The sequence below is a fragment of the Impatiens glandulifera genome, chromosome 5 (genome assembly GCF_907164915.1).
Source record: "Impatiens glandulifera chromosome 5, dImpGla2.1, whole genome shotgun sequence".
NCBI lineage: Eukaryota > Viridiplantae > Streptophyta > Magnoliopsida > Ericales > Balsaminaceae > Impatiens > Impatiens glandulifera.
Window position 1 is genome coordinate 401233 of NC_061866.1, and position 72089 is coordinate 473321.

The 72089-nt window shown below is 31.4% G+C and overlaps 7 protein-coding genes and 1 long non-coding RNA gene across 11 annotated transcripts; 1 reads left to right on the forward strand and 7 right to left on the reverse strand.

Annotated features, from left to right (window-relative positions):
- Positions 1 to 11751: 11751 nt before the first annotated feature.
- Positions 11752 to 16688, forward strand: LOC124937759. The gene is made up of 2 exons (XM_047478078.1): positions 11752 to 12031; positions 16609 to 16688. Exons 1-2 carry the CDS (start codon positions 11752 to 11754, stop codon positions 16686 to 16688), a joined length of 360 nt encoding a protein of 119 aa, XP_047334034.1.
- Positions 16689 to 20406: 3718 nt separating this feature from the next.
- LOC124940761 lies at positions 20407 to 22128 on the reverse strand. Its single transcript, XR_007099510.1, has 4 exons — positions 22028 to 22128; positions 21145 to 21292; positions 20637 to 20778; positions 20407 to 20505 (listed from the first exon to the last, which is right to left on the reverse strand). It is a non-coding gene; the product is annotated as an uncharacterized LOC124940761 (long non-coding RNA).
- A 1280-nt stretch (positions 22129 to 23408) lies between these two features.
- On the reverse strand, positions 23409 to 25250 carry LOC124937760 (nucleosome assembly protein 1;2-like). The gene is made up of 10 exons (XM_047478080.1): positions 25235 to 25250; positions 25093 to 25148; positions 24882 to 24974; positions 24655 to 24747; positions 24494 to 24575; positions 24287 to 24348; positions 24016 to 24197; positions 23816 to 23915; positions 23701 to 23744; positions 23409 to 23622 (listed from the first exon to the last, which is right to left on the reverse strand). Exons 1-10 carry the CDS (start codon positions 25248 to 25250, stop codon positions 23409 to 23411), a joined length of 942 nt encoding a protein of 313 aa, XP_047334036.1.
- Positions 25251 to 28637: 3387 nt separating this feature from the next.
- On the reverse strand, positions 28638 to 31493 carry LOC124937761 (putative transcription factor bHLH041). The gene is made up of 7 exons (XM_047478081.1): positions 31297 to 31493; positions 31107 to 31226; positions 30931 to 31036; positions 30759 to 30827; positions 30068 to 30688; positions 29277 to 29666; positions 28638 to 28932 (listed from the first exon to the last, which is right to left on the reverse strand). The coding sequence occupies exons 1-7, from the start codon at positions 31431 to 31433 to the stop codon at positions 28864 to 28866; spliced, it is 1512 nt and encodes a 503-aa protein (XP_047334037.1). The 5' UTR covers positions 31434 to 31493; the 3' UTR covers positions 28638 to 28863.
- A 1214-nt stretch (positions 31494 to 32707) lies between these two features.
- LOC124938521 (vesicle transport protein USE1) lies at positions 32708 to 34972 on the reverse strand. Of its 4 annotated transcripts, none has more exons than XM_047478970.1 (8): positions 34833 to 34972; positions 34180 to 34265; positions 33975 to 34042; positions 33813 to 33885; positions 33467 to 33579; positions 33271 to 33378; positions 33097 to 33196; positions 32708 to 33015 (listed from the first exon to the last, which is right to left on the reverse strand). In XM_047478970.1, exons 2-8 carry the CDS (start codon positions 34261 to 34263, stop codon positions 32839 to 32841), a joined length of 723 nt encoding a protein of 240 aa, XP_047334926.1. In that variant the 5' UTR covers positions 34264 to 34265; positions 34833 to 34972; the 3' UTR covers positions 32708 to 32838. The 4 variants fall into 4 exon arrangements, with proteins under 4 accessions (XP_047334926.1, XP_047334924.1, XP_047334925.1 ...); XM_047478968.1 differs by having other exon boundaries at positions 34180 to 34274; positions 34833 to 34968; XM_047478969.1 differs by lacking the exon at positions 34833 to 34972 and adding an exon at positions 34571 to 34635 and having other exon boundaries at positions 34180 to 34274.
- A 12351-nt stretch (positions 34973 to 47323) lies between these two features.
- LOC124937763 (cytokinin dehydrogenase 2-like) lies at positions 47324 to 49300 on the reverse strand. Its single transcript, XM_047478083.1, has 5 exons — positions 48682 to 49300; positions 48465 to 48592; positions 48054 to 48317; positions 47702 to 47973; positions 47324 to 47612 (listed from the first exon to the last, which is right to left on the reverse strand). Exons 1-5 carry the CDS (start codon positions 49298 to 49300, stop codon positions 47324 to 47326), a joined length of 1572 nt encoding a protein of 523 aa, XP_047334039.1.
- An 11010-nt stretch (positions 49301 to 60310) lies between these two features.
- On the reverse strand, positions 60311 to 62854 carry LOC124937768 (cytokinin dehydrogenase 2-like). Its single transcript, XM_047478086.1, has 5 exons — positions 62227 to 62854; positions 62013 to 62140; positions 61037 to 61291; positions 60687 to 60961; positions 60311 to 60599 (listed from the first exon to the last, which is right to left on the reverse strand). Exons 1-5 carry the CDS (start codon positions 62852 to 62854, stop codon positions 60311 to 60313), a joined length of 1575 nt encoding a protein of 524 aa, XP_047334042.1.
- A 4110-nt stretch (positions 62855 to 66964) lies between these two features.
- LOC124937769 (cytokinin dehydrogenase 3-like) lies at positions 66965 to 69418 on the reverse strand. Its single transcript, XM_047478087.1, has 5 exons — positions 68818 to 69418; positions 68600 to 68727; positions 67708 to 67962; positions 67362 to 67636; positions 66965 to 67274 (listed from the first exon to the last, which is right to left on the reverse strand). The coding sequence occupies exons 1-5, from the start codon at positions 69416 to 69418 to the stop codon at positions 66986 to 66988; spliced, it is 1548 nt and encodes a 515-aa protein (XP_047334043.1). The 3' UTR covers positions 66965 to 66985.
- Positions 69419 to 72089: the final 2671 nt, after the last annotated feature.

Consider the following 72089-nt stretch of genomic DNA (forward strand, 5'->3'; position numbering starts at 1 on the left):
TTGTCTTAACCCAATTCAGCTTTTTCAGTCGATTCTGTCTAGAACCCATACCTCTAGCACCAAAGCTTACTAACTTCCCAGATTCCAGGTACTTGTTCAGTTCTTCAACCATTTCAGCATTAACACCAAAGTTAACAAGTTTTCCAGACTTTAAAATTCTAAAAGAACCTTCAGACTTTTATAGATGATTCTACAATAAAAGTATCAGTTTATTTTATGAAGCACAAGTCTGAAGTATTTGATATTTTCAAGAAGTGGAAGGATTTGGTTGAAAATGAAATAAACCAGAAGGTTAAGTGTTTAAAATCTGACAACGAAGGTGAATACATCAATTTATATTTCAGAGAGTATTGTGTTGTGAATGGAATCAGTATGGTGAAGACTATTCCTCGAACACCTCAAGAAAATGGAGTAGCTGAACGGATGGATTGAACATTGAATGAGCGTACTAGAAGCATGAAATTGCATGTCGGACTGCCTAAAACCTTCTAGGAAGAAGCTATAAACACTACTACTTACTTGATAAATAGAGGACCCTCTATTCCTTTTGAATTTTGAAATCCTGAAGAAGTCTGGAGCAATAAAAATGTAAAATTTTCTTATTTAAAAGTGTTTGGTTGTTTATCATATGTTCATATTAATGAATGTGATAGGAGCAAACTTGATTCAAAGTCTAATAAATGTTTTTTCATTGGTTATGGTGATATCAGGTTTGGTTATCATTTTTGAAATAATCAAATCGGAAGATCATTCGTAGCATGAATATTATCTTCAATGAAAATGTTCTCTACAAGGATTGTGTTGAAAAGACATCAGATGGTGATTCCAAACTGGAAGAGACTGGTATAGTCGATTTGAGAGATTTATCAGCTGAATATATACCAGCTGTCGAAGAAAACTAATGTGTTGTTGAAGATAAAATCATTGAGAACGTGGACTTAGAGGCAAATAAGAAAACACCGATTATACAGTTGAGAAGATCGTCAAGAAATCGAAAAGCAGTCAAGAGGTGGTCCCCATCTCTGAACTATATCTTCTTGACAGATAGAGGCAAACCTGAATACTACGAGAAAACAATACAATCTGATGAAACAGTTTGATAGGATCGGTGCTACCAATAGAGACTATGGTATAACTATTGTTTGCAGCTTATTATAAATTCTTCGATAATAATCATATGAGGGATTAGTATCTGTTTCTATTCTTCACAAATCCTCCAAACTCTTGAAACGAATTCAAGTGAGGAAGTGTTCGTAGGATTTGAAGCTTCAGAAAGCTGAATGCAAATGGCAGAAATTTAAGAACACAAGGAGTTTTATGGATGTTTAGATATAAAACTCCTATGTCACCCCTTCTTCCACAACCGGAAGGATATCCACTACATACTTTGAAACAAATACAGTTCACTAATCTAGCTAACTCTATGTTTAACAAAACAACATTTGTTCAACTTATAGCACTGAAGTTTCTCACAGAAAATATAGTATGTGATTACAATGTGTTTACAGCTAGATAGTAAGAGAAATGTTTGATTTCGGAAAAATTTCTTGAATCGAATGTGTGAATCAGTAAGGTGATTCGACCGTTGTCCTTTGTATATATAGTTGAGATACACCAACGGTCGAATATTCTTTGAGGACATGTGGCATGTGTTCGTTGAAGGCTGCCTATAATACGAGAGTACAACAGGCTCTGAATAATTTGATTGTGGTCGTACTGAACGAGTAGTGCGCCAAGTATCCTCTGGTCTTGTCTTGTACTGGTAATATGGTTGAGGGATATTCGCATACGTGACATTCATTCATTGATGGAATTAGCTGGCTTGTCAGACTGCTGAAAGAAGTGGAGTAGAAGAAAGTCGAGCAGGCAGCTAATAGATGGTGGGTAGACAGATGATTCCTTTAGACAGTTGCTAAAGCAAGGCATCAGACGCATCCCTTCAGATTGTGTCTGAAGGAGTTAGACCTCGTCTAACGACAATTCCCTTCAAACTCCGTCTGAAAGAGTTGGACCTTGTCTAACTATGCTTCTCTTCAGACTTCGTCTGAAGGAGTTAAACCTCGTCTAAATAAGCTTCTCTTCAGACTTCGTCTGAAAGAGTTAGACCTCGTCTAACTACGTATCCCTTCAGACTCCGTCTGAAGAAGTTAGACCTCGTCTAACTACGTTTCCCTTCGGACTACGTCTGAAGGAGTTAGACCTCGTCTAACTACGTTTCCCTTCAGACTTCGTCTGGAGGAGTTAGACCTCATCTAACTACGTTTCCCTTTAGACTCTGTTTGGAGGAGTTAGACCTCGTCTAACTACGTTTCCCTTCAGACTCCGTCTGGAGGAGTTAGACCTTGTCTAACTATGTATCCCTTCAGACTCCGTCTGGAAGAGTTAGACCTCATCTAACTACGTATCCCTTCAGACTCCGTCTGGAAGAATTAGACTTCATCTAACTACGTATCCTTTCAGACTCCGTCCGAAGGAGTTAGACCTCGTCTAACTACGTATCCCTTCAGACTCCGTCTGAAGGAGTTAGATCTCGTCTAAGTACATATCCCTTCTGACCGCGTCTGAAGGAGTTAGACCTCGTCTAACTACGTATCCTTTCAGACCGCGTCTGAAGGAGTTAGACCTCATCTAACTACGTATCCCTTCAGACTCTGTTTGAAGGAGTTAGACTTCGTCTAACTACGTTTCTCTTTAGACTCCATCTAAAGAAGTTAGACCTCGTCTAACTACGTAAGATGTTTCATACAACTTGCTTTAGACCGCGTCTAATGTAGCGTTGTCTTATATTTGTTCCTACACAAAATAAATAGACCACTCAACTTTATTCACAACTAAGCTTAATATAGATCATTAAAATAATGTCATCATTAAATAAACTTATTCCCTAGTTTATTTTAGTCAAAATAATTTGACCCAACAATTTCCCCTTTTTGATGATGTTAAACTTAGTTAGAAGATTAGGAAAAGAGACATAATCAATAAACAACAAAATTATATATATTAGCAAAAGATGTGGGGAAGATAACAAACTTAATAGAGATTGTCCAAAAACTACAAAAGTTGAGTCTTTTCTTATTCTTTTCTACCCTTGATTCCCCCTGGGCCTCAAGCCACTTCATTCACCTTTTTTGATATCATCTCAAAGGACAAAGTCCAAATTAGCCCCCTGAAGTGCCCGATTTCTTCTCATCAGTTTCAGCCTACCTACCCTAAGAACATAATTGAGGACTCTTTGGTAGTCCAAGACTCTAGAAGATTAATGAGGACACCGTGTCCAACATTAGTGAGAAGGGAAAGAAGGAACATGTTTTGAGCGGGGCGGCATATCTATAAGGACTCCTCTGATAAGAGATCATCTCCACCAAGTTTTTGAAAATAATTTTCGACCAGTTGATTGCAGTTCCCCTGATAATAGAAATCATTATCTTGAAGACCTTCTTCGAGTATGAGTTGGAGAAGCCTTTAGCCAAAAGGGATTTGGAGATGATATCGTTGAGGAGAGAAAACTCAACTTTCACAACAGATTTTGCTCCGTGAGAATCAACAGGAACAATTTTCCCTTCAACAGATGTATCTGAGAAGACAAGCCTCTTCTTAGATACTACCTCATCAGAAGAGGTAGGGAACTCAGACAGTCTCTCTAAAGGGAGATTGAAGAATCGAGCAAAAGATTCTTCACAAAAACATACATTTCTTCAAATATTTTTGCCACGACAAGCCTATTGACGTAGAACCTTCTGAAATTAAAGAATTTATGAACTTCAGGTTCGTGCATTACAACAGGAGCTCCAAGAAATTTCTCCAAGCCCGAAGCTTTGAGAGATTCAAACATTGTGGCCATCTCAGGGATGATCAGAGTGGAGACAGAATCGAAGTTTATTTGAAGAGTGGATGGAGAAAGAGAGCTCATTTCTTGACTTACTAGTGAATATTAGGAGAGATAAGAAGTTTAGAAGCCTAACAATCACAGGAGTTTTAGCAAGGGTTCAGAATCACCAAGAAGATATTGAGTCTTTTCGGATAAGATGAATGCTTCTTTATAGATCAAGACTAACACATGAATGGACCGTCATCATTAAAAATGAACCGTCATTTAATTTGAAAAACATGTTCCCAATAAAGTCATAATTAACATACGTTAATTAGAAATCATCATCAATTCTATCATAAATTTTGAATGAGAAGACAAATCATCCTTCATAAATTTTAGTCATATTTTTAACATTGAGAGACACGTGTCTTCAAGTTATTAGATATATTACTCTTCAATTTCTGAGCGAGAAGAATTCATGGACCGTTTAAGAGATGGTGGACAGATTTCCTATGGTTGAAGATGAATCATCCAAGGGTACACGTAGTTAGATGTCGGACTAGCTATCCGCATACCTTGCATCTAAGTTGGGTAGACGTCTGTTCAGACGACGTCTAATCACGCGCGTCTATAGGCGTCTAACAAGCGTCTATTTAGACGACGTCTAACCATGTGCGTCTATAATTGCTTTAGACGTCTGTCAAACAGTTAGACATCTAACCAGACTTAATTTGCAAGTTTCTTAAGTAGGTTTTCATCTAAGTATTGAATACCTTTAGATGACTGATCAAATCAGACCAATTAAAACCTTCGTTTACATATTCTGTTCAATCATTGAGACAAAAAAAAATCCCCCTCAATTCATGCACATATAATTAAAACAATTTAATTTAGATCAACAAATTCTAAAATATTTCTAAAGTAAGAAAACTTAGTCTCAAGGAGTGGCTTCATGAAAAATCTGCCACTTGTTGTTTGGTTGGGACATATTCAAGGCGAATATGCTTCTGACTGACATGCTCTCGAATGAAATGATGTCTGATTTCGATATGCTTCGTCCAAGAATACAACACTGGGTTATATGTAAATGTAATTGCAATAGCGCTGGTGTTGTCACAAAAAAATGGATATTCTTATGCCTCAATGTCGTAGTCCCTTAGCTGTTGTTGAACCCACAAGAGTTGAGAATAGAAGCTTCCAACAGCAAGGTACTCAGCTTCAACTGTAGACGTGGCAATAGACGTATGTTTCTTGCTGAACCAAGAGATCAGACGATTACCAAGGAATTGGAAAGTTCCACTAGTGCTTTTCCAATCAATTTTGCACCCTACATAGTCTGCATCTAAATAACTAGTTAAATTGAAACTGAAATCTTTTAGATACCACAGTCACACATTTTGAGTTCCCTTTAAATATTTCAAAATTCGCTTAGCAGCAACATAATGAGATTATTTAGAATTAGCCTTAAATCTCCCGTAGATACCAACAACAAACATGATATCTGGCCGACTAGCAGTAAGATAAAACAGAGAACCAATGATCCCTCTATAGGCGGTGATGTCCACACTCTGATCATCTTCATCCTTGTCAAGATTACTCGAGGAACTCATTGGAGTAGCTGCAGTCGAGCAGCTTTTCTTTCAAAATTTCTTTAACAATTCCTTGGTGTATTTGGCTTGGTTGATGAATGTTCCTTCTTTAAGTTAACGAACTTGAAAACCAAGGAAGAAATTCAATTCTCTCATCATGCTCATCTCAAATTTGTCATGCATCAACTTGGAAAATTTCTCACATAATTTGAGGTTAGTTTACCCAAATATGATATCATCCACATAGACTTGAACAAACAAAATATGGGAGTCTTTAACAAATTTAAACAATGTTTTATCTACACTGTCAATAACAAAGTCATGATCAAATAAAAACTTAGTTAGAGTGTCATACCAAGCTCTAGGAGCTTGTTTGAGACCATATAAGGCTTTGTCAAGTTTAAAAATATGATTTGGCAATGAATGATCTAAAAATCCAGGTGGTTGCTCAACATATGCATCCTCATTTAAAGTTCCATTTAAAAATGCTCTATTCACATCCATTTGAAACACTTTAAAATACTTAAAAGATGCATAAGCTAGGAAGATCGTGATTGCTTTAAGTCTAGCCACCGATGCGAATGACTCCTCAAAGTCAATTCCTTCCTCTTGTATATATCCTTGAGCAATCAATCAGGCTTTGTTTCTCACAACTAATCCATTAACACTAAGCTTGTTTCGAAAAACCCATCTAATTCTAATGACCGATTGATCAATCGGCCTTGGAGTTATATGCCACACTTTATTTCTCTCAAATTGATTCAACTCCTCTTGCATTGCATTAATCCAATCTAGATCAAGTATTGCTTCATTAATCTTCTTTGGCTCAATTTGAGAAATAAAGGCAGTGTTTTCTATTTCATCCAATAATTGGTGTCTGGTCCTAAGAGGAGCATTAGGATTATCAATTCAGGTGGATAATTTTTGTTCCATCTGAAGTTTGATCCTACATGATTAGACGTATAATTAGATGGCCCTGCGATGTCCGAACTGTCAACAATCTGTTGACTTATAGTTTGGACGTCTGGTTGACTCTCAACCGGATCATCCATCTGATCAGACAAATGAATCTTGTTGATTAGAGCTTCATCATCGTTATCAGATTCAAGACTTGTTGCTTCCAATCTATTAGCAATGTCAATGGAGTCGTTAGAATTATTTTCAACAGATTCATCACAAACAACATGATAGGATTCCTCAACATTTTGTGTTCGATTATTATATACTTTAAGAGTTTTACTAACTAGGAACTATCCTAACATGACTCCATTATCTACTTTAGCATCAAACGCGGTCAAATAATTTTTCCCATTGTTGTGAATGAAACACTTACACCTGAAGATTCAAAAGTATGAAACTATAGGAATTCTTCCAAAGAATAGTTCGTATGGTGTCTTATCAAAGCGTTTATTGATTATTGACCGATTTTGCGTATAGCATGTTGTGTTTATAGCTTCTGCCTAAAACTTCTAAGGATCTCACTACTTCTTTCAGTGTTCTGACTCTTCTCTCAGCATTACCATTTTGTTGTGGAGTTCTAGCACTAGACAACTTGTGTCTAATACTAGACTCCTCGAGATAGGAAGTTAGGCGTCTATTGGTGAACTCGGTTCCCCGATCACTTCTAATCTTGATAATGCTTAAAGATTTTTTGTTTTGAAGTCTTCTAAGGATCTTAATCAAATTCTCAATCGTCTGATCCTTAGATTGCAAAAACATAATCCAAGTAAATCTTGAAAAATCATCAATATTGACTAGGGTGAATCTCATTCCTCCTAAGCTCTTTACAAGAATTGGACCGAATAGATTCATATGTAAAAGTTCCAAGCACCGGTTGGACTAAGATTTCCCTTTGCTTTGGAATAATGATATGCTCTAATTGCCTAACTGGCAAGAAGAACAAACCTTGTCCTTTGAAAACTTTAGAAATCATGCGAACAAATGTTGTTAATGGTTTTAAAATTAAGATGATTTAATCTTTTATGCCATAACCAGTTTTGATCATTTTTAGCAATCATGCATATGGGATTAGATATATTATTTTTCCAGTTCATTTTAAAAGAATTTAATACTCTACTTCCGGTCAGCAAAATGTTACATTTGATGATCATTAACCAAACATGCATGCGTTTGACAATCAATGGTAAATCCATTATCAAATAACTGGCTTATACTAATCAGGTTATAACACAAGTTTTCAACAAGTAGCACGTTGTTGATGGTTAGATTACCATGGATAATCTTACCCTTACCCATGGTCTTACCCTTGTTGTTGTCTCCAAATGTGACTCAGGTCCTGAGCAATCCGTAATTTCAGTTAGAAGTCGTCTATCTTCAGTCATGTGTCTCTAACATCTACTGTCCAGATACCATACTGATTCCTCCAAACAGCTTATCTATTGTACCTACACAAATAAATATTTACAATCTTTTGGTACCCACATTCACTTGGGTCCTCGATCAATTAGTCCCTTAGGAATCAATATTTGAGTTATTTTGATGGATTTCTCATGTTGTGTTGTGATTAATACGTAAGATTTATGCTTAGCATACGTCTTCCTGCTAGCAGCTGAGTTGTTAACCTTAAAGGATGGTTTTATTCTAAAACTTCCTGGCTCCCTGTCAGGTTTTGATTTACTAGATTTGTTGGTTGCTTCCTTCCTAGGTTTCAACCATCATACAGTTGGTGGAACATAAATAATCTCACCCTTTAAGGTTAAATACTTATAGCTTGGATCAGTTCCATTGTCAGTTAAACTCCTTCTGACAAAGTTTATTGGCTTAAACATGTCTGTTACTGAGTTTAACTTCTTACAAGACTTGTCTGAGTTGGCATTGTCAAATTCTAAACTGGATTTGCATTCGGCAGGCGTCAGCACACTTATTTGTTTTCTTACTACATCTCCAGACCTTGTCTAGGAACTAACCATATATGCCAACCGTTGGTTTTTAGAAAACAGAGTTTGAACCTTATTAGAAAAATTAAGTAAGTTAATTTTAAACCGGCCAAAGAACTTAATTAATCTCAAATTTCATGTGCAGGTATAGATCAAGTCGCATAGACCGGTTGAAGCACATACCGCAGTAATCCGGTTTCAAATGATCAAGTCATGATCAAGAGGAACCGACTTCAATATCCTAACCGAATCGGCCAGCAATCTTCCAATCCAGCCGGCTCATACTACGAAAAGATCAACGGGAAACTTTGGAAAATAAGATGACGTAATATGACGAGATAGAAATTTCTTGGAAATATACAAGAAGATAAAATCCGGATCAGAAGCATGCCATAAAAACAATGATGATCTGCTTATCCAAGATCCGAAGCAAAAATCTGAATCAGGCGGTCAGAGCGTGCATGTTTTCCATGTGTCCAAAATGCAAGTCGCTCACGTCATCAGAACCTGACCGGTGCACGCATGTTTTCCAAGTGTTAAAAAGATTAAACGTGCACGCAACATCTCTGAACCGGCGTGGCTTCAGATGACCAATCCAACGGAGAGAGAAAAAGGTGACCGTTAGGATATCCTCCACTATAAAAGGAAGACGAAGGGTCTTCATTAAACAACGGTTCTGCATCTTACAAGAGAAATAATTGAACATCCAACAGTAAAAGGAAATCTCACACGCGACTCTAAATAGTAGTTGAAATTCTTGAAAGCGTTGTTGCATTGAGTTATTGTATTACATCAAAGTGAGTGGTGTAACCGGCGAGTAGTGATTAAGACTCGTTCGGCATTGTGTGAGTGTTGTAACATTCAAGTTAGTGAAAATCCTTCTCATTATCTAAGAAGAAGGGGTGACGTAGGAGAGTTTGCTTCGAACATCCATAAAAAATCTTGTCTTGTGTTATTTTCTTTATTTCCGGCCTACTCACTCTAAACCGAACTATCATTTACTTCAAACCGAACCGTTCTAACCGACTCCTTATAAACCTCATCCAAATTAAACGTTGTGTGTTGCTTCAAGCTGAAATAGACATTTCCGCCCTTGAACCCGGTTCAAGAGTCTGTAACAGCTTGTGTAGTGTTAAGAAGCGGTTTTAGTCTCTAACCGGACTATCACCAATTAGTGTGTTGTGTTGTTGTAAGTGTTCTCCTTTAGAAACCGGAACTCCGGTCCTCTAAGGGTGATCCTGATCCTAACAAACCTTTTCCTTGAGCTTTTCATTCTCAGATGAGAGCTCGATCATGTTGTTTTCAAAATCTTTTGGTTCAGAAGTTTGAGATGAAAAAGGTTTATCAAATTCATATTTCAATCTCATTTCATTACAAGAGGCTGACAACTTCTTGTACTCACTGACCATGTCATTGAGTGCATCAGTTAATTCATCTCTTGTAAATTCTTCAAAGGAAAAGTCAAATACCTGAAAGTTAACTGTTTCTTTTTCCATGAAGCAAGTGACCTCTTCATCATCACTATCGATGGATGATGAGTCATCTGAATCGCTTTGGTCCTTCTTGGTTTTTTGTCATCCGTCACAAGAGCTTTTGATTCTTTCTTGTCCTTCTTCTTCTCATCACACTTTGGCTTCCTACACTCTAACTTGAAGTATCCTAGTTTATCACAGATAAAACACTTCAAGTTAGCCTTATAGTTATTCTTATTATTATTGTTGTTGTTTGAAGAGCTTGAGTTAGAATTTCTCTTCTTCGTTAATCATCTGAATTTCTTCACGAGAAAATCCATGGCATTGATGTTGGTCTTCTTGGCAAAAATCTTCACATTAGTGGCAGTAGGTGACTCATCAGCAGTCACCAACGCCTTGGTTGCAATGACAGATGTGGAGAGCTCTTCTTCATTCCTAGAGTTCAGCTCACACTCATAGGCTTTTAGATCAGCTATCAAATCGAAGAGTTCCACCTTGTTGAGGTCTCTGGACTCCCTCATTGCCATCGTATTGATATCCCATTCCCTGGGAAAAACACGCATGACTTTGATTGCAACCTCTCTATTGTTGTAAGTCTTACCCAGAATAGAGAGAATGGTGATAATCTTGCTGAATCTCCCATCAAATTCAGACATCGTCTCTCTAGGACACATCTTAAAGTTGTCAAACTATTGTGTGGAAACCATAAGCTTGTTCTCTTTGGTTTGCCCGTTGCCTTCACAGAGTTGAGTTAGCCTCTCCCAGATTTCTCTAGCAGTATCACAGGATATGATGTAGTTAAACATGTTGTCATTCAGAGTTCTATACAGGATATCTTTTGTTAGGTTATCGAGGTTGTTCTTCCTCTTATCTTCACTGGTCCACTCAGATCTGTCTTTCACAATCTTGATAGGACCATCAATGATGACTCTCCACGTGTCATCATTTGAGGCAGCAAGATGAGTATGGACCCTCTTCTTCAACACCACATAGTTTTCTTTTGAGAACATGGGAATCTTGGTGCTCGAAGTCTTAGACATGATTCAGATTCTTTTGGTGCTTGAGAATAGAAAACAAGGCTCTGATACCACTTGATAAGATTGGTGCTACCAATAGAGACTAGGTTCTAACTATTATTAGTAGTTTATGATAAATTTTTCGATAATAATCATGTGAGGGATTAGTATATGTTTCTATTCTTCACAAATCCTCCAAACTCTTGAAACAGATTCAAGTGTGGAAGTGTTCGTCGGATTTGAAGCTTCAGAAAACTGAATGCAAATGGTAGAAAGTAATGAACACAAGGAGTTTTATGGATGTTCGGAGATAAAACTCCTACGCCACCCCTTCTTCCATAACCGGAAGGATATCCACTAAATACTTTGAAACAATTACAGTTCATCGATCTAGCTAACTCTCTTTTGAAAAAAAAATATTTATTCAACTTACAGCACTAAAGTTTCTTACAAAAAAGACAATATGTGATTACAATATATATAAAGTTAGACAGTAAGAGAGATGTTTGATTTCGGAAAACTTTCTTGAATCGAATGTGTGAATTAGTAAGGTGATTCGACCGTTGTCCTTTGGCTTCCATATATAGTTAAGATACACCAACGGTCGAATATTCTTTGAAGACACGTGGCATGTGTCTGTTGGAAGGCTACCTATAGTATGAGAACACAACAGGTTTTGTCCGTTGGTGTATGTGTATGTGTATGTGTACGTGTATGTGTACGTGTATGTGTACGTGTATGTGTACGTGTATGTGTACGTGTACGTGTACGTGTATGTGTACGTGTACGTGTACGTGTACGTGTACGTGTACGTGTATGTGTACGTGTATGTGTATGTGTATGTGTATGTGTGTGTGTATGTGTGTGTGTATGTGTGTGTGTATGTGTATGTGTATGTGTGTGTGTATGTGTGTGCGTATGTGTGTGCGTATGTGTGTGCGTATGTGTGTGTGTATGTGTGTGCGTATGCGTATGCGTATGCGTATGCGTATGCGTATGCGTATGCGTATGCGTATGCGTATGCGTATGCGTATGCGTATGCGTATGCGTATGCGTATGCGTATGCGTATGCGTATGCGTATGCGTATGCGTATGCGTATGCGTATGCGTATGCGTATGCGTATGCGTATGCGTATGCGTATGCGTATGCGTATGCGTATGCGTATGCGTATGCGTATGCGTATGCGTATGCGTATGCGTATGCGTATGCGTATGCGTATGCGTATGCGTATGCGTATGCGTATGCGTATGTATATATGTATGTATATATGTATATGTGTATGTATATATATATATATATGTATATGTGTGTATATATATATATATATATGTATATGTGTATATATGTACATGTGTAAATGTGTACATGTGTACATTTACATGTGTATGTACATGTATATGTGCACGTGTATGCGTAAATATATATTATATATGTGTATGTGTAAATATATTATATATATATATATATATATATATATATTTATATATATATATAAATATATTATATATAATATTATATATTTATATATATAATATATATATATATATAATATATATTTATATATATATATATATATAATATATATATATATATATATAAATATATATATATTATATATTTATATATATATTATATATATATATATATATAAATATATATAATATATATTTATATATATATATATATAATATATTTATATATATATATATATATTATATATTTATATATATATAATATATATTTATATATATAATATATAATTAATGATACTTAATTTTTAAAGTTTTTGAATTTTCGGGTCGAGAATTGTGATTAATTAAGTTTTCAGTATTTCTTTTCGTATGTACTGTTCATTTCTTTGTCCTCGGTAGGATGGAAGTCTCACAACTTTTGGAAATCTTATAGATTTCGGATGCTAGGGTATTTTACTTGTATAATTTTTTCTTTCCCGCGTCTTTTTCGGGATGGAAATTCATGGCAGTGGCGGACCTACAAGGGGGGCCTTGGGGGCACGGGCCTCCCCAAACCTTAAAATAATTTGTTTTTATATATATATATTTAACAAGTAACTCTTAATCTAGTTGTCTTTGTAACTAAATGATGAACATGAGGTTAGGTGATCAAACTCTGGCCTCACCTTATAATTTATCTATAAATTATTTTAATTTTATTAAAATAATTATTACAATATTTTATTCGATATTTAAATAAAGAATTTGATATATTATTTTTATATGCATTAATATTCTATCGTAACATATATTTTAATTAATATATAAATAAACCTATTTCAAAAATTTATAAGAAAATATAAATTAATAAACAAGTTAAAATAGTTACATTGGTTTTATTCGATATTTAAATAAAGAATTTGATATATTATTTTTATATGCATTAATATTCTACAATCGTAATCTTCTGAGTGTCTATTCACTTGATAATATATATTTATCATGTTTTTGTATTTTTATTCTTCTTTATATATATATATATATATTTTATATTCCCTTAAAACTAGGCTGAAATCTATTAAATTAGATTTTCATATTTTTTTATATAGTTAGTTTTTTATGAATTTGATTTTTGTGTTGCATTTGATGAAAAATTTATTAGGAATTACAAGTGAGTTATCACTTTGCCTACAAAGAGGAGATCAAAATATAGTTCAAACCATGTCATTGATCGCGAGTTCAAAAAATCAATTACAAAAATTTAGAGAAAATGGATGACATGATATTTTGAACCAAGTTAACAGTTTTTGTCAATTACACTCGATCTCAATACTTGATATGAATGAGCATATGATAATTGATAGTAATGGTAGGCGAAGAGGAAAAGGGAACTCATCACTAATCTTCATCATTATCGTGTGTAAATCTTTTGTCAGGTATAATAAATATTTTTTCTTATCTATTAATAGTTATTATTTATTATTTAATGCTAGGTTGTTGACTTGATTATGCAAGAAATGAATAATCGTTTTTCAGAAGTTAATACAGAATTACTTGGTTGCATATCATGTCTTCATCTCAAAAATTCATTCTCCAAATTTGATATTCGTAAACTCATTTGTCTTGCCAAACTTTATTCCGAAGATTTCACAGGTAGTGATTATTTAATTTTGGAACAATAACTTCGGGCTTACTTATTTAATATGCGAGATGATCCTCAATTTTCTTTAATTGAAGACTTGGGAAATTTTACTCAGAAATTGGTTGCAACAGAAAAAACATATAGTCTTTCCATTGGTTTATCGATTGATAGAGTTGACTTTAGTTTTACTAGTTGCAACTGCATCCGTTGAAATAGTTTTTCTGCAATGGAGACTGATTTGCGTAATCGAATGGGAGATGGATGGATGAATGATAGTTTAGTTGTATATGTTAAGAAAGATATTTTCTCAACAATTGAAAATGAGCCAATATTACAATATTTTCAACAAATGGAATCTAGTAGAATAAATTTGTCTTCTTTTATACCGACTCATGGACAAGAATAATTTAGTAATTGTCCTTATTAGTATTTTGTAATTGTGTTTGTTAGTATTTTTATGTAATTACCAAGTAAAATTTTATTTAGAAAATGCATTTATTTGATCGCCAAAAAATGCTACGTTACTATATATTTGCCCCCCCCCCCCCGAAAAAATATTTCTGGGTCCGCCACTGATTCATGGTATGTCCCTCTGAAAGATCCTTTAGCTTGGAACGCTAAAGTATTTCTTTCCATTTGAGCTGATCGTTCTCTTAGCTTTGTAGGATAGAAGTCTTGATTTCTTTGCAAATCCTTCGGCTTGTATTACCAATGTACCCCTTTTTAGGTTATTATAGTTTTTAGTCTTTGATTTTAACTACGTTTGAAATTAATTCCCTATTCACAAGGATATGTAGGCAACCTCCTAGCATGTACGTTTCTTCCTTCTTAGGGAATGAAAGTTTGAGATTCTAATTCATATTAGGGGCATTTTTTCAAAAGGGAAAATGAGAAAAAAAAATTTGCATTGCATTCATCATTTACATGATCGAGAGTGCATTGCATCATTACATGTGTCACGTCTAATGGTCGGTGATCATACAACGTTCGTCTGCATTACCATTCAACAATCATGTTGAGGTTGGGATTTTCAAACCATTGCTTTCAGTTTTAAAAAAGAAATTGGAACTAGCTCTGGACCTAATTCTTCTCGAGAGAGGATAGGTAGACAACCTATCATATAAGTTTGATCACACGTCCATGCATGTTTTCAAAAAAATATCACCGTTCAAAAGTGAAGAAGAGTGAGATCTCTCTTGTCGAAACATACCATAGACACATCGAAACAAGTAGGCTTTAGGATCAAATCCTAAACAAGAGACTATTTCAAATGCAAAGTGAGTTTCAATACCTCTTTCAAAATGAGCGTTCTAAAGTAAGTCGTTTTTCAATTGATCGCCAAAAATTATGGAAAATTATTATTTTTCTTGAAAATAATATTTTAAACCGTCCCATATTTTTTGGAATTTTAATAAAAAAAAATTAGAGGCTCTAATTGAAAGAACAAGATTGTTTGACATAAAAGGAATCCAAACAAGCCTTAAGAAATTTTCCAAAAAGCTGGAAATTAAAACTTTATATCCAAAATTTGATGAATACAAAGTTGGAAGGCCGAATTGGACGTTGAACAAAGTCTAGGGATCAAATAAATTTGAATTCTCATAAAATAATTCGAATTTGGAAGATTGTGGTCAAAATTAGACAAAACCGGAAGTTCAGATGCCTAAATAATTCTTATTTAAAAATTAATTCTGAAATTTTAACTTACTAGGAAAATTTAAACTAGTGGAAAGTCCAGGGGTTTCTTTGAACTTCCCCTGGAACCTTGGAAATTCGAACTAAAGAATAGAGAAAAGGCATGACTCCTTCCTCGTCTTTCTCGAACAGTCTATTCGTGTTCCTTCTTGACGCGGCACAAGATAATCTTCGACAGCAGGTGAAAATAGCCACGGTCGCCTTGGAATTCTCCTCAAACTCATCGTCTAGTTTCTTGTCCGAAGTATTCCGTAATCTAAAATTGAAGAACAAAGAAACAGTTTGTTCTTCTGATCTAGAACGTCATCTCCTCCAACGGACTTCGTCATGGCTTTGCCGACATTATGAAAGACTGGGACTCAATACAACTAAAGCTCATCGAAACAATGGTGACCTCGAATAAGTATTACGAAACACGAATGAGAAGAGCAGAGAAATCCAAAAGTTATTCCCCTACAGATCTCGAAATGAAACGGACGACGATTACCGTATGTACTTCACTCGTCGATGACACAACGATTCTTCAGTCAGAACATGAGCCATCCTCATCACATGGAGATTTGAACGCACCTGCGTCGAACCAAAGTAGCTTCTTGGAGTGTCGTTGAAGAACTGGCTGACCGTTCTTCTTCCGGCGACCAAAACTTGAAAATTTCGGCGAGCTTCAGAACTAAGAAATGAGGCTAGTCTTGACTTAGCCTCTTCCTAGAACTAGACTCATCTATCCTAGGACTTTACTGTTTACCAATCAATCAAACGTCAATTCATCCAAGCATACATCATTAAAGAAATTAAAATATAATTAATAAATTAAGATGAATCCAACTCAACGTTGACGTCGGTGTACAAAATCGACGTCCTACATGATTACAACAATGTTAGAATGAGAAATCCTACTCGAACAAACATAAACAATAAAGAAAATGAACTGGAATCGACTTCGTCGAAACTTCAAAACTTCGTTGGAATCACCTTCAGCCTGTTCTTCTTTTGGTTGCTTTGCTCCCAAGACTCTCTTCTCTGTCTTCTCTCAGGTGTGAATTCTAAGAAAATGAGTTGCAATGGTCGTAACTCTCCTGCCCCAAATGAGGCGAAATCTTTAAATACCCCTTAGGAAATGGGTAACTTAGGAATTATGAATTTAGCAAAACCGGCAACTGTTTCTTCGAGTTCAACCGACTTTAATTCCTTCACAACTACAATTGGGCTTATTTTTTGCTTTGTAGGTAACTGGTTAATCTACACTTTAGGCCCTTACTCCGTCCTAATGGTTATGTAGATAGAGTTACGAATTTTTGAAGTTAGAAATTTTCTGGTTTCAGTTTCATATTAATCTGGATCAATTAAAACTTCAAACTGCCATAACTTTTGACTCAAACCACCTTTGAGTCTCAACCAATATGCGTTGTAAAGATGATCTTGTTAGATTCCACTGGGGAGTTGGAAGAAATATTCAAGGCTAGATGCATGCCCATGCAATTCTCGATGTAACACCGTGGGTCTTGTAGTGGGCAACTTGGCTTACGGGCTACCTCATATGGGCTGTATGGAGAACCATGAGCGCTAGTTGGTATCAAATAAAAGCTAAATCAAAATTCTTTCCAATGATATCGTTTTTTCTCAAATGGTTAAACTAAATAAAAGATATGAATTTTCAAAGTCACCCTATGCTCCAAATCGCTCCTAGAACAAAGTATGTAAACTTGCATTGGGTTGTCGAACTAAATAGACTATCTTAGCCATTGAGTGGAGACGCAGGAACAGTTTCATTAGAACGGGCTATGTTTTAGCTTTCTAACCATAGGTTGAAATCCAAAAACTATGCTCTATAGTATTAGTTATGGATTAAATACCGAAGACATGTCTAGTTTGATCATATCTCGGTCGCATCGTCTTCAACTCCCTATATGAGGGGGCTAAGAGCGTCGGCATTATTCTTGACACAAACGAAAGTGATAGAGTACCCTTCCAAATTTCCAAAACATCCTAGAATAGATAAATCCATTGAGTATAGTATTCTGAGTGATTTTTTGAAGTTGGAGACATCTCAAGAGTTTCTTCAGCAAAAAAACAACCTAAAAACCTTGATTTTGGCCGATTTTCAAATAAACCGTGGGCTTGGCGTCAACATGATGTCTCCACACACATTTTTTAATATTTTTGGGCCCGAAGCGTGGTGAGTTGACCTCCGTTGATCCGCTCCCGACTCATTCGTTTTGACTTGGTTTTAATGTTTTTGCCTTTTTGAAGGCCTACTGCACAAAATTGCTAACAACAATGTTATACTTAAAATTTAAAAAATTTCGAACCGCTCATTTGGAACGTTTCAAGTTTACCAAATTCTAACTCTTTTTGAAAATTGATGTTTGGATACACAAATGAGCCCCGAACTGGTTGTTAGGAACTGATTTCAAGACGATCATTCTGAATTAATAAAAACATAAAGTATTTTTGAAAATTAGCGTTTGGATCACTACTCTCAAGGGTCCCTCAGAGCCAATTTCTCAAAGTATTTTTTTCCCCTAATTCAGTAGTCAAGTATGAACATCATACTAAATCGAGTAGACTCATTTTAATTTCAGTGTAAAAATTGAGTGTCAGTTATAAATTTGAGTGTATAAATATAGTGTGTATATATATTATAATAAAGTTATTAATAACCTTACATCACTAAAACAAAAATGACTTTCGACGACGCTTAAAAAGACTTCTGCCAACCTTTAAAAGCGTCGCCAAAAACATTACCGACACTTATTCTTGCGTCGCCAGAAACAGGGTGGGCGCAAGTTTTTACCACGCTTATTTAAGCGTCGGTACAAGCGTTGCCGAAAGATGAAAGTTTTAACAACGCTTATTTAAGCGTTGGCAACATTAAAAAACGTCGCTAAAAGTCTATTTTATTTTAAAACTATTTTTTTATCTCTACTCTCTTAAGTACCTGATGAACATAACCCTAAACTCTTAGGGTGAACCCATATTCCAGCACATTATAACCTTAAAAAAACTTTAGAAACTAATGAACTCTCTCATATTTTATATACCAAAAACTTCTTCTTTTTCTCCGATGTGGGATAAATGTCATATTAACATAAAAAAAATTATGAAGTCTGATAAAACTCTACACCACAAATCTCAATATTAATCCTCCATTTAACTTTATCTGGTCTTTATCACCTATCAGAAATTTATATTACACATGAAATCAAAATATGAAGTTGGATAAAACTCTCCATCACAAATCTCAATATCAATCTTACATTTCCCTTCATCATATATGAGAAATCAGTGAATCATTTACAGCATTCATCGGTATATGAAAATAGAACTATAGAGAATGAAAAATAACTCAAAAAAGGCAGTAGCTAGAAGTAGTGTCATTCCTAGCAAGACAAACACAAAATACAGTAGCACAATAAGTAATGCACAAACCAACTTCCAAAATCACCTGATATGAATCAGCAACTGATGTTAAGGCTGTCAAGGCACCTTCTTGTACCATTTGTTTACCATTCTGAACACACACAACATTACAACAAGAGGGAATTGGTTCATTAACATTATGATATGTATGTTTACATTATGCTAATTCATATTTGTCTGTATTAAATAACAATAAAATTAGTAACAGTATGTAATACCTGTATTCAGAAATACCTGCAAAAGTATAAGTAGTTTGCTGACCAACCAGTCCAAATATGGTGTCAAAATGTCCGGGGTACAATTCTAACTGCAATTGAGCAGTGCTGAGGCAACATGTGTACCTGTATAAAAAATAACAAGATATAGAATCTGGTAAATGTAAAATTAGATTAACACCTCAAAGAATTTCCCCAGCTCATAGAATCAACTACATCAGACCATCATCCAATGGATAGAAACTCATAAAAGAACTAATGCACAAAAGTCGCAAAGCAAATTTTATGCCAAAAAGTCACATAAACAGAAAGGCCAAAAGTTAAATGTCAAGATTAAATACAAACCTTTACACGAGGGTTCTGGAAATCATCCATTGCTGAAGCTAAAGCTGGTAGAACATGTTGGTGGTACTGAACTTGCTAGGAAACCATCCTCAACCTTAATCCCAATAGTATGTCTTGATTGAAGACCCTCACAATTGTACAATTTCCCGCTCATTTCATGCAATTGTTTTAACATCATAAAAGATAGTTTTTAGAAATAATCTATTTTTCTTATGAAATATTGACAAGCCTGAGATTACCTATGTAGATGTCATTATGTTTGGGTTCTGGCAGAGAATAGCTTGATGCAAGTTTTTGACCTGGTAACCAACCAATATATGGAGAAGCTATTAGAAAACTAACCCAAATCAATGAATTAATATATTTATATCAGGTTTTGAGAATTCATTACTTGTGCTATGGCACTGAAGTGGACTACCCATCTCTGCAATGAAATCAAAAATCAAGAGTTGAATCACTAAAAATAACTCCTAAGAGAGGTAAATAATCTCACTTAAGGCACTAATGAAGACTAGAAGATCCTGAAAACCATACAAAAATGCAACTAATTGATTCAAATTGATTCTGTCATTTTGAAAGAAAAAAAAAACTGCTTGAGATATTTCAAAATGTTCCCATTTGAAACTACTAATTGTTTTTTATCTTAAAACAATTTTAATTTTCCAAAATTTTACCAAGATAACTTTCATACCAGTAAATGAAACCAGAAGATACAAGAAGCAAAGTGAACACAACACTTGTAGGTTTCATTGCTGATATGTAATTATATTCTCCAATTTCATGGCTAATCTTATCTTGTATCTCCGTCTTAAGATAAATAAACACTAAATAAACACCATAACCCAAGAAATCAAGTTACAGACTTACCTGGATTACATAATCGAATGTTTTGAGAATCCCAAGGAGAAAATGAGTAAAATAGTCCATCTAGTAAACCAAAAGTGATCCAACCTGTAATATGATAAATTAAATATTTATATCGCTAATGTTCTTTTTACTCGGATAACCTAACTTTTAATAATATACATGAAACTTTTTATATTATTTAAACATAATAATGGAAGAAGGTGGTGGATATTCACCAATGGAATCAACTGTTGGGAGCAAAGACTGCAGAACTTAATGGACCAACATTCTTTTGCTAGAGAATTGTTCCATTGTATGCATCAATTGCCAGTACAAAAGCCTTTGAAGGGAAAGTAATGTACAAACAGTCGTTGTTTCCTGGAGTAACGGTGAATAATTTATCAACTAAGCTTAAATCCTGAACCCATTTGAAATATACAAGAAACTTTTTATATTATGAAAAAAAAGGGAATTGATTTGGGTCATTAATCCCATAAACAAATATACAGACTCACCCATTCCGTTCTTTCTACTGAAATAAACAACTAAGAAGTATCACCATAACATCTTATCAATTTATTTGCACTAAATAAATACATTACTTAAGAAATCCAATAAAAATAAACAATATTTGAAGTAAACTTTTGTTTTCTCTATGAACATCATCAAATAGACAATTGCAAGAAACCTGCAAACTTAGTAATACAGATGAAAACAATTTGTTAGAAAAACTCAGAAACATACCTTGGAAAGTAGCAACTTCCACGACCCGCAGATCAAGGCAAGCCCTAATGGACAACGCTGTGCACATTTGATTCCATACCGAGGCCGAGTTCTAAAGAACGTCGTTAGAAAGGCATTTTGTTGCTTCACATTCAATCGAAATGTTGTCCTAAATTAAGAAGACATCTCTTAATTCTTTATTTCTAATTTGACTTTCTCGTCGTTTCAAATTAATGATCAAATTATAAATGAAAGATTCAATACATACTAATAAAAGATAATTCTGATATGGAGGTCTTATATGAAACATCATGTTCATTTCAGAATTTAGGTTAACATCTTGAACTACAATCTACAATCTACAAAATATAGTTCATAAAATCGTTTTCAAAGCCATACTTTCCAGATTGCATACTTCGACATATTAATTTTAAAATAGTGTTGGATCAAAAGTTTGGAATATGTCTAACTCGTGATTTGGTTCAGCAACATTCTGGTGCAGTTTTAAACATAAACTAATGACCTTAAAAATGCACTAATTTGGCTTACTAGTTTATGTATCTTTCTTTAGTCTATTCAAGCAATATCTATTTCAGAATGCATTATACAACATAAACAGATATTAAGATCATTTTATCAAATTCAAGCCTTCTAAAGTGAAATATGAGATTAGCTTTAGCTCACATAATCATCAAGGTCTGATTCTCAATTTGAACTAGAGAAAAAGAAAAGTCCCTATGATCATTCCACAATATCAGTATTCTAAGAAAATCACTAAAGGAGAGGACTCGCCTCAAGTAAAAAAGCGAATCCAAGCATGAAACAAATAGGCACAATGAAAAAATTCATACAGATCTAAGAGAAAACAAGCGGATGATGAGACTATGATATACGAAAACTTTACCGTCTATATCTTTATCGAAGAGACTGTAGGCTTCCTTGAATTCAGAAATCTGGTCATCGGTGAGCTGATCTGATCTGCCATTTGAACTGACTTTGGAGAAGGAGAGAGCAAGAACAATCGTGGGGAAGAAGAGATTCTGAGATGAACTACGATTTTTTTCTAACCTAACAAAAACAATTTGTCAACGGTGAGTCTGCCAAGTTTGGAATATGTTCCCATTTGGAACTATTGTTAGGTTAGGAAATGAAAAGTCAGAGGTAATCTCATTGATTAGGTTAGAAAATAATGGTATTGGTATTTTTTTTTTTTTATTTATGTATACTGATTTTTAATAAAAACAAAAAATAATAATATTGGGCTTTTCGATTACTAATAAAAATGGGCTAGAAATTTTATATGTATACTAAATCCTAATTTTAAAGAAATATATAAGTTAAAATTTTATATTTAAATATAATATAATATTTAATTTATATTATATTTTACTTTAAATTAAAATAAATTTAAATAATAATTCAATAAAAAAATGATAATAAAAATAAATAATACTGTAAAAAATTTTAAAAATTATGTCATATAAAAAATAATAATAATAAAATTTTAATATTAATAAAATTTTAAGTCAAATTTAATTTTAGAAAAAGGAAAATATTTATAAAGTTTAAAATGAAAACATAAAAAATATTAAAATTTAGAATAGTTAAATTATAAGTTTTTTTATAAAAATAAAATAGAGGTGGTAGTATATATATAAAGGTTGGCAAAAGTTTTTTTTCTTTTCTTTTTTACCCACGCTTAATATGTGTTGGCATATAAGCGTCGCTAAAAGTATATTTTGTTGTAGTGCATTTTAATAAATTATAAAAAAATTATTGTTTTTTAAAGTTTTATAAAAATTCAATTGAAATATTCGTTCAATCGTTATGCTATTAAAAAGTGTATATTTTTATTAATTTTCAAATTTAAATTAAAGCGATTAAGAACAGTGATAATCTAATTGGCTTGACGTTATATTATATATAAATTGAACAAATACATGTATTAAGATTTATTATAAAGAAGTTTCTAAGTTGTTAATGTACTATAATATTTAGAGCGGATAAAATCTTGACTAATTGATTAAAATCTCATGTTTGATTCAAACTAAAAAATCATAAATTAATATGGGTCATGCAAAAATATAAAAAAGTTAAGATTTGATTCCTTCTTATTCATGAAACTGCAGTGATAAAAGCATTGTTTATAACTCGCTTATTATTAGTCAAAATCTCTCTTTCTCCATTCAATATCAATAAAAATTTTAGAATATAAATGCAAGATTACTAATACATGCAATTTGAAGAATATTTCACTACATTGCACATAAAAAAAAAAGACCAGTTCAGATAAAATATTCGTCAATGTCAATGTCAATGTCAATGTCAAAATCAACGTCAACCTCATCATACTCATCATCGTCATACTCATCATCGTCATCTAACGTAAAAGAATCATCGTCAGAATCATTGTCGTCAGTGTCCTCAAAATCCCCTGTTTTGGCTTCTTCGGTGAACCACCCCACAGTATTAGGGATGATTTTGTCTCTAATTATGGATCTACATAGACAAGTGTATAGTAAGAAGTTGTGCACACCAAACTATCAAGTTATATTAATATATAGAAGTTGAACTTACCCAATCTCATAATCGAATTTCGACACAATTAGGGATTCTTCAGTCTATAATGAACAACACATTTAATGAATATACTAAAAATGAGTAATTATTGAAAAGATATTGTGTTACTAACGAGTATTTCATCTTCCACGGGCACTGGAGGACTGAAGAACTTGAAGAAGCTTTCTGTTTGATTTGTCAAACATTTTTCTGCATACCATTCAATCTCAGTCCTGTGACATTAAAAATCCCCAATTAAGAAACAAAAAAATCATTTTTTCAAGATTAAATTATAAATAATAATATCAATAATGTGAGACTTTTCCAAGTTACCCAGTTGCTTTGTTGAAATAAAATTCATCTTCATCCAAAATGTATGTCTTGCTCAAGACATAATTCTTGAAATGAGGATTTTCAGCGAAGAAGAAATCAAGCTTAAAGGCTTTGAGATCATCAACTCTAGACCATCTTATGTCCTTCAAATATTTCAAAACTTCTTCATCTTGCTTCATAATCTGTTGTGAATTTTTAAAAGAGACATCATTAATATTTATTGAATGATCTTTAAATTTAGATATCATATAAAATTTGTTATTTGGCATACCACTTTTGATATAGTTTCATTTGCTTTCATAGCGTTGACCCAAAAATTAGGAACTCCTGTCACTGAAATTTAAATTGGTGCACATAAAAATAATTTTTAGAAGTTAATAAATTACATGACATGAATAATAAATAAGTTTCTACATTAACAACTTTTATTATCATCTCAAATTTATTAAATAACATAAGCAAGCATAAATATATATACCTTCTATAGTCTCTCCACCTTCTTTGAGAGACATTTTTATAACCTTTTCGATTTCAATTATCCCATTGACGATATTATAACGCTACAAATGTTCAAAAGGTTAGAAGATAAGAAAAATATTGAATCCAATCGAATGTGGAAGAGAAATTTACAAATATTACCTCATCATAAAGAGGTTTAAACAACTCTTGGTATTTTTTTTCAAGTGTTTCCTTCTCCTCAAAATATTTATCCGCCAATTTGTCATGTTCAGTCTGAAAAAACATTATAAGCATATATTTGTTAGATGATTATTCTTTTACTCAAGAATTAAATCATTTCTTTGAGAAGGAAACTAAACAAAAAACTCGGACGTACAAAGTCCCGGAGTAAAAGAAATGTTACATACCTGTATAGTCCTCAAGGCTCTAACACGCTTCCTCACAACTACTGGCAGATCCGAGAATACATTCTTATAATCCTCATCAATGAATCCTTTGTTCTGTGATATATAAAGTAAAAATTATATATGTACTAAGGTACCATCTTTGATGGAAGAAAATAACAACACATTTATAAACATCAAAATTTAACAGAAATATATCAAGAAAGGGAGGAACAGTCACCTTGAGATCTTGAATCATTCTTGCTTTTTGCTCCACCGTCAGAACTAGAACTGGAAAATGCATAGAATCAGAATTAGGCACATAAATGAATAAAAAAATCATAGCCAACCAAATGAATGTTATGACATGTGATTACCATTTAAAGGACTCATGTTGAATGCGTTGGTAGAGACTGCTTCTTATTCTGTATTATAATGAGTATAGGCTTACAGCCGAAGGTTATTCGCAAAAACTTCTTCAAGAGAAAACACAAGGAAAGAACAATGAAGGAATGTGCTTCTACTAGGATTAGAGCTCCTCTATTTATAACCATGATTCACAAATTAAATTATTTTCAGACTATTAATGAGAGTAACTTTCTTACATAATTACATAATTATCTAATTAAAAGAATTGGTCCATAATATAATTAAATACAAATGTATTTTAATTTTGCATCCATGAAACACTCACGGAGTTAACTTTTTTGTACGAATATATTAACCATGAGTCAAATTAAACGGTTACATATAAATGTAATATATAATGTAACGTTATAATAAACTTGTTTTATGACGGAGTTAAACATCTTTTTTCTTTCTATAAAGTTGTACACTTTTTTTTCTTTCAAATATTTTCTATGTGAAATGTAGTAAATTGTATTATATGTATGGATACTAGTAATATGTTTGAGATTATGATAGATTATCTTTCATTTTAATTCAAACTTATCTAAATTTAAGATGGTCAATAATAGCATTTAAATGCTTGCAACACGCGTTTTATTAAAGCGTGCAAATAACGCGCTTAGATGATGTTACATTTTTTCAATATAAATTGTTCAAATCTTTAATAGCACCTAGAGTGACACATTTTTTTTATGTACAATATTACCTATTTCAATATGAAATATATATATATATATATATTTATATTTATATTTATATTGATTTGTGACAAAAAGTAGTCAACTATTAGTTAGAATATGAAATAAACTATTATATTTAAATTATGGATGATTCAATTAATAAGTCAGTTTCATGCGTTTACACTTGTAGTAATATTCTTCTTATAAAAGTAACACATTATGAAAATTTAGTGAAAAAGATTTTGTTGTAATTCTTGAATGTGTATTACAAAATTTAGTAAAACTAATTAGAAAATTATAAAAATAGCACACATATAATCTTTTTAATCTATAGCAATTTACTTAGGCAATTTTTACAGAGATGCAAAATACCATTTTACTGATTCAGTCTTAATAATGGATGATGTATTTAAAATATATAGATTAGGTACATTACAAAACAAGGAACGGAGAAGTCATGAGTCTCATGACGGATTTAATTTTGTAAACATGCATAAATTTATTATGTAAATGAAATTTAAGTTGAGAAAATTCAATCAACATATTTATTGGCAACCTTAAGCAAAATTTATCTGTAATCCATGAATAAGGAAACTTTTAATATCACGAGCTTCACATCCATTGAGTTGTTTCTCCAAAATCATTAAATATGGAACATTGTTTGAAACAGAAGTGGCAAAATATTATTTGGAATCAAATAACATTTTTTTTCATTAATTGTAAACAACCTATTACTAGTTCTCAGATATTTAATTTGGATATATGTGAGAGTAAATAAATATTTTGGTCGGATTGTGGGTTGATACGACCATAAACTTAAAATGGTTAAAAATAAAATTAAAAATGTTATCACATTTTAACCGTAATTATTTTTCGATTTTTATATAATTATTCGTGCAAATACACGTGTTATATACTAATTGTATAAATTTCATTATTTATTTTAAAAGAATAATAACAAAGATGTCAAACATTTTGGCTACCAATATTTTACAAATAATTTTTGTGTTTTGGACAATTTAAATATGATTCATCAATTTATTAAATTTGATACCTACATTTATTTATTTTGTTCAATGTTGATCACTAATAAAATGTTATAATATAAATCCATGAATTATTTTATAAAACATTTAAGTTATTTTGTAGGTTTAGTCAATGTTGAAATTTATTTTTTGTTAGGTTAATAAATCCTAATTAATCAATAATGAGATGGCTTTATACTTTCAAAAAACAAATAATGAAAAGTTGGAACCAATCAAACTAAAATTTATAAAAGAATTGTTTTAAATAGGTCCACTATTATTGTTACATGTTTATATATTATTTAGTGGTTTGTAATGCAACCTATATAGGTCAAAAAAAATATGTTCTTACCAAATCTTGAACTTTAAACTTATAATCACTAAGTTAATAAATAGAATATATAACTAATTAAGATAAGTTGATTTTGTTAATTTATTTATTTTCATATTAATCTAAAAGTAAAACAAAAACGGTATATTCGGGCCAGATTGTTGGACAAAGACTTTAAAATTATTATATTCTTTTTTGGCCAAAAAGATAATTAATTTCAGGGTCCTTCCAACTTGCTTCCTCTGGCCAAGCAGCCTCCTCGCTAGTGCCATTGCTTTTGAAGATGAAAATTCCCCACTAGGCTTGGTTTGTTTTGAAGTTTCTTTCCATATAAATGTTATTTGAGAAGTGAATTTTAATTAAAATATATAAAAATTAAAAATATACCTCTAAATAACTATCAATATGTAGCTAACAAACAAAATAATCTTTTTTTCTTATTTCATTTACTATATTTTAAATCAAATATAATAGTTTGTGTTATAAATTAATAAAAATTATCTAATTTATTTGATTGACTGGTTGAAATCATGAATATGATATTGACTCGTAGAGTTTCTTTAGGTTATTTAAATAAGAAAAATAATGATTGTCGATGATTTTGAGTAGGTGATGTTTATTTTTGATAAAAAGATTTAAGACTTTATTTGGTTGGGGTTATTAAAATAATTTAAAGAGAGAAAAGTGATGATTTTGAAGAGGTGAGATGTATGTTTTTTATAAAAAGACTTAAAAGGTATTAATATATATAAATAAAATAAAAATTAATAATTTAAAATATAGAGTATTTTAATATTTTGGTTAATGAATTGATTAATTTGATGTATTGAGAGTGAAAGTGAAGTGATATTTAATTTTTTTGGATTATTTGAATAACCTAAAATCGAACCAGGCCCAAAAGGTTATTAATATATATATATATATATATATATATATATATTATATATATATATATATATATATATATATATAATATAAAAAAATAATAATTTAAAATAAAGAGTATTTTAATATTTTAATTAATGAATTTAGTAATGTGATGAATTAGAATAAGTGAATTAATGTTTAATTTTATTTGAGTTAACATTTTAAATTAAAATATAGTTAGAATAATAACCTGTAATAGAGAATTTACATATCCCAAAGGTCTAATAATATAGAGAAATATAATAAAGAAGAAAAAAAACTAAAATTATTTATCCCATAAGCATCACACATGTAGGGTGTTCATTTTCACCATAAACAATAATGAATATTTTATATGATGGATGATGATTAAACTAGAAACCAATATGAACAACCCTCTTTCCTTTCTTGTTTTTTAATTTTATTTTTATTGAATCAACAAAACAAATATTGTTTAATTTTTCACATCGAAAAATTAAATTATAAAAAAATCATTGTCCATATTTTCTAAGCTAATTATACAGAAATTTCAAAGAGTTTTCCTTCCACCGATTACTGTCCCCACTAAGAAAAAATCAAAAATCAATTTATGTTGACTAGAGAAAGTTCAACTCCAAATGACACGTGTATGGTCTTCACTGGTCCAAATTGTCCAATCACTGTGCCAGATCACTCACCAACCTCTTTACAGCTTCTTGGAATGAACCCTCGTCCCATTCACCATCCTATGAAGCATAAGAAAGAAACTTAATGCCAAATTTAATGATATATTTATTTATTTATCATTTAGCCACGTTTCTCGACTTCTTTCTTTATTATTTCCTAAAAAATGACCATACAAATTAGGAAATTCTAGTAGGATCGCATATCTATAAAAAAAAAATAATATGTTATAAATTTATATTTATAAGTGAAACAGAGAAAATATTCATTTTGAAATAAACTTAATAGCTCGCCAGTTTCTTATAGCATACCATTGTTTTTATTTTGTTATTTATAGTATTGCCTTCATGAAACATTCAAAGTAATTATTCACATAAAGAAGAGAAAATCAAATAAAATGACGTACCTCATCACTAATGTTTAATCTCATCGTGATTGTACTTATGTGTTGTGATTCAACTGTCAATATTTTCGTGTTCAAAGATGTCAAATTCACATTTCTAACTCGTTTCAAGAACTCAAGCAAACAAATCACTGCATCCATGAGGCTAATATTTCCTCTAAAAAGCACATGCAAATCCACAACTCGTGCATGTGACGTTGATGTAGCTATGTGTGAGATACGAACATCTACTCGTTCATGATTCGTTAAGATGCTAATTTCGTCGGAGGTTGATTGTGGTTTATCCACTAGCTTTGCCATCAAATCTTGATTACTTCTTGTCAAATCCGAAAGTTGTGATTTCAATAAAGCAATGTGTTCTATGGTTGTTGAAAGAATTGAAGTCTTGTCTTTCTATGAAAAACAAATACAAAAATAATATTACGAAATTACAATGTTTTCTATATGAATTTAAAAAAAAAATGCTTCAATAAATAATCAAATGATACTAAAGGGCAACTGCAAAGTAATAGCAAGAAAGACAAGTTTTACATTAGTCAATAGATGACTTGCAGAGGATATAGTGACAGGTATGAACCGTAGCTAATGATCATTAGCATCAAAATATATGCTTTATTGAGAATTTTCTGTGTTAATGCTAGAATTTTATGTAGTGGTTTTATCAATAAAGGGGTGACAATGAAACCTGGGAAATACTCTCAATGGAGCAGGAGATCGAACGAAACGAGTTGATTACATCAACTGACAATTGTGATTTAATTAAAGATATTATATAAATATGATATATATATTACCTTTGCAGCATGAGGGAGTAATGATTTAAGTGTTTGAAAGCTTTGATTGAGTTTGTCTCTTCTTTTCCTTTCTGATATCATATGTTGCAACTGAGAATTTGTGGGAGCTCTGCCTGCATGCAATACTTGTTCTTGAATACGTGCTAGATTCAACGTTCTACATATATTGATTGATCGCTTTAGCATATCCTGCTGCTGTCTTCCCGATGTAGAATTAGTTAAATTTTTCAATCTGTAACACTTGAAGGCACTTGGACTTGCTTTTCTTCTGCTGCTGATTTGATGATGGGTTGGTAACTGACCGTATGATAATGCTAGAGAAGAAGAAGAAGATGAAGATGAAGAAGGGAAAGAAAGGACAGCGAGAATTGCCTCAGTTATGGCTGTGTGCTCGGTTTCAGGCCCTGGATATTGTAATGGGCGGATTATAGCAGCCGGGGAGGAATTATATGATAATTGTAGTGGGTTTTGACGAGGAGCTGCAATATTAAGCTTCGGCTCCTCGCCAACAGGAATATTAATGTCGGGGCTGTCCATTGAGAGTGATCTCAATGATGAAGAAGACGAAGAAGGAAACAAATCTGATGGAAACCAATTCTTCATCTCCATTTCTAAGTTTACCTGAATAAAATTTGGATATTGAGAAAAGAAAAAATGAAAATCAAAGGTGAGGTCTTTAATTTATGTTTACCAGAGCTTGAGTTTGAGTGTGCATGCCTAGCTCAATCTCGCCTTTTCTGCATCCCATGAACATCACAGTCTGTAAAATGAAGTTGAATTAATTAATTTTAAAAAATTATTACAAGAACGTGATCTTGAATTTGAATGAGTAGTTTGCATCTGCTAACCTTAATCCTTGATACCTGGTAGAAGTATAATTGTGTTTGATTTGATGCAAGTCTTTGCAGGTCCAACTCTTTCAACTCCAAATAAGGAAGTTCATTTTTGAAAGCTAATCCAGGAACATGCCTTGCAGATTCATTCATTAATTAATTTATTTAAACCGGCCCATTCATTAATTGAAAAGATATGTACTTACTGATGATTCTCTTGATCAATGACAAACATTGATTTTCGATATTCATTGAAAGCAGCATACGCCAATGAATTCACACTTTGTTCTTGAATATTGTAGAAACCATCCATGCAGATCAAACAACTGTAATATATATAAAAGTATTAAAAAGATGATATTTGGTTGTAATTAATTTGGGAATGTTATTACGCACTTAGAGGTTGTGGGATGGGTCAAGTAAGACCAAAGGCAAATGTAGGAGCATCGAAATGATTGGACAATGCGTTGGAGAAAGAAGGAACGTTCTTCATCTTCAAGTAAGAAGACAGACTCCATTAATCTATCATTCATGATTCTATAACTGTTGATATCTGATCATCAAGAAGAAGATCATGATGAGGTAGCCATGGGATCGAGGAAGTGTACGTACTGTAAATAATATAGAAGATCAAGTTTGGAGAAAAGGGTATTATCCACACACATTTGTCCCAACCGACCGACAGATATAATTCATGGAACTGGGAAAAGTATATATGATTAAATGGTGAACAGGGTGCTTAAATTTTGTTTGAAAAGTATTCAAAGGGGATGGATGGGTCAATGACACTTTCCACCCGCCAGAATTCAGTTCAGCCTAGTCCACAAAGTCCATCATATATCATATTTCATATATATATATATATATATATAATAATAATTAATTATAAATTATTGAGTTTTCACACTATAACACAAAAATGAATATATGGTATGTGAGTGTAAATGGATAGAATGATTAGTTTACAGGTTTAAGGTTTACCCATCATAGAATAGAATCTTATTCCAATAAAAATAGTGACTCATTTCAAATTTTTTAATTTTTTAAATGCTCTACCAATTAGCTATTAATTAATCTTTGGTTCTTTTAATTTAAATTAAATATATGAATTTAAATAACTACTTTTCACACATGCAAATAAAAGTCTAAGTGGGCAATGTACTGTGAATTAATTGAGATAGAAAGTAAGGGTAATGCATCCTACCTAACAATTTTAATATTGTTTTTTTTCAAGATTGAATCTCAAATTCTCAATTCCATTTTGAAATTATTTCCAAATAAAAAGCCCAAATTATGTTTACTTTTCTCATCAAGTGAGAAAATAGTCTAAATTAATTAAGATTTAGTAAATCATTTTGAGTTGGTTTGATATTTCAACATCTGTGGATTTGATTTTGACCTTTCTATTCTTGACCAGCTAGGTCGGAATATGACCATTAGTCTCCTTTTCTTTCCTTATTTATATAAATCTCTCAAAATAAAAAAAATAAATAGTTTTAAGGATTATTAGATCAAGGTAAAAGGTAAAGTCATATATTCGGTTGGATTATTAAAATAATTTAGAGTGTGACTTGTTAGGTTATTTGAATAAATAACAAAAAATCGTACCGAACCTAAATTTATTAAATGACTTACATATATTAATATATAATAAATTAATAAATAAAAACATATATTTTTTAAATATAGAGTTTTTAGAATTAATAATATTTTATTATGATTGAATTGTTTTTTAAAACCCAATTAGACAAGTTCTAAGGTTGGCCAAATATACTGAGACATTAAATAAAAATGATACAAGTCAAAATTACAAAATCAAAACATATGCAAATAATGTAATATTATTGTCAAGGCCTTCAATTTCATTTCATGTCATAAGACAAAGCTGCTGGTGTGTTTGTTTCTTGCTGTATAATCACAAATGGAATTATTAATTACCTAAGTAACGCGAATAAGAAGCACAATCATGATGAAGATACAGGTCATTGCAAATATCAAAAGCCATGTGAAGCATGTTGTCTTAGAAGTCTTCGAGTATATTTCCGCAGCTCGACTGTTGGCACTGCCAGTGCTTGCCAAGCTATGTTCAACCGCCTTCTCCGTTGAGTCAAGAATCTTTATACCACAATTCAGTTTCAAGATGATTAGCATTGCACTTACAATAAAAACAAGTACATATAATTTGATAGTACTTACTTTTTCTGTGTTCTTGAGCGATTGACTCATAACTTGACTACTCTCCTTCAATTGTCTTGCCAATCCAACCATTTCATTTGTCAAATCTTCTTGAAGGTTTCTGTTCAAGGTATAAATAATAATTTGTTTAGTGTCCTAATAAGTAGTTTTTTTCTTCATTTCTTGCAACAATACCTGTGTTTCTCAATATGTGAGCGTGCTGCATCATCAAGTTTGACAGGCCCCGAATCATCAGTATCTGGAGAACCATGACCTTTACCTTCAACAATACTTGAGGGTTTCCTATATTGTTTCAGAAAACATCTTTGCATAAGATGTTCATATATCACTATCGTGTACTTCAAAAAACAACAACGGATGTTTAACTTACTGAAATCTTCTCCTTAAACCAGGAGAGGTAGGTAATTCAATGTTTGTTGCAGAAGGGTTTTCTCTAACCAATGATACAGCTAAGCGAGGTTCCTCAATTTCTTTGCTATCTGACTAAAATTGTTTCCAACGAAAATAAAGATTGATGCATATGTAATAATGTAATATTTAACTTTGTCAAAATTTCTATTCCTGATATAGCACAAAGAGGTACAGATAACAAGGAAGAAATATCAATCAGAGTAAAAAGATTTATTGCAAATTCACTAAGCCAACATTAACGGTTGGTTTAGCCACACAAAAAAAGAAAAGCTTTGTTGCAAGAAAACAGTATTAATTAAACATACCACAGGGACTGCTAATTTGGCAGCAATGACCTGAATATTCTCAGAATATTCATTAATTTGAGCTTTCGAAATTCTGGAAAATAACCACCCAGAATAAGTATATCACTAGATAGTTAAACTGAGCAGCACAAAAAATAATGAACCATGCCTAATGATCCTGACCTTGGTAACCCTTCTGGGGTCCTCTCTTCAGATAATTCTTCCAGTTGCTCCCGTAGAGTAGCAACATACTGCCTCAATTGAAAATATGTCAAGCTATCATTAGATACCGACAAGATAACGCAAATCAATAGGCACGCGAGCAAAGAAAAAATTGCATCCCCCTTAGTCTTTGAGTATGATATCTCAAGGAAATCAGAGAACATACATGTAAGAGCTTTGTTGGGTTTTGTTGGTTAGGTGCAGATGCAAGCAACCTTCTCAAGTTTAGCTCTGTTTTGCTAATCCCCATCACTAGACCTTCTGTGAGAGAAACACGGATGCAAAAGTGTCAAGGTCATGATAGGAAAGCATAATTCTCAAATTTCAGGAATTTGTTTTCAATTCATAGCTTGCAAATCTTAATCTATTAGGTTAAATTGATAACCTATGAGTACAGATGTAATTAAACCTAATGGGTCATTCTGAAAATCAATAAAACAGATAGCAAAGACGCTACCCTTTGCCATTTTCTTTCTCAATCTCCATTACAAGTACAGATGTAGTTAAACCTAATGGGTCATTCTGGAAATCAATAAAACAGAGAGCAGAGGCTCTACCCTTTGCCCTGTTCTTCCTCAATCTCCATTATCTTCAAGATCTATTTAGGTTACCAGAGCTACACAAAGAAGCTATTCAAGAATGGAAAATCAAATCAAATCAAATCAAAACAACAGTAAAATAATATCAAACAAACTTTTTTTTGAGCTAGTAGAAGAACCATGAAGGAGCCACAAGAGACAATTGAGAGAAAAACAGCGGAATGCTTAACACAAGAGGCAGACAATCCCAAATCAAAGCTGGGAATTGTAGAGTACTTGCCTGGTTAATGTCGGTTTCAACAATGTTGAAGAAGCTGATAGGAACGTCAATCTTTCCAGCGAGCGATCGATCTGTGGACTGCGTTTGATAAGAAATTCGCATAGCAATTTTGCTTACATCTTTCAGTTCTTGCGGAAGATTTAAGCGATTTCATTTTTATTAGAAACTAAATAATCAAAATAAACTATATGTCAAATATACTATACTAGCCCTTCTTTTTATATTTACTTTTCAAATGTGAACAAATTTTATTATCCATTCATTTTTTAATATAAATGAAAAGAAAATGGTGAAAAGTTCATATATATTTATTGTAATCTATTTTAAAAGACATATAAATGAGATTTTTTTCTTTTTTCTTTTATCATATATAATTAACCTTCAAAAAAAACTCATACCAAAATAATATACATTATATTCAAATTAGAAATACAAAGGTGTGTTGGGTACTTTCGTTAGAATATTTTATATTTTTTAGGTTGGGAATTTGATCAAATAACCTTGATAACAAAGTTATTATTAAAAATAACATGGGGAATTAATTCTTTGCAAAATTGACCTTTTATTACTGTCGAAAAAACAAATTACCCTCCTTAATAACTTTTCTCTTATTTCTCTTCTACTCTCTTCTTCTCACTTAGGGCAACAAGGGATCTCATCAACGAGTCGTCTCTGTTATCCCCGACGACACATCTATGCTATTATCGGACGTCTGTTATCCCCTGATGACTATAGCATCTACGCCGAATTGTAGCCCTGACTCCATTAAGCTAGATTTTCAACAAACGACGATGGGTACACTAGTAAAAAAATCATTTTTAACAAGAGGAAACACTCTCGGAGAAAAACAAAATGCCTTCGATGATTGTGTTCACCGAGGGCGATAAATGCTCTCGCAACGTCTCGGTAATACAGCTGTCGGTGATGGAGAATGTAGAATTTCCGAGAGTAATTATATCCCTTGGTGATAAAATTATCACCGAGAGCAAGGAATGTCGTTGGAGAATGTCTTAAGTGATTACCGAGAGCATAAGTTTTGCTCTCGGTGAATGTCTTATTGATTATTGACTGCATCTATTATACCACCACCCTCTTCTAATGAATGATTTGGAAGCTCTAGTGACAGCACATGTTATGTTGTTTCAGCTTTCCTAAGTCTGCAGACCCGTTAAGAGCCAAATCCATCCATTGCTGTCAACCAAACCCACATCAGATCATTCATTAAAATACTAAATCCACATTAATTTATAAACATTATAACAGAATAATCAATCAATCGATCACCTGTGTTCCCCAATATGAGTTGATTGCAGTAGTTTATTTGAAAACCATTTTAAATAACACCCAAAAATAAGTTCCAAGTTTATGATCCAACTTAAATTATGCATAAAAAAACCCATCAATAAATCAAAATAAGGATATACCCTAAGAAAAATAAACTACTGTCATCTATCTTGTTCAATCAAGAAAACAATATCATAAGCCAAGGGTAAAAAATAAATATCAGAATGCAGATTAAAGATGCAGATTAAAGATGAAAACCCTAATTGATGAGAAGAAAACTCAGCAGAGTAATAAAAGAAGAGAAATTTAAGACTTGTGAAACCCTGTGACAAACAAATCAACAATGTTCTTCTATTTTATTTCTATATCGCATTCATATATCGGCAGGAATTTCAGTAATTTACATTTCACAATGAATCAAACTTACATGACCTGATCCAGAAGTAGATTTCTCTCCAACCGATTGAGAGCTAGAGAAGAAGACGCAATTAGGCTCCAATCCAGAAACGAAGTTGGACCAGATTTCTTTTTTGGTAGGGTTTAAATTGAAACGGAACTAGGCTGCGAGTATTAGAGTTTTGTAGGAATCAGGATTCGATAAGGCTGAACAGAATTGGATTGAATAATAGGGATTTATGAATGAGAAGAATACAGGAGAAGGGAGAGAGAGAGTGCATACCTTCGTTTCTCTCGGACTAGGACTTTGCACGTTGATGAATCGTGATTTGAGCGCCGGGAGAGGAATCGCGAGCGTTGGGGAGAGGAGCGGCTGAGAGAGAAGAAAGAGAAGCGGATGCGATTGGGTTAGGGCAAAATAAGATCTTATTATGTTTATCTGCGAGAGCAACAATCTGCTCTTGGAAATAACGATGTTTAACTGCGAGAGCAACAGTCTTCTCTCGCTAAAAGAAATATCAACGAAAGCATTATTTCGCTCTTCCAGACTATTCTTGGTAAATATACTTTTTTCACTAGTGGTAAATTATCTGATATTGATTGGTTATAGCTGAAAACAATTGTTATTAATCAATTGGGATCGCAAAGTGTATCTTACGCCGACGCAAATTGCATTTTGCCCCGACGCAAAGTGCATTTTGCGCCGACGCAAACTACACTTCACGCCAACGATTTTCCAATTAATGACTGCAGGACCAAAGTATCCATTCTCTATGTTGAGAAATACTCTCTCTGATCAACACAATATTCCAATGAAAACCAGAAATCCAAATAGAAACAAGAGGAATAAGAAGAAGACGCAAGATTTGTTATCGGAGTTCAGCCCAAATCGGACCTACGTCTCCGTCAAGCTCAGCTTGGAGCTTGATTCCACTATAAAGAAAAAGTATCAGATTACAATCACTCACACTATCTTTCCTTTTCTTACACTCCTTTCTTTGCAAAAATTCTTCACCAAAATCTCTCAAGAAAAGTAATCTCACTCAAGAAAAGAAAAAAACAGAATACCCTCAAGACTTAACCACCTATCTTTTTATATCAACATAAAATGAATCACCCGGTTTTTACAATTAATTAAACCGGACCAAAAAACAGCTAACAAAAAAAACCGGTTCAACCCAAAATCAACAATCTCCACCTTGGTTGTTTGATCATTCTTCAACTTCTAGTGGAATCAAAAAACTCATATTTGCATCATTACTTGAAGCCACCCACAGTTTAAGTTACTTCAACTCTAAGCAGTTTTAAACAATGTTTAAACTTGCTTAAAGTTAACACTTTTGTTCCAACATCAGCATGATTATCTTCTGTTCCAATTTTACCAATTGAAACTACACCTTGTGCTATCTTTTCCCGAATGAAATGATATTTTATGTCCACATGTTTTGTTCTATCATGAAACACAGGGTTCTTGCATAAATGAAGAGCACTTTGGCTATCAGTGTAGATAGTAGCAGGCCCCTTAAACAACTTGAGTTCTTGAAGTAGACCTTGAATCCACATGGCCTCTTTTACAGCCTCTGTTGCTGCTATGTACTCAGCTTCAGTGGTTGATAATGCTACCACTGATTGAAGTTGGCTTTTCCAGTTGATGCAATTTCCATTTATCAGAAAATAGAAAGCAGTAGTAGATCTTCTAGTGTCTTTGTCACCTGCAAAGTCTGAATCGACATACCCGATGACTGTTACTTCAGGAGTATTCTTTTTCTTGTAGCATATACCTGTATCGGTTGTAGAGGCAATATATCTTAATAGCCATTTCATAGTCAGCCAATGATCCCTACCTGGATTTGCCATAAACCTGTTTAAGGTGCTGATCCCATAAGCTAAATCTGGTCTGGTGCAAACCATGGAGTACATGATTGATCCAACAACACTAGAATAAGGAACTTTTTCCATATATGCTTGATCTGAACTGGTTTTTGAAGAACTTGCAGTTGTCAAAGGAAACTGATTTGTAATAGGCATTTTAGCTGGTTTGGCTCCTCTGATCCCAAACTTGTCTATTACCTTTTCAAGATAACTCTTCTGAATGAGAGTCATTAAGCCTTTCACTCTGTCTCTTACTAACCTTATGCCCAGAATTTTTCCAGCACTGCCTAAGTCCTTCATATCAAATTCTGAATTAAGGACTGCCTTCAAACTCTTTATTTTTGAGAATTCTTTGCTAATCAGTAGCATATCATCTACATAGAGTAGAAGATAGTCAGCATCTTGGATTTTCAATTCTCTGTAATATAGGCATGTATCGTAGCTGCTTCGGAAAAACCCTTGCTGAGAAATGAAGGCATCGAATCTCAAGTACCACTGTCTTGGAGATTGCTTGAGGCCATACAATGATTTTTGTAGCAGACATACCATATCTTTACCTTTCTGTAATTCGAAACTCTCTGGCTACTCCATGAAGATGGTTTCCTCCAGATTTCCATGGAGGAATGATGTTTTGACGTCCATCTGCTCCAGTTCTAAATCAAAATGTGTTACTAGTGATAGCATAATCCGAATAGTCTTGTACTTGACAACAAGTGAGAAAATCTCATTATAATCAATCCCTTCTTTCGGAGAGAAACCCTTGGCCACCAACCGAGCTTTGTACTTGACCCCTTCTTTTATAGTATTTCCTTCCTTGATCTTATAGATCCATTTGGATTTAATCACTGACTGTTTTGACGGTCTTGAAACAAGTATCCATGTCTGGTTAATATGTAGTGAATTCATCTCTTCTTGCATAACATCAATCCACTTCAGCTTATCCTTTGAGTTTAGTGCTTGCTTATAGTCTTCTGGCTTCACCTTACCTATTTCAACTGCAGAAACAAACGCATAAACTAATAAATCAATATAAGCAGAAAAACCATACCTTTGTGTGGGCTTAATTTGTCTCCTTTCCCGATCCCTTGTGAGTTGATAGTCGGTATCAGGTTGCCTTGCTTCATCACTTTGTTCATCTGCTAACTCTGTTTCAGTGGTAGCTGTTGTTGAATCATGAACTAAGACTGATGATTCCACCTGATCCATGTTGCCATAATTCTCCTCCACCGAATCAGTAACTACCTGTTGTTGAGCCATCATAGGAACATAGTCAACACTTGTTCCTCGCTTGCTTGTATCTGAACCCCCTTGGATGGTGTTAGATGTTTCTTGAGTAAGGCACACAAATTCTTCCTCATTGAAGATTACATCTCGGCTTATTATAGTTTTGAAACCACCTGATTGTTTTAACCAAATTCTGTAACCTTTCACCCCTTGAGGATAACCAAGAAACACACCCTTTAGACTTCTAGGCTCCAGTTTTCCTTCCTTTTGATGTGCATATGCAGTACATCCAAAAGGTCTGAGATGGGATAAGTCTGGTGGATTTCTAGACCACATTTCTTCAGGAGTTTTAAAGTCAATTGCTGTAGAGGGGCACCTATTCACCAGATAGGCTGCTGTCATTACAGCTTCTCCCCAGAATGTCTTAGGCAATCCTGCCCCAAACAACATTGAACGTGACTTGTCCATCAAGGTTCGATTCATGCGCTCGGCAACACCATTCTGCTGGGGTGTGTGTCGAACTGTCCGATGTCTCTGAATTCCTTGCTCACGACAGTAGCTATCAAATACTTCATTTCAAAATTCTAATCCGTTGTCAGTTCTCAATGTCTTCACCTTTTTATCTGTAAGATTTTCAACTAGAGTCTGCCAAACTTTGAATTTCTCAAATGCATCACTTTTATGTTTTAAAAGATATACCCAAACCTTGCGAGAATAATCATTCACAATTGAAAGGAAGTATGAGTTACCTCCTTGTGTGGGTGTTCTCTCAGGACCCCATAAATATGAATGAACATATTCCAACACTCCCTTGAATTTGTGAATTCCGGTCTTGAAAGATTGCCGATGTTGTTTTCCCAATACACAATGCTCGCAGAAATTTAGCTTAGTCACCTTGTCTGAACCAAGCAGATTGCTTTGACTGAGTATATGTAATCCTTTTCACTAATATGTCCAAGCCTACGATGCCACTTTGTTGTAGTCTTGTCTTCATTTGTGACAACAAATGCAGATTGTTTTGACACTGTCTCACCAATCAAATGATATAAGCCCCCTTTCTTGATGCCCTGTATCACAACCTTGTTCTCTTTCATAATTCTCATCTTCCCTGAACTAGTTTGATAATTGTATCCCAAATCATCAAGCACTCCGAGAGAAATCAGATTCTGTGTAAGTTGAGGCACAAACCTTACATGTCTCAATGTCCTCACAACACCATCAAACATCTTGATGCTGATATCTCCAATGCCCTCAACTTGACATGTATTACTATTTCCCATCAGAACTTTTCCCCCATTTGTATCCTGAAAGTTTGATATCCAATCCTTGTTGTGAGTCATGTGGAAGGTGTATCCAGAATCAAGAATCCATTCGCAATTTGCAGATTCCATTGAGGCCATTAGAACCTCTCCATCATCATATCCATCACCATAGTTCGCTGATTCTTTGACATGTCCTGGTATTGAATGACCCCCTTGTTTCTTCTTTGATTCTCTTTGCCACAAATAGCAATTAACCTTTAGATGACCTAATTTTCCACAATGAAAACATTTTCTAGATTCCATTGATTCAGACTGGAGTGTTCTGTTATTTGGCTCCTTTGAATTGTTGTGGACGATGTTTAGACTTTTTGGAACTCTTCCCTTTAGCCATATAGTTTTCCCCGTTTGAGCTGATCTTCTTGTCAGTTTTCAACTCCAACTCTCTCAACTTTAGGGCAGATATTACCTCTTCAAGGGTAATACTAGTTCGACCATATTTGATTGCATTCTTGACCTCTTTATATGATTCTGGAAGAGAATTGAGAATGATTATTGCCTGATTCTCATTGCTCATTCCTTCATTTTCTCCAGAATTTGACAACTCAATATTGAGCTTCAAGAATTCATCAAGATTCTGTGTAAGAGTCTTATTCGGCATCATCTTATAGCTGAATAGTCTCTCCTTCAAGTAAATCTTGTTGGTCAGAGACTTGGATTGAAACAACTCATCCAAACGTTTCCACATTGAAGCAGGATTCTTTTCATTATCTATCATCCTAATAACAGAATCTGATAAATGAAAAATGATTGTACCTATTGCCGATTCGATCATTTCATCCTTTTGATCCTCACTGATCTCAGGTGGCCAGGAAATTGGTTCTTCTAGGGTACGCACAAGTCTTTGCTGTGCAAGAAGTGCCCTAATCTTCCGCTGCCAAATTCGAAAATCGCCGTTTCCATCGAACTTGTCAATATCTATCTTCATCGTCGTAGTTGGTTGCCAAAGAAATACCTTGTTTGCGGAATCCTTCAACACAATCTTCACTTTCGCTGGAGCTGGAATCACCCTGTTCCCAATCACTCGCCAGCGTTGAAGATCTTCACGAAATCCTCAATTGATCTGTTTCTTGCCCTAACTCAGGCTCTGATACCACTGTTGAGAAATACTCTCTCTGATCAACACAATATTCCAATGAAAACCAGAAATCCAAACAGAAACAAGAGGAATAAGAAGAAGACGCAAGATTTGTTATCGGAGTTCAGCCCAAATCGGACCTACGTCTCCGTCAAGCTCAGCTTGGAGCTTGATTCCACTATAAAGAAAAAGTATCAGATTACAATCACTCACACTATCTTTCCTTTTCTTACACTCCTTTCTTTGCAAGAATTCTTCACCAAAATCTCTCAAGAAAAGTAATCTCACTCAAGAAAAGAAAAAAACAGAATACCCTCAAGACTTAACCACCTATCTTTTTATATCAACATAAAATGAATCACCCGGTTTTTACAATTAATTAAATCGGACCAAAAAACAGCTAACAAAAAAAAACCGGTTCAACCCAAAATCAACACTCTAGCCCTTCTCCTTAACTATTACTACACATTTAAGTTCATTTTAGTTTTCCCCTTGTTTCTTAAATTTGATGTAGTTGTTTTACTTAAAATTGAGGTTAATTTGATAAAAATACATAATGGGTGTGAATATATAATGATTTGTTTTAAAAAAATGGTATTTTGATTAATGACTAAGTTTTTGATTGGATAAGTATGAGTATGGATGGGCTGATAGAGTGACGATAAGCAAACCGATAGAGGTGTCGGCTCCAAAGTATGTGGAGTATTTGATGGACTAGATTGAAACTCAACTCGATGAATCTATTTTCTCTCAAAAATAGGTACGTATATTTAAGTTAAACCAAGATATGTGTTTGGATGGGAAGCAGTTGTTGATGTTGGTTTTCTTATGATCTTTTTTATATATTTTGTGTGAATTGTAGGAACTCCATTTCCGAGGAACTTCCAAGATATAGTTAAGACAATATTCAAAAGATTATTTAGACTCTATGCTCATATCTATCACTCAGATTTCCAGAAGATTGTGAGTTTGAAGGAAAAAACTCATCTGAACACTTGTTTTAAGCATTTTGATATTTTCACATGGGTAAGTTTTATGTATTTCTAATAGATAACCAAGGAATTCATATGATTATTTGAAGGAAGAAGATCATCTAAACAGTTTCTTAACTCGTGTATGGCAAGAATTCTGGTTGATCGATAAGGGAGAACTTGCACCTCTATATGAACTGGTTGAATCCATCTTGCAGCTATAGAGGAGAGTATTTTTATGAAACTACTTCAATCTTGTTTTCATTTTGGCTTGCATTTCTTGAAAAGACTCTTCTAGTTCTCTTATTTCTTCCTTGTAGGTTTTGGAATTCTTTGTTTTCAAGATAAACTAATTTCTGACTAGTTTGTGGTGTGACTAAAATTAATTTATCAATGATATTCTTGATTAATATTCTTTTACTTTCCCTTTTCATATCAATTAAAAATTAAAGGTTTGATTGATATTGGTTAATTAGATTAAATCTAAATAAAAAATCTCCAAATAACTTGAATCTAATAGGAAAAAGGAATTTGGACATAAGCTTTGTTATTAATAAGGGAAACAATATGTTTTCTCCTACGATACAAATGAACCAAAAATGGAAGAAGTTATAGATATAATAGATGAACAATTCTAAGCAAATTGTTTTCTATGACTCTAACTTTCTTCTATAAAATAATACAAATTCAAAGTATAATCTCATCTATAAGTTTCTTTTATGTATTCATTGAATAAAATGCAAAAATTGGAATCCATATTGAATTCCAGTATCAATCAATATATGGCTCATCTCTCCAACTTTTTCTATTTGTTTTGAATACTTTAGTGTTCAGTAGTTTGAATGACATCATAGCTTTTGTATGGATCCCGGGAGTCCATTATTGGCAAGTCGAGAATCTGTGTGAGTAAAACCATGAAAAGATTACAAAAAAAATAAATTTTTCATCAGCCCAATATGATGTATGATCTAGAGAAGGAAGAACAAAGGTCGCCTTCATGATTTTAGCTACATCAACCATATCACGTATCTGCATTCTACTGTGCCAATAATAAAATCATGCTGAAACAAGAATTTAGTCAATGTATCATACCAAGCTCTAGAAGCTTGCTTAAGACAATATAAAGTTTTATGTAATTTGAAAATATGATTAGGTAGAGAATGATTTTGAAAACCAAGAGATTGTTCAACATAAACATCCTCATTTAGTATACCATTAAGAAAATCACTTTTAACATCCATTTGATATACTTTAAAGTTTTTGAAAGCAACGTAAGCTAAGAAGATTCTAATAGCTTCAAGTCTAGCTATAGGGGCAAATTACTCCTCAAAGTCAATTCCTTCATTCTGTCGGTATCCTTGAGCTACTAGCCTAACTTTGTTTCTCATAACTAAATATCTTCATTAAGTTTGTTTCTAAAAACCCATCTAGTTCTAATAACATATTGATCATCTGGTCTTGGAATTAGATGTCAAACTTTGTTTTTTTCAAATTAATTTAGTTTTCTTATATCGCATTGATCCAATCTGGATCAAAAAATGCTTCATCTATTTTATTAGGTTCAATTTGAGAAATAAAAGCAGCGTTTGCAAATTTATCCATTAGTTCGTTCCTGGTCTTAAGAGGTGCAAATGGATTACCTATAATCAATTCAGGTGGGTGATTTTATCTTAGATAGGATTCAACTATTGAATCTTTCATCATGTTAATCTTTCCATTTCTATTAATATGGAGGATTATTGAAATTTAAACTAATTTTTAAAATTTTATCAATGAATGAAAATTAAAATGTAGGTAATAAAATCAAATAAAATTCATTTAAAATTCAAATGTGAATTAAAAGGTGAAATTTGATCTAAATATATAATTTGAATTAATTAATTTAAATTTATTAATTATGTAATTAACACTTAAAAATAATTAACAAATTAAATACAGTTAATTATATTAATTGTCATTGTAACTTTCATTAAATTATTGTAAACAATTTATTAGAATTTAGAAAATTATGTAATCAAGGTCAACCGTTGGATCAATGACTCATTTTATTTTTATGACATTTTATATTTTTAATAATATAAAACCCTTTCATCTATAATACATCATCCACATACTATATAATTTCTAGAAAAATAATAAACTTAAAGAAATATTCACGAAAACAGGTTCACGAATCAACGTGGCATGACAGGTGGGTAAGAGAGAGAATTTTTTTAAAATATCCCGAAACGCTTATTTCAGATCCCGAAACGGTTTCATAGTATCCCGAAATGGTAATTTCGGGAAAAACAAATTGTCCCAAAATGGTCGTTTCGGGACCCGAAATGAGCGCTTTCGGGACGCGGGGACAACCTGACAGACCACGTCGGATTCGTGGACCTGCTTTCGTTGATTCTTTCGTTGAGTTTATCATTTCTCTAATTTCTGTTATTATCTCTCTCTAAAATTCTAAGAGATAATTCTTTCAAATACTTTTAATTCGGTGATTGATTCAAATATTTGGCAAATTCATTACATAATGATTCTAGTGTTGAATCGTTACTAGATTCGTTATACCCTAGGAGACAACATACGCGATAACTCCTATATAATGAGAGACGATTGAACTATTTTAAGAGAAATATTTTAAGCACACACCTTAAATCAACCTTAAACTTCGGTGATTTGGTGATTTCGTTATCCGTATATTTTACTTTATTTTATTTTCTTTATAGCATTGTATTATTATATATTATTATGATTGGAAACGCTTATGAGTATGGAGTTAGAGCTGAGTTTGAATGGTTAAAAAATATAAAAATAATTTATGAATATATTTTTAGTAAAATTTGTATGAACAAGTTTTAAGTGAAAACTGATTTTTAATTTATTATTTTTGTTGACATATATATTGATTTTGCATTTTTATATTATTTATTAATTTAATTAAAAATGATAATATTTAATTATAATTTAATAATTTAATGAAATAATTAATTTTTAGATAATCTTCCATATGAGTTGTAATACTAATCAATAATAGCACCATAAAAAAAATTTATGAATGCATTTTTTTTTAAAATTTGATATGAATAAGAGTTTTTAAGTGAAAATTGATTTTTAATTTATTATTTTGGTTGACATATATATTAATTTTGCGTTTTTATATTGTTTATATTTTTATTTATTTAATTAAAAATGATCATATTTAATTATAATTTAATAATTTAATGAAAATAATTAATTTTAGATAATCTTCCATCAGACTTGTAATACTAATTAATAATAACACCATAATTACAATATACTTTTTTTTCCTTGGTTACCATTAATATTTTATATTTATAATTTTGTTAAATCAATTATTTTATTAATTTAAATATTTTTATTTTATTAAATTTAAATTTTAAATACAAACAAAAAATTTAATAATTAAATTAATTAAAACTCAAATAATATATATATATTTTTTAATCTAAAATGGCCCGTCAACGTATACCCTTTCTCTGTCTTCTTCTGTCCTTCATTTTAATTTTATAAAAAATTGAACATATCAAATATATTAAATTATTCATTCATTAATTAAAATATTAAATTATTATTTTTTATTTATATATATCAATATTTTTAAATCTTTTTTATAAAAAATAAACCTCATCTCTTTAAAATCATTAACCACTATTCTTTTTTATTCAAAATTATTAACATTAACCCTGTCCAAACAAGGTCTCAATTAGAAGTGAGAGTTAGAAAATACGATAAATAAAACATAGGTTGGTGGTGTTGGTCCCAGCCACGGATAATTACCCAATTTCTATAATTAAAGACAAAATATCCAATATAATTCAAATCCTAGATCTAGTGAATAACTAATTTGATCATAGTATAGGTTCGTCATTTACTATATATATATATGAAAAATATTAAAATTTAATAAATACAACACAGGTGTGGTTATGAGAAATGACCAAGTGTGAACCTGTAAATATATAAAAAAATGAAGTTAATTTTTAAATACTTTAAAGTTTTATAACTCAGTAAGTAAAAATAAAATTTATAACTCAGTGATATAACAAAATAAAATATATACAAAATCACGATTTTAGTCTTCACACCAAAATCATTTACAAAATAAAATAAAATTATATCTAAAGGAAAGTATATATATATGTATAGATAAACTCAATATAAAAAAAAAAGACTATCAAAAGGAATTAACACACATTTATTAATTTATTTTTTCTAATCTCCATTTATTAATTCAAGAAGGTCAGATACCGAGATCAACATGTATCTAAACTCAACATTTTCCATAATCATCTGATTTTTCTTACTTAATTAATTAATGTTATAACAACAAATTACAATTTAATTGAAAATCTTTTGTCCAGGTGACAAAATCTTTTTTGGATCAAACAGTTCTTTCCTCCGGGCGAAAGTCATCCATTTCGAACCAAAATGATTTATCCATTCTTCCTTGGTTTTTGGATTCGAAAGATATTCCTTAACTTCAATTCCATTTTGCTTGCACAAGTTTAATACTTGATTGTTTAGAATGTCCCTTGATTTCCAATCTCCATCCAAAACCGAATGCAATAGTCCCACCATATAAAAGATATCTCCATTTGGTGTAACAGCTGACATCCTATCATCCCACCTGACCATGATCAAATTTCATGAATATATATATATGATATCAATTATACTCAATATGTTTAGTGAAAATAAAATAAACAAAGAAAATACTTGTTTCGATTCGTTGCGTAGGCTATGATTGGCCCCGTTGATTTATTTTGTTTGTGTATGAAATCGACTAATACTCTTTGGTTGAAGTTTATTATACTCGATTTCGGTATAAACATATTTAGCCATGGATGAGGAACATCCCATAGCCCTAAGGGTTGAAGCACTAGCTCGTCTAGATGTACCCTATTGAGAAAATCCAAATATGATGAATCTGTCTTGAAGATAAACCCGGGAACATAGCTCAAGCCTTTGAACAAGCTGTCCACTTCTGCCTATTAATCAGAAAATCAAATCAAATGATATTTTTCTTTAATAAATTTATTAAAAGAATCAATGATAGATGATATATAACCTCAGTGATTGTAGAATCTATATTTGAGTAACCATAATACTTGACTGCTTCCATGCAGTAAAGAATTTTGTGTTGGGCTAGCAAGGATTTGATTCTTAATACATCATCGGGAGAGAATGTGGATTTCCAACCAATAGGATTGCTATAATCCATTATTACAGAACCCTCCAAATAGTTCAACCCATCATCATTACTAGAGATGATCTTCTCTTGATCTCTCATGTAGGATGCAAAGTCGGAGTACATCAGTTTCACCCGTTTCACCTGCATTCATGCAATCAATATAGTTCACATTATCAGCTTGTCGACTCTTTAAAGAAAGAATTAGACACGAATATACCGACGTTTTAGCCTACCATGGCTAATAGTTAGTATTTTAATTAATGAAACAAGATATTTAAACTTGCGCACCTTTGTAGGAGCTTTGTCCAAATGAATTCTTGCCCTAGTTATGATCCCGAATTGACCTAGACCTCCTAGAACCGCAAAAAAGAGTTCTGAATTATTGTTCCTGGAGCAAGTCACAAGCTCTCCTTTCCCTGATAAGAAAAATGCATGGTTTAATTACTATATATGTATATAGTGAAATTAAGAGAAGGAATCAATAAACAATACAATCTACTCTCACCAGTTATAACATCTAATTCATATACGTTACTGATCTCTGGACCATGACGAAAACCTTGACCGCTAATACCAGCATTAGAGAGTGTGCCACCAACAGTAAGGTAAATATAATCTGTCCAAGAAACTGGTGAAAGCCCTTGTCGAAGAGTTGCATTAAGAACATCGATCCACAATTGCTCACCACCAACATCGGCACAAAACCCTAGTTTAGGATCCTTGAAAATCTTAATTCTACTTTTATTCTTACCACCATTTAAAGAAGTCATCTGCACTACCACCCCACCATCCACCATGGCTTGTCCCCTAAGAGAGTGACCACGACCCTTCCCCGCGATCCCAAAGGAGGGCGTGGATTTGTAAGACAAACTAACAAGATTGACTATGTCATTGACAGTCGACGGATAGAGGACCGCATCTGGCTTTATATTTACTATCTTACCAAAATCTTGAGACGCTAACTCTATCGCCTTGGCGTCTCGTCGAAGCTTGATGCCTGGGACATGGACAGCTAGAAGCGAGTCATTCCAAGTCATTTTATGTCCATTGATAGACATCAAATGACTTAGAATCACCAGAAAGATGATCATAGATGAAGACATTACAGAAGAACATTTAACCATTTTAGGAATAGAAGAGAAAAAATAGAAAGAATTCATGTGATTAATTAATTTATGAAGAAAACCATTGAAGCATATTCTATAATATATCTCTTTTTTTTTTTTTATTTGAAAACCACAAGATATAGAAATTACTTTATTTTCAAAGATTATAATAATATTACCAGATTAATTGTATCTAAAAATAATATTACATATCTTATTAGATTTAGTAGATTAATTTTTATAAAGTTCCACTTTTTCTATAAAAAAATTATATATTTTTGAGAAAGTTTTAACTTTTAAAAATATTTAGAAGATTTATTATAAGAAAAAATATTAACAAAATAATATTTTGTGAAAGCTTTTCATATTTTTTTTAAAGTATTAAAATATTATTAATATTATTCCTATTTGGGTTTTATTTTTGTTAACAGAACAAAACTAAATAAATTTATATATATTAATTGGCTAAAAATTAGTTCCATGTATTCTTCTTTCTTTTTCTTTAAAGCAAAATAATTTATTATACAATCTTGATCTAGATTTATATAGAGATATTTTTCTATAGCATAATTTAAAAGTTTTTCACTTTCACCTTTCACCACCAAATGTTTGACAAATTTTTCTAAATTTTTCTAAATTATTTTTTATTAAATCATAACTAACATATTATATATATATATATATATATATATATATATATATATATTTATTTTGTTACAACTAATTAATTACATTTAACTTAACTAAATATAAATTCATATAAAATTATAATTAGTTTTTATATATTAATTAACATGTTATTAGTTATTAAATAAAATATTTAAAATATTAAATAATAATATAATAATTTATAATAAAAAATACATAAAAATATTATTAATAATTAAATATTAATACATAAATAAAAATTATTATTTTATTTTAATTAATTAAACTAAAAAATGTTTTTATTTAATATCCTTATGACATTAACATATATAATATACAATTACAGTGGAGACTTATAATGCTATACTATAATATTATGAAAATATCATATTACAAAAATATTATAATATTATGAAAATATTATTATTATTATATTAATTTATTTTTAAATTTATATTAACTTTTAATACGTACAATCTCTTTTTTTTTTTTTTTTTTTCTAAATCACAATATTTAATATTTTAATAATAATGTGATAATATATAACTTAATATTCTCCAAAACTCAAAATGAAAAAAAAAATGAAAACTTAATGTTCAAGAAAAAATTACAAATTATTGATAATATATAATCTTTAAACTTGAAATTGTGAATGTTCTAATCAACAACATAATACATAATGACAGTGTATTGTGTTAATTAGAGGGAAACAAATGAAAAAACAACTCCAAGATTACTAGTGAGTCTCGTAAATAATTCATCGAGGAAAACATTATAATAATGTGTTAATTAAATAATCATTAAAAAATAATGTAGAAGTCTGTGTGCATGTGAGATGCAATAAACATCTGAAAAATAATTCTGAAATTATGATAACTAAATAAAATACAATTATAGACTAAAAAAACATCTAAACAAAATATTAAACAATTATAATAATAAATTTATTAGAGCCATAAGCCATCTATCAATGAATAAATTAAGAAAGTAACAAAAGACTTAATTTTGTTTTATTATATTTAATAACAAAAAAAATATATATATATAACTAGAGTTCAAACATACTATTTCAAATGTCATGTTCTACTATTTATCACTTTCACAAAAATTAATTATTTTAATAAGTCAAATATAATGAAAAGAGAAAAAGAAAACATATACTTTTAAAGACATTGATAAAAAGTGGAACATAAATTTTAGAAAAAATAATATAATACTTAAAATATAAGAGATGGTAGGAAAATTATTTAAAATTATATAAGTTAAACTTAATATATATCAATTTCATTAAGTTTATAAATAAATTAATATAATAATATTATTATAATATCTTATAAATATAATAATTAATTAATATATATAAAAATGAATTAAAATAATATTCAATTATTAAGATCTTGTTTGATTCTGCGTTAATAATCTACCTAATAAACTGCTATATTAACTTTACGTAATAAGCTCACTCAAAAAATTACAATCAAATACACTTTTAAAGTATATTTAATAAATATATATATATATATATATATATATATATATATATATATATATATATATATATATATATATATATATATATATATATATATATAACTAGAGTTCAAACATACTATTTCAAATGTCATGTTCTATTATTTATCACCTTTACAAAAACTAATTATTTTAAAAAGTCAAATATAATGAGAAGAAAAAAAAAAAACTGAAAATTATATAAAATTATATAAGTTAAACTTAATATATATCAATTTCATTAAGTTTATAAATAAATTAATATAATAATATTATTATAATATCTTATAAATATAATAATTAATTAATATATATAAAAATGAATTAAAATAATATTCAATTATTAAGGTCTTGTTTGATTCTGCGTTAATAATCTGCATAATAAACTGCTACATTAACTTTACGTAATAAGCTCACGCAAAAAATTACAATCAAATACACTTTTAAAGTATATTTAATAAATATATATATATATATAACTAGAGTTCAAACATACTATTTCAAATGTCATGTTCTATTATTTATCACATTCACAAAAATTAATTATTTTAATAAGTCAAATATAATGAGAAGAGAAAAAAAACTAAAAATTATATAAAATTATATAAGTTAAACTTAATATATATCAATTTCATTAAGTTTATAAATAAATTAATATAATAATATTATTATAATATCTTATAAATATAATAATTAATTAATATATATAAAAATGAATTAAAATAATATTCAATTATTAAGGTCTTGTTTGATTCTGCGTTAATAATCTGCCTAATAAACTGCTACATTAACTTTGCGTAATAAGCTCACTCAAAAAATTATAATCAAATACACTTTTAAAGTATATTTAATAAAAAAAATATATATATATAACTAGAGTTCAAACATACTATTTCAAATGTCATGTTCTATTATTTATCACTTTCACATAAAATTTATATAAGTTAAACTTAATATATATCAATTTAATTAAGTTTATAAATAAATTAATATAATAATATTATTATAATATCTTATAAATATATTAATTAATTAATATATATAAAAATGAATTAAAATAATATTCAATTATTAAGGTCTTGTTTGATTCTGCTTTAATAATCTGCCTAATAAACTGCAGAATATAACCTGAAAAAGAAAATTGGGTTGAGTTGGGTTCGGGTCAACCTGAATTAAAAAATCAGGTCACTCATCAATCCGAACTCACCTACCCAACCCGTCCCACCTAATATATTAATAAAAAAAATAACTTGTCTACCTTACAAAAAAACCCTAACCCTAACGGGCCTAATCCATATCCTTAATTTCTATTCATTTTCTCCTTCCGTCTTTCTCACTATTCCTTTTTTCTTCTATCTTTCTCACTTCTCTTCAATATACATTCCTTCTCTAATTTTCATCTTTTTTAATCTCTTGAACTCCGCTAGTATCCAACAATAAAATGAGTTCACAAATTAATTTTGATATTGAGGAGGATAGTGCGGAGGGTTCACCTATGACAAATTTAGATGCAAATAAAGAAACGTGCATTGATTCCTAAGATCAAGCCTCCAAAACTGGTATTGGTAAACGAAAGAGACCATTAAAATCAAAGTGGTGACAGTATTTTGATATGCTTCCTAAAATAGAAGGAGAAAATTTGCGATGTAAATGTAAAGCATGGGGAATTATATACAAGATAGTAGCATGAGAACAGGTAATCTTCGCTGTAATATTCGCTGTAATATCCTTAATCAAGGATAAAAAAAGAGATATAATATATTTTTGACACCAAATGTTTGACAAATATTTCTAAATTTTGCCAAATTATTTTTTATTAAATCATAACTAACATTAAATATATATACATTATTTTGTTTTATATTTATTTTGTTACAACTAATTAATTACATTTAACTTAACTAAATATAAATTCAAATAAAACTATAATTAGTTTTTATATATTAATTAACATATGTTATTAGTTCTTAAATATAATATTTAAAATATTAAATAATAATATAATAATTTATAATAAAAAATAGATAAAAATATTATTAATAATTAAATATTAATACATAAATAAAAATTATTATTTTATTTTATTTTATTTTATTTTAATTAATTAAAAGAAAAAATGTTTTATTTAATATCCTTATAACATTAACATATATAATATACAATTACAGTGGAGACTTATAATGCTATACTATACTATGAAAATATCATATTACCAAAATATTATAATATTATGAAAATATCATTATTATATTAATTTATTTTTAAATTTATATTAACTTTTAATACGTACAATTTCTTTTTTTATTTTCTAAATCACAATATTTAATATTTTAATAATATTATGATGATATATAACTTAATATTCTCCAAAACTCAAAATGAAAAAACAAATTGAAAACTTAATGTTCAAGAAAAAATTATAAATTATTGATAATATATAATCTTTAAACTTGAAATTGTGAATGTTCTAATCAACAACATAATATATAATAACAGTGTATTGTGTTAATTAGAGGGAAACAAATGAAAAAACAACTCCAAGATTACTAGTGAGACTTGTAAATAATTCATCAACCAAAACATGATAATAATGTGTTAATTAAATAATCATTAAAAAATAATGTAGAAATCCGTGTGCATGTAAGATGAAATAAACATCTGAAAAATAATTCTGAAATTATGATAACTAAATAAAGTACAATTATAGACTAAAAAAACGTCTAAAAAAATATTAAATAATTATAATAATAAATTTATTAGAGTCGTCTAACAATCAATGAATAAATTAAGAAAGTAACAATTGACTTAATTTTGTTCTATTATATATAATAACAAAAAATATATATATAACTAGAGTTCAAATATATTATGTTCCATTGTATATCACTTTTACAAAAATTAATTATTTTATAAAATAAGTCAAATATAATGAAAAGAGAAGAAAAACCCTATATACGTGTGAAGTTGATAAAAGTGAAACATAAATTTTGAAATAGCATATTTGATCACATATAATTATATTACCATACTTAAAATATAAAAGAGAGATTATAGGGAAAATTATATAAGTTAAACTTAATATATCAATTTCATTAAGTTTATAAATAAATTAATAAATTAATATAATAAAATTATTATAATATCTTATAAATATATTAATTAATTAATATATATAATAATGAATTAAAATAATATTCAATTATTAAATTGAAGTATATGAGTTAGGTAAATACTTAATTTTACCTCAGATTTATAATTTTAAAATAAATTTGAGTGAACAAAATTATTTTTAAAATTTGATAAGTGCTTATTGTATTATATTAAAAATAAACAATTAATTTAAAAGTGATATCGTATTAATTGAATTCTAAAATAAATAAATACATAAATAAGTGCATAAAATTAAATAAATCAATCAAAATAAATACATTAGATAAGAAAAATATATTCAATATTAATGTTAGTTTATTTATAAAAAGAAATGGGATCAAAATATGGTCAACCAGGCGAAAAAGGTGTAACAAACCGGACCTCAAAGGAGGCTAATGAAGGGTCAACTGAAGTCGAGTTGGCTGATGGGTGAAAGGAAAACAAATCAATCAAAGAAATCAAATAAGCAGTTAACACATATTGGTTGAGATGTTAGCTAGGGGAGCTGAAGTGAGGCAGAGGCAGAGGCAGAGGCAGAGGCAGAGGCAGAGGCAGAGGCAGAGGCAGAGGCAGAGGCAGAGGCAGAGGCAGAGGCAGAGGCAGAGGCAGAGGCAGAGGCAGAGGCAGAGGCAGAGGCAGAGGCAGAGGCAGAGCCAGAATTTGAAAGCTACTCGAACTAAATATTTTAAAAAATTTTATCCGGGCTATTATCAATCAAAGAATACAAAAGTAGTACACTTTTAATGACGGGAAAATATCAATAACGACAGTATTTTACCGTCGTTATTGTCAAATGCATACAAAAGAAATTTAGGCTACCCGGGTTACAGCCCAAGTAAGGATAAACGTGGCTCCGCCCCTGGGGTAGGGTCATGTGATTTGGGAATCCTCGAATGAGCAATATTTATTCTGCTAATTAAAAAGGACCAGGCAAAAGAGCAGTCAACGCAGAAGTCAACACACAGAATGCCTAATTCATTAACCGCCTTCCTCGACTCGACCTTACCTGACCGCGGCCGGTTCCTCGCGACCTAGATGTAAGGGTGAACAAACGGGTAAATTCGATCCATTTTGTCCGATCCATATTAAATCTAAACTAAATTAATCAAATCTGTAATCCAAACCATTTTTACTAATTAACGGAAGAGATATGGATTTAAGTAAATATGGTTTGGAGAATCCAAACTAGAAATATATATATATATATTATTTTATTTTTGTAAATATCAACTTGAAATTATTTAATAATATTTTTTTATAATTAATTTATTTATTTTATTTAAAAAATCCGAATCTAAAAAAAGCCGCAGGTTGAAATAAAAAGAGTATGCATGGAAAATGTGAGCTTCTTGGTTTCCACTTTGGTGTTGGAAGAAAACTTCACGACGGGCTGCAGGTCCGTACAATTCTCGATGGAACGCCAGGGGTCATGAAGTGAATAGCTTGACTTACGGGCGACCTACGTGGATTATAGATCGAACGACGAGCTATACTTGTTAACAAATGAATGTTAACTCAAAGAACTTTCCAATGGTATCTTGTTTGCTCAAAATGATTGAGCCAAACAAAAGATATGAATTTTCAAAGTCACCCCATGCTCTAGTTCGCTCTTAGAACAAGATGAGTGGACTTGCATCGAATTGTTGAGCTAAATTAATTACCTTAGACATAGAATGGAAACGCTGGACTGGTGCCATTCAAATGGACTATGTCTTAGATTTCATTCAATAGATAACAATCCAAAAACCAAAAACTATAGTATTAGTTGTGAATTAAACACCAAGAGCATGTCTTCGCATCATCTTTAACGCCGACTTAAGGGGGCTAAGAGTATCGACATTATTCTGGGTACAAACAAACGTGGTTGATGACTCTCCCAACTTTCCAAAACATCCAAGAACACTTAAATCCATTGAGCATAGCGTCCTAGGTGATTTTTTGAAGTTGGAGCTACTCTCAGATTTTCCTCAGCAAAATAACCAAAAAACCACAGTTTTGGTCGATTTCTCCAAATGATCCGCGTCTAGCCTCAACAAGATGTCAACATGCGCAATTTTGAAATTTCTTAGGCGCGAAGCCTGGCACGTTGACCCTTGTTGACTTGCTCTAGACTTGCTTGTTTCGACTCGATTTTGACATTTTTTCCTCTTCAAAGGCCTTCTGCACAAAATTGCTAACAACAATATTATACTCAAAATTCATGATTTTTAAACTGGTCAATCTGAATGTTTAAGGTTTATCGAATTCTAACTCTTTTTGAAAATTGACGTTTGGACACACAAAAGAGTCCCGAATTAGTTGTTCGGTACATTTTGTCCAACAACAATATTACACTCAATGTTCATTATTTTTCAAAACCATCATTCTAAACGTATGAAAACATATGAAGCTCGTATATTTTTGGAAATCGACATTTGAACTGCTACTCGAGGGTCCCTTTAGGCCAATTTCTCAAAGTTTTTTATTTTTTATTTCGCTCTCCCGATCCAATAATCAAGTATGAATATCATACTGAACCGGGCATAATCATTATAATTTCGGGGTGTAAAAATTGAGTGTCTACAGAATACTCCTATTGGACAGAGTTTGGAGAAGATGACCTCTTACTTTGCAAAATGTGTGTCCAAGCCTAATTAAATATGCACCAATTTTGTAACCCCACCATGCAAAGAAAAGAGAAATATACAACTTAGGTCGTGCATCTTCTATTATGATTTACCTTTTATGATGATGATACATTTTGAGGAATCAATTGCATGACAGTAACAACATTCCTACAAAATACCTATACAAGATAGTAACATATCATGCTACAATCATGCCTGTATAGAGACTCCCTACACATTCGTAAGACGATGTGCTTGGGTAGTTCTATTTGTCGATCGAGGATGAATAGATACTCTTTGAGTTAGTATCACCTGCAAAGCACAATTGACAGCAAACAACACACTTGAGTTGTGGTGTATCTTGTGTTTCAACGATAAGGTTTAGATCACAATGATCTAGGGATTACATCGATGACAGAAGTAGAATCCAGACCTTGTTGAATGAAATTCACACTAGGATGAGAATTTGGATTTTTGGCTACACAGGTTTCAATTATTTCGTAATAATGAAAGCCTACAAAAATCACACATTAAGTAGTTTTTTGAAAATATTAATTTCTTACGTCACAAAAGATCCATAAGAAACAACATATCAAAGAATTTTTCATCAAATCAATGATGAACTATCAAGAAATTGAACTCTCATATCGTAAAATGTTGAGCAACTTTATTTAGAAGTAATAACTAGTCCTCATATCAATAAGATATTGAGCGATTGTTGACAATCATCAAATTCTCACTTAGAAAGACAATGAGTAATTTATTAAATACAAAAATTATCATATTAGCACGATGATGAACAATTTGTGTAGTAACATAGAGTACAACACGCTCCGGCTTCTGACTCATTAAACAATACCAACAATAAACTCAATACGTTGGGGCTACTGATTCATGTAATATTAAAAAATGAACCAGGTACGCAAGGGAATCTGGCTCATGAAATGCACGCAAACGAACCTGACATGCTAGGGCTTCCAATTCGTGAATTAAAACAAATGAACCTAGCACGCCAAGGCTATCATTTTATGAAATTGATCAAATGAACCCGACACACAAGGGTTTCCAGTTCATAAAATGCAACAAATGAACCCGACACACTAGGACTACTTGTTCATGAAATGAAACAAATGACCTCGGCACGCAAGAGCTACCGGTTCATGTAATGAAACAAATGAAACCCAACATGCTTAAGGCTGTCGGTTCACAACACATAACCAATGAACCTGGCATGCTATAGTCATGAACGAAACAAATGAATCTAGTACGCTAAGGCTGCAGGTTGATTAACATAGAAGATCGCACTAGAATATGTTGATACATGACGGGTCTAGCACTCTAAGGCTGTTGACTCTCAAGACTGAACAAATCGCTCCCAGATCTACTGACTCACGACAAGTCTAGCACGCTGAGGCTATTGACTTTTGAGACGAGACAGATTGTACTTGTATCTGTTGACACATGACAAGTCTGGAACGCTAAGGCTGCTTACTTTCGAGACGAGAAATATCGTGCCCGAATCTGTTAACACACGACAAGTCCATCACGCCGAGGCTACTAATTATCAAGACAGAACATATCGCTCCTTCATCTGCTAACTCATGATAAGTTTAGTACGCTAAGGCTGCGGACTCTCGAGATAGAACATATTGCTCCCGAATCTGCTGACTCACAACAAGTCCAGCATGCTGAGGCTATTAAATTTCGACACGAGACAAATCGCTCTCAGATTTATTAACACACGACAAGTCCAGCACGCTGAGGCTACTGACTTCCGAGTCTAGACAAATCGCTCTTGGATCTGTTGACACGTGACAACGACTAGAGATAATCTTCACATTCAAATTTGAGGATTCTTCCAAACTTAATAGAAAAGAGAAATAAACAACTCATCGACACGAGGGTGTTTTCCTCTTTGATGCATGAATGCATGCTCGACCCTTGAGGCCACTAATACAACGCATTTTTTAGCCTCAGTTGGTAACAATGAATGCATGTTTGAAAAATCAAAAACTCCTGAAGATTTTTAAAAATTCATGATGTAAAATGCATGATTAACCTTGGGTTAACATGAATGCAAGCTTAAAAATCAACTTTATAAATATAAATATGTTTTGCCTTCTTGTCCTAAAAATTTAGTGAAGGTTTTGATCCCATTGTCGCCTAATTAGCTCTGGAACGAAACATCTTCGGTGTTACAAGACCCATGAAAAACGCTAGACTGTTTTAGAGGAGGTTTGATGTTTTCACTACTTTTTTCTTGATACGAAAGAAATTGTTTTGGGTTAAATTCATAATCGTATGTTCGTGGTTGTTTTCAAAAATAGTTATTGATAACCGAAGTTTTACTCTCGTAGAAGATTCTGATTTCTTCAGGTCGTTCATTCTTAGACTTGATAGTTTCAGAAATTCATCTACTTCTACACATTTTTTTAGAGAGAAATTTCCAAAACTCTAAACTCGAGCAAGCTTTTACTCAGAGTGTTTGGTTGAATCGATACACCTAGCGAGATTTCCCATCGGTGATTTCAAAACCTTAATCATTGTGAGTACAAGGTCTATTTTTTACAATCGGGGTATAATTGGTCGAATCGACACACTTAATGATATTGCCCAATGGTGATTTCAAAACCCCAATCTTCATAAAAGTGACCATCGTTCTTTTTTTGTTGAAGTATCATCGGTATATTTGACAGATCAACATACCTAGAGAGATTACCTAGTCATGTTTTCACTGCCTCAACTTTGTGATGAATATTTTTCTCATTGATTTCTTTTTGCTCGATTGTTCGGCGTTTCAAATCAGTCTCTCTATTCATCATTTTTAAAGAAGTCAAACGAGTTCCTTAATCTTCTCAACCTTGAGATTAAAGTTTGAACGCAAGAACAATTTCGTGGAATCTAAAAGGTCTTAACAATACACGTGAAATGAGAAGGAACTAAGATGAATAATCCTTCGAATGAACTTTTTTAGAGATATTTAAACTCAGTTTGCATCTGAAATAGTCTTTGGTTTATGATTAGGTCAAAGTGAAATAAGAAACAATTTTATTCATTTTCAATGCATTTTCAATGTTTCTCTTTTAAGGTTCCAAAAGGGTTAAATAACTAAAAGTTAATTGAAAATCTTTTGTCCCGGTGACATTATCATTTTTGGATCAAACTGAGTTTTCCTCTTAAGGAAAGTGTCCCATTTCGAACCAAAATGAAGAATCCATTCTTTCTTGGTTTTTTGATTCCAAAGATATTCCTTAACTTGAATTCCAGTTCTTTTGCACAAGTCTAATATTTGTTTGTTTTGATTGTCCCATGTTTTCCAATCGCCATCCTTAGCTGAATGCAATAGTCCAACGACGTAGAAGATCTCTCCATCCGGTATGATTGCTGACATCCTATCATCCCACCTGACAATGTTCATATCAATTCATAAACATTATATGATGATCATGATTCATGTGATCCATTATAGAATATTTTAAGTGAAAAAGTACTTGTTTCGCATTGTTGGGTAGGCAAGGAGTGGCCCGGTTGATCTATTTTGCTTGTGAATGATATCCACAAATACTCCTTGGTTAAAGTCCATTATACGTGATTTCGGTACAAACATATTTAGCCATGGATGAGGGACATCCCATAGCCCTAGGGATTGAAGTACTAGCTCTTCTACCCTTACCCTATTGAGAAAATCCATGTAGTCTGCGTTTTTCTTGAAGATAAACCCAGGAACATAGCTCAAACCTTCGAACAACTTGTCGCCGTCTTCATCCTGTTGATCAAAAATCAAATCAAATTTAATTATATTTTATTTAATTTGTTTATTTAAAAAAATGATAATTATAACCTCATTGATTGTATTGGTGTAATTATAATACTTGACTGCCTCCAAACAGTAGAGAATCTTGTGATGGGTAAGCAAGGAGCTAATTTTTGCTACATCATCGGGAGAGAACCACGATTTCCAACTATCTGGAGGGCTATAATCCATTATTAGAGAACCTTCCAAATAATTCAATCCATCATCATTAATAGAGATGAGCTTCTCTTGGTCCCTACTGTAGGCTGAGAAGTCATAGTATATCAGCTTCACCCATTCCACCTGCAAATTGAGAGTTTTATGGCTATAAAGTGTGTTGACATATGCGGGAGTTTTAATTTAAACTTTAATTTAAAAATGCATCGAATTGCAATAATAACGGTTTTAATGACAGCCGTTTATTGTAATTTTTACCCGTGGAAGATATTATTAGACATGGAGTTTTGGGGATTTTACCCAATTCTTTTTTTATAAATTCTCTACGTGTCACTTAAAATATAATTATTTAACCACTTAAAAACCCAAATGACCTATTTTTTTTATCAAACAATATCTTAGACAAATCCTAAAAGACCTTTAAAAATTTCAAGATCAAACATGCTCCAAGAAATAACATTATTTAGGAAAGCTCTATATGTACTTCAAGAAATTTTAGATTCAATGTCTGTCTAGATCAGGTCATTGCAAGAATTTCACCTCCATAGGGACCTAAAATTGTCTAAGTACCTTGAGTTTTGTTAAGAATCTAAATGTTATTTGATTAGATCAAGAAGAGTGATATTTTTTATATGACGGTCAAATTAGTTGTACCTCGATCCTCTTTTGGGTACCATGCATGTTTTGACTCATGAGAATATATATATATATATATATATATATATATATATATATATATATATATATATATATATCAAGACTTGTATTTAAATGTCTATACACGCAATTATATAGGATTTTTTTACATGTTTTAAAAAGAACAAGTATAGTGTATGAGTTGGTGTACCTTTGTTGGAGCATTATCCAAACGTATTTTTGCTCTAGTTATGATTCCAAATTGACCTAGACCTCCTAGAACCGCATAAAAGAGCTCGGGATTATTCTTGTTACTGCATGTCACGAGCTCTCCTTTTCCTAATCAAGTAATACTGGCTTATTAAGTCGATAAAAGATAAGAAAAGAGTGCTAGTATCCATAATTAAACAATATAATTAGCATACCAGTTATAACATCTAATTCATATACGTTACTAATTTGTGGCCCGTAACGAAAAGTTTGGCCGCTAATCCCTGCATTGGAGAGTGTGCCACCGACAGTAAGGTAAAGATAATCGGTCCAAGAAACCGGTGAAAGCCCTTGTCTTAGAGTTGTATTAAGAACATCGATCCACAATTGTTCAGCACCAACATCGGCACAAAACCCTAATTCAGGATCCTTGAAAATTCTAATTCTATTATTCTTATTCTTAATTACATCATTTAAAGAAGTCATCTCTACTACCACCCCATTTTTCACCATGGCCTGCCCCCTAATCGAGTGGCCACGGCCCTTCCCCGCTACCCTAAATGGGGTTGTGGAGTTGTAAGACAAGCTCACAAGATTCACGATGTCGTCAACAGAAGACGGATAGAGGACTGCGTTGGGCTTTATGTTTATTATCTTACCAAAATCCCTAGACGCTAACTTTATCGCTTTGGCGTCTCTTCGAAGCTTGTTGCCTGGGATCTCGAGAGGGACAAATGAGTCATTCCATGTCATATTTCTTCCATTAATGGATATGAAATGACTGAGAACCATGAGAAAAATGATCATAGATGAAGGCATGATCAGAGAAGAACAGTTAACCATTCTAGGAATAGGAGATATATAGAAACCTGAAAGAGTTCTCTTTTGATTTACTAATTTATGAAGAAAATCGTTGAAGCTGGTAGAGGGTAAACCAGGAAAATAATTTAATGAAAAGTTAAGTTAAATAAAAAAATGTTAAAACTTAAGCTTTATATTATTTTCAATATATATATATATAATTAAATATTATAATATATTAAATATTTTAAAAAATAACTAATATATTTTAAAAAATTATCTTTAAATTAAATATATTAACATAGTCTGTCTTTTCTTCTTAAAAAAAAAATTAATAACTTACTTTTTGTTAGAAGATCATAGCAATACTTTTTATTAAAATATATCAAAATCTTAATAATTAACTATAAAGTATTTCTTTGACAATGATCTCTCCAATTACATCTCATCATACCATGTTAAATAAATATATATATATATATAGATTGATTAGATTTATTTTATATTTTAATACTTAATTTTAAATTATCGATTCCCGGACAAATTCGGTTATCGACCGAACCCAATAGAATTAAAATCGGTAAAACCGATACAATTACCAGTGAATTAATTTGTAAAATAAAGAGAAAACTCAAACTTAACCTGACTGGTTAACATGTTGTTTGAAACCACTCTAATTCCAATAGTTCAAGCTTTGAGTCACTTTCTTCTATTTTTTTTTTTTTAAATATTTATGTTGGTACTATATATATTAGTTTTTATAAAATGAAAATGGTTGTAGTAACCTAATTTTTACCTCCCCAATTTAAAAATAAAAATAATAAAAATAAAATAATAACAATTCTGAGTTGTTTTATAATAAAAAAAAAGACAAACAAATATTAATTAGAAAAAAATTGGCTAAATAAGAAATATAGTTAGCACAAATAAAATTAATATTCAACTTTGCAAGTAAAAGATTAAAAAAAAAAAAACTGGCATAAGCCAGAAATTGAAGCGCAAATCAAATGCAAGGCCCAAACCGGAAGCGAAAGCTCAAGCAAGCAAAGGCCTAGGCACTTAAGATATATGCCCCGGCCAAGACACGGAAGCCCCAACGCAGAACATGCCCATCGCCCCGGCAACGCCCATTGCGCTTTTTGTTGAAGATGACAAATCCTATCTTTTCATTTTTCTATCAAATCCAACAAACCAAAAGCTAAAATGATTAAATTATGATTATTTTGGCGATAAGCCTAGACTTAATTTGCACAAGAGAAATGTCTTTAATGTTATTTGTCTCAACTACAACCGTCTTAGCCACTTACTAAAAAAGGACCACGAGGTCATTTCGAAGGAAAAAAATATAAGAAGAATGAAACTCCCTAAAGAATATTCCACCATTTAAAGCTTCCAATCATTCTTTTTTTTATTCGAAAGAGTGGATTAGAGGATGTTCTAATCCACCATAAATCATTCTATAGCTAAAAATATCATCCCAAACTCAATGTATATATGTTATTAGTGAACGGTGTAACACTAGTTTCAAACAATTTTGATTTTTTTTTATAATTGAGTTCTTGGGTTGTTATAAGTTGGAAAATCCTCTATTTAAAGATTGAAAATTAATCTTAGAAATATTTAGAAGACTTTTACCAAATTGAAAAATTCACTTCAAATCAGAAATAGTCAAATTTAATTTTAAAATTTTTAAAAATGGGATTGTTGTTTATGAGCCCTAACTCAAAAATGGCCACACAAAAAAATTTCTAACACATTCTAAATTATGTTAGGAACATTTTTCAATAAATCCCGATGAGTTTGATTAAGTTTCGACCACATTCATAAAAATCCTTAAACCTCTCAAATTTTAGCTTTAAAATTAACATATAATTATCATAGTCTAAGCTTAGGAAGATTCACTTGTTGAAAAATATGTTTCCGTAACGAATATTAGTAACGGCGCTCGAACGCTCTTACTGATACTTTTTATCAGTGACGGTTATAAAAATCATTACGGTTATGAAGATATTAGTAACGGCTATATAAAATTGTTACTGATAAAAATCTTCAGTAACGGACAGAAGGAATCACCGTTATAGATAATTGCGTCTATTTTTTCGAATTAAGGGTATCAGTAACGGTTTTATTCGCCATTACAAAATGTTATCATTGACGGTTTTTGAGGCTTTTAGTAATGGTTTTCACCCTCACTGATATCCCATTTTTCGTTAATGATTGAATTTAGTTATAATGATTAAAAAGAAGTCAACTACCGGTTTATATTTGAGTTTGGAGTCGAATTGGTCAAATTTTGAATTTATGGTCAAGCTTTAGCTTTTCCAATCAAGTTCCAACGAGATTCTTAAGAGTGATCAATAACATTGGGAAAGCCTAGACGAATTCTAAAAATAAATGGAACTTCCTATGTAATTTTTTCAGGATTAAAGGCCTTAAAATAAAAAAACCTGACGTCTATTCGAAGAAGATTATCTCAACTCGGCCTAAACTAGGACAACCACGTGCGAGTTGAATCGCTTACCTGTGCCCGATCCACTTGCTTGCTGACCAAGTTCCTTGCCGTGTCAACTGGCATCCGCGCGCCGTTGACTAGCTAGGGATCAGTCCAAAACCAACTAACCACCCGACCCATTTGCTTATTTAAGCCATGTTTGTTTTGAACTTTTAAATATAAATGTGTTTTAGCCTTTTAAACAATTCCAAAAAACTATAAAATTCTTAAAAAATGATTTGTTGGCATTGGTACATATACAAGAGAATTCTCTACAAATGGTTTAAACATGTAAAACTATTTTTCTAATTATAGGTGATGACTATAGTTTAAATTTGAAAATTCCTAATTTATATAAAATATTTAAAAATAATTTCAAAACTTAATTGGAGAATGAAAAAGACTTTATTAACATTACCTAGTTTATAAAATAATCAACTTATTTTAATAATTTTCATGTTAACTCTAATATAATATATCTATGATTTTCATTTCTATTTAAAGTTTTTTTTTTTTAAGAAAGAAATTTGTAACCAGGTATATTAAAAACCATCTTTTCAAGCAACCTTAATAGGATATTATATTATTTTTTATAAATCAAACTATATTATAAATAATATTATAATTTATTTCTAAAATATAAAAAAACAATCATTTACTTATTATATAATAATGTAATAAATTATTTATTTATTTAACTTGTTTATTAAAAGTATTATTTATAAATAAGTGATATTTTAATCAAATATAATCATGTTTATACATCATATATATACTAACATAGTTCAAATGATTAGGATAATTTTTGTAAGAAGTATATATTTTTAAATAAAGTAATGATCGTTGGTTGTCATTCTAACTTATTATATTCAAACAAAGAAAAGTAATATTTGTATTAAAAAAAAATAGTTATAAAAGTGTTAATTTTATAAATTTATTTAAATTTATATTATATTATTTCCATTTTAGAATATATCATTCTCATCATATATGAATTATTTCCTTCTTTTGTACCTAACATTGAAACACACTAAATTGAGTCTCAAAACCCTAGGCCCAATTCTACAATTTGATAAGATCTATTCCTCATTTTTTGCATGTCCAATTGAAGAGGTTATTCTAATTCCATTGGCTACTATTTTGTTACTATGAATTATATATTTGAGTAGATTTATTTGCACTCATTTCTTCATCTGTGTTTGATACTTGTTCGTTGGCTATATTGTCCCTATATCTATATCTCTGAACCGTTTAGAATGACTAAATAGCAAACTTAACGTGACATCGTTTAGTAAAACAAAAATGTTGGAAGCATATACGAGATTCACTCTAAAAAATGCTTTTATGGTTTGAACACATAAAAGAAGTAAAGACAATATAAACAACATTTGACTTTAATATAGTTAAAGGTTAAGATAAATTTCTTAAAAAACATATTCACACTATCCAAACTTCAATTTCATCATACAAGTTGTACATTACCTAGTTATCACAAGATAATAAAAATAAACATAATCATAAAACACATCAAAGTCATTAAGTGACAACTTTATTCATTTCCATTGCATTTCCATTGTTTATTTTAAGGTTCTAAAAAGGTTAGACCACCATAGATATAAAATGCATTTTTCCTCATTTATTTTTCTATGTAATTGTATAGTTTATGATATATCAACTAAAAGTTAATTGAAAATATTTTGCCCCGGGGACAATATCATTTTTGGATCAAACTGAGTTTTCCTCTGGACGAAAGTCTCCCATTTCGAACCAAAATGAAGAATCCATTCTTCCTTGGTTTTTTGATTAGAAAGATATTCCTTGACTTCAATTCCGATTTTCTTGCACAAGTCTAATATTTGTTTGTTCTGATTGTCCCATGTTTCCCAGTCACCATCCTCAGCTGAATGCAATAGTCCAACGACGTAGAAAATCTCTCCATCCGGTATAACAGCTGACATCCTATCATCCCACCTGATCATGATCATAACAATTCATAAACATTATATGAAGATCATGTGATCAGTTACAAGATATTTTTAAGTAAAAAAAACTACGTACGTGTTTCGCTTTGTTGGGTATGCTAGGAGTGGCCCGGTTGATCTATTTTGCTTGTGTATGATATCGACAAATACTCTTTGGTTGAAGTCCATTATACGTGATTTCGGTACAAACATATTTAGCCATGGATGAGGGACATCCCATAGCCCTAAGGATTGAAGCAATAGCTCTTCTACCCTCACCCTATTGAGAAAATCCATGTAGGTTGCATCTTTTTTGAAGATAAACCCAGGAACATAGCTCAAGCCTTCGAACAACTTGTCAACATCTTCGTCCTATCGATCAAATTTCAAATTAAATTATATTTTATTTAATTCATTTATTTAAAAAGAATGATGATTATAACCTCATTGATTGTATTGGTGTAATTATAATACTTGACTGCTTCCATACAGTAGAGAATCTTGTGATTGGTAAGCAAGGAGCTGATTCTTGCTACATCATCGGGAGAAAACCACGATTTCCAACTATCTGGAAGGCTATAATCCATTATAAGAGAACCTTCCAAATAATTCAATCCATCATCATTAATAGAGATGAGCTTTTCTTGGTCCCTACTGTAGGCTGAGAAGTCATAGTATATCAGTTTCACCCATTTTACCTGCAAATGAAGAGTTTTTTATGGCTATAAAATGTGTTGACATATGTGAGTTTTAATTTACAATTTAACAAAATCATGTTGCTAATAAAAATACATACCATTTTAATGACTGTCGCTAATTGTCATTTTTACTCTTTGAATTTGTTTGATGTGATATTTTTGGAATTTAACATGTAAAATGTCACTATAGTTTACCCACCAAATAAATAGTTTAAATAATGACTAAAATATCCTTTTTTTTTTTAATTTATTAATTTAAAAAAAAACAATAATTTAATCACTGAAAACTCATAACCTATTTTTGGACAAAACTCTCAAAAATCCAAGATCAAACCATCTCCAAAAAAATAACATTAATTAGCTACGGTTATATGTACTTCATAAATTTTAGAATTGAAGAATTTCTTCTTGTGACCTAAAAACTTTCTAACCTTGAGTTTTCCTAGAATCTAGATGTTATTAATTTGATCGGTGAGAAGATTCATTGGAAGATCAAGAAGAGTGATTTTCTTAGTTAACGGTCACATTTGTTATTCCTCCTCTTTTCGGTACCATGAGCGTGTTCATATAAATATAATTTTTCTCTAGGATCGATCTTTAAAAAAGAACAAGTATAGTGTATTATGAGTTGGCGTACCTTTGATGGAGCATTATCCAAACGTATTCTTGCCCTAGTTATGATCCCAAATTGGCCTAGACCTCCTAGAACCGCATAAAAGAGCTCGGGATTATTCTTGTTGGAGCATGTCACCAACTCTCCTTTTCCTGATCAAGTAATAATGGCTTATTTAATTAGTGGGTCGATAATAAAAAAAAAATGATCTGGTATCCATAAACAATATAAAATTTGCATACCAGTTATAACGTCTAATTCATATACGTTACTAATTTGTGGACCGTGACGAAAAGTTTGGCCGCTAATCCCAGCATTGGAGAGCGTGCCACCAACAGTAAGGTAAAGATAATCAGTCCATGAAACCGGTGAAAGCCCTTGTTGAAGAGTTGCATTAAGAACATCGATCCACAATTGTTCAGCACCAACGTCGGCACAAAACCCTAATTCGGGATCCTTCAAAATTATAATTCTATTATTCTTATTCTTAACACCATTTAAAGAAGTCATCTCAACTACCACCCCATCTTTCACCATGGCCTGCCCCCTAATCGAGTGCCCACGTCCCTTCCCCGCCACCCTAAATGGGGTCGTGGAGTTGTAAGACAGGCTCACAAGATTCAAGATGTCGTCAACCGAAGACGGATAGAGGACCGCGTCGGGCTTTATATTTACGATCTTACCAAAATCCCTAGACGCTAACTCTATCGCCTCGGCGTCTCTTCGAAGCTTGTTGTCTGGGATCTCGGGAGGGAGAAGCGAGGCATTCCATGTCACATTTCTTCCATTAATGGATATTAAGTGACTAAGAATCGTGAGAAAGATGATCATAGATGAAGGCATGAGAGAAGAACAGTTAACCATTCTATGAATATGAGATAAAAAGCCTGAAAAAGTTCTTCTGATTAATTAATTTATGAAGAAAACCAATGAAGCTAGCTCTCTATATATACAAGGAGAGAATTAATATTGCATGGGATAATGACATCTTGGGGAGATTAATGTCAAAGATATCATAAATAATATTTTATTTTGATAGATTATGATAATTATATTACTAAGATTTTGTTCTATATTTATAGTTAAATTTTATTTTATTTTAGGAAAGTTTGAACTCTTCTTAATTGGGATATCTATATATATATAATGATGCTTAATTTTTAAAGTGTCCGGATTGTCGGGTCGAGAGCTGTGGTTAATTTGGATACTTGGGTCGGATTGTGGGTTGACCCGTTTTTAAATTTAAAACGGTTAAAAATAAAATTAAAAATGCTAGAGATATGTTTCGAACTTGCAACCTAACAAAACAAGTACATCTCTTTAACCAACTAAGCTACAAAGACTTTATATTTTAAATTCAACACCAAATTTGATAAACGCGGGACGTTTTAATATTAATATAAGTTCAACTTTTTAACTAACTAATCTATATATATATAATGATGCTTTTAAAGTGTCCGGATTGCCGGGTCGAGAGCTGTGAGTAATTTGGATACTTGGGTCGGATTGTGGGTTGACCCGTTTTTAAATTTAAAACGGTTAAAAATAAAATTAAAAATGCTAGAGGTATGTTTCGAACTTGCAACCTAACAAAACAAGTACAACTCTTTAACCAACTAGGCTACAAAGACTTTATATTTTAAATTCAACACCAAATTTGATAAACGCGGGACGTTTTAATATTATGATGTTTAATTTTTAAAGTGTCCGGATTGCCGGGTCGAGAGCTGTGGTTAATTTGGATACTTGGGTCGGATTGTGGGTTGACCCGTTTTTAAATTTAAAACAGTTAAAAATAAAATTAAAAATGCTAAAGGTATGTTTCGAACTTGCAACCTAACAAAACAAGTACAACTCTATAACCAACTAGGCTACAAAGACTTTATATTTTAAATTCAACACCAAATTTGATAAACGCGGGATGTTTTAATATTAATATAAGTTCAACTTTTTAACTAACTAATCTATATATATATAATGATACTTAATTTTTAAAGTGTCCGGATTGCCGGGTCGAGAGCTGTGGTTAATTTGGATACTTGGGTCGGATTGTGGGTTGACCCGTTTTTAAATTTAAAACGGTTAAAAATAAAATTAAAAATGCTAAAGGTATGTTTCGAACTTGCAACCTAACAAAACAAGTACAACTCTTTAACCAACTGGCTACAAAGACTTTTTATTTTAAGTCCAACACCAAATTTGATAAACGAGGGACGTTTTAATATTAATATAAGTTCAACTTTTTAACTAACTAATATATAATGATGTTGAGTAAATGGATACTTGGGTCGGATTATGGGTTGACTCGCCCATAAATTTAAAACGGTTAAAAAATGTCAAAAAATGTTATCCGTAATTTTTTTTCACGATTTTTATATTATTACTCGTGCAAATGCACGGGCTAAATGCTAGTTATTTATTATATCAGATTTCCTTTTCAAACTACACTACTCCTCTTCTCTATAAAAGCGGTCTTTTTTATTTTTATTTTTTTTTTATTTTTTTTTAGTATTAATATATAATAATAAAACAAAATTGAATGATTTAAAATAGAAAGTTGTTAGGATTTTGAGTAATGAATCAGTGATACAATATAGGAGAGATGAAATAAATCCAACCCGAATAAGTTACCGCTTTCATCGCATTAATTCTATTTTCTGCATCATTAACTAACAGTAATCAATTCATAGTTTATAAAATAACATATATGGATTAATGGCATAGTTATGGTGGTTTTTAATTAATTAATTAGCTAGGCTAGCTGTTTATTCAGCAATTTAATGGGTGACTTAATAATGTCAATTATTTTTACAGTTTTAAGAGTTAATCTATATTTATATTTGGATCCATTCAACAACACAAATTTCATCTTCCAAATAATATATAGGAAGTTGTATTCTCTTTCATAAAAAATCAATCTTAATGTTTGATTTTGATGGTAGTTTTAAGCAAATATTGTTTTGTGGCTGGGTAATAATAAATCGTAAATAAGTACAATCAAGTACTTGTTTTCGCGAGTCTGAGAAGTGCATTATTAAAACTGGGGATCTAAAATTAATAATAAAAATGACAATACATATGTTATCTAGAATACATATTTATTTGTTTTGGAAAGTGTAATAATGTTACTATTAATTAAGAATTGTTTTTGATAAAAGTGTATGCAGCATGCATCATATAAATAAAAGTCATACAAATATTTATAAATATATTTATTTATAATATTATTAAAACTTTTAAATAAAATTATTATTTAAAAATATTTTATATTATTATTAATTTTAATAATTACATATATATATATATATAATTATTAAAATTAATAATAATATAAAATATTTTTAAATAATAGAGAGCCCTAACATAGGACTACTGTCCTAGAATCCAAATAAAGAAAGAAGACTATTTTATTTATTTTTTTATTTTATTTTATCGAAGTAGGGGTGCCTACTTAATAACTTAATTGTAAATAAATAATAATGGCATGTTTATTAAAATAAAATTGACCTTTTTA

What these genes read in the sequence shown, in the direction of transcription:
- LOC124937760 (XM_047478080.1), bottom strand. An exon ending in ATGAAACTATATCAAAAGTG is followed by an intron (nt 24,198 to 24,286) that starts GTATGCCAAATA and finishes AATTCACAACAG; the next exon opens with ATTATGAAGCAAGATGAAGA. An exon ending in AAATTCGATTATGAGATTGG is followed by an intron (nt 23,623 to 23,700) that starts GTAAGTTCAACT and finishes TTGTCTATGTAG; the next exon opens with ATCCATAATTAGAGACAAAA.
- LOC124937763 (XM_047478083.1), bottom strand. Translation starts at nt 49,300, where the DNA reads ATGGTTAAATGTTCTTCTGTAATGTCTTCATCTATGATCATCTTTCTG. An exon ending in TGAATTAGATGTTATAACTG is followed by an intron (nt 48,593 to 48,681) that starts GTGAGAGTAGAT and finishes TTTTCTTATCAG; the next exon opens with GGAAAGGAGAGCTTGTGACT. An exon ending in TAGATTCTACAATCACTGAG is followed by an intron (nt 47,974 to 48,053) that starts GTTATATATCAT and finishes TCTGATTAATAG; the next exon opens with GCAGAAGTGGACAGCTTGTT.
- LOC124937769 (XM_047478087.1), bottom strand. Translation starts at nt 69,418, where the DNA reads ATGCCTTCATCTATGATCATCTTTCTCACGATTCTTAGTCACTTAATA. An exon ending in TGAATTAGACGTTATAACTG is followed by an intron (nt 68,728 to 68,817) that starts GTATGCAAATTT and finishes TTACTTGATCAG; the next exon opens with GAAAAGGAGAGTTGGTGACA. An exon ending in ACACCAATACAATCAATGAG is followed by an intron (nt 67,637 to 67,707) that starts GTTATAATCATC and finishes TTTGATCGATAG; the next exon opens with GACGAAGATGTTGACAAGTT.
- LOC124938521 (XM_047478970.1), bottom strand. Translation starts at nt 34,263, where the DNA reads ATGGGGATTAGCAAAACAGAGCTAAACTTGAGAAGGTTGCTTGCATCT. An exon ending in ACCCCAGAAGGGTTACCAAG is followed by an intron (nt 33,886 to 33,974) that starts GTCAGGATCATT and finishes GTTATTTTCCAG; the next exon opens with AATTTCGAAAGCTCAAATTA. An exon ending in CGCTCAAGAACACAGAAAAA is followed by an intron (nt 33,016 to 33,096) that starts GTAAGTACTATC and finishes TGTGGTATAAAG; the next exon opens with ATTCTTGACTCAACGGAGAA.
- LOC124937768 (XM_047478086.1), bottom strand. Translation starts at nt 62,854, where the DNA reads ATGGTTAACTGTTCTTCTCTGATCATGCCTTCATCTATGATCATTTTT. An exon ending in TGAATTAGATGTTATAACTG is followed by an intron (nt 62,141 to 62,226) that starts GTATGCTAATTA and finishes TTACTTGATTAG; the next exon opens with GAAAAGGAGAGCTCGTGACA. An exon ending in ACACCAATACAATCAATGAG is followed by an intron (nt 60,962 to 61,036) that starts GTTATAATTATC and finishes TTTGATCAACAG; the next exon opens with GATGAAGACGGCGACAAGTT.
- LOC124937761 (XM_047478081.1), bottom strand. Translation starts at nt 31,433, where the DNA reads ATGAATGATAGATTAATGGAGTCTGTCTTCTTACTTGAAGATGAAGAA. An exon ending in ACACTCAAACTCAAGCTCTG is followed by an intron (nt 30,689 to 30,758) that starts GTAAACATAAAT and finishes AATTTTATTCAG; the next exon opens with GTAAACTTAGAAATGGAGAT. An exon ending in TACTCCCTCATGCTGCAAAG is followed by an intron (nt 29,667 to 30,067) that starts GTAATATATATA and finishes TGTTTTTCATAG; the next exon opens with AAAGACAAGACTTCAATTCT.
- LOC124937759 (XM_047478078.1), top strand. Translation starts at nt 11,752, where the DNA reads ATGCGTATGCGTATGCGTATGCGTATGCGTATGCGTATGCGTATGCGT. An exon ending in GCGTATGCGTATGCGTATGC is followed by an intron (nt 12,032 to 16,608) that starts GTATGTATATAT and finishes GTCTTCTCTCAG; the next exon opens with GTGTGAATTCTAAGAAAATG.